Genomic DNA, 72089 nt, shown 5'->3' with positions numbered 1-72089 from the left:
TTAGACAACCTGCTTATTCATCTGAGCGACTAGATGAGATTAATAAACAAATAAATACAATATTATGAGAAAATAATCAAAATATATCAAAGTACAAAAGAGCTCAAACATTCACCTCTTATTTTAAAATAAAAACATTTAATCATTTGAGTAACTAAGAGATAATTTTTCAAAAACAATTAATCATCTTGCTAGCTGTCAGCGCAGATGGATGCATTTCTGGTTAGAAACGACTGAATTGGCATTACTCTGCTGGTAGTTTATCACGGTAAGGCTATAATCATTGACATTACGTTGAAGTCTGCCGTGTAATTTATTATGGTTTTCTGACTGAAATGACCCAATTTAATCATGGCGGCAGGTTCGCATGCATGTATGTGCGTGCACATTTGTCTCTGAAACGCTCAAGTGAGACGGCTGCGGTGATGATGAATGATTTCTTGGTGTCAGTTCAGTTGTGTGTAATTGGCCGAGTCTGTGACGAATTTACGTTTCAGCTGATTGTTAGTGCATGTGATTTTCTGATCAAATTCATCTGCTAGATTGTTACCAGAATAACCACCATCGTTAAATTTATAGAAAAAGTTTATCCAAAAATGTACATTTTCTGAAAATGTCCTCACCCTCAAGGATTTTCTTCATCAGATTTGGGGAAATGTAGCATTGCATTACTGTCTAACCAATGGGTGAATGGGTGCCGTCAGAATGAGAGTCTATATATTGGTTTAGAATTATTTTGGACTGTGCATATTTCTCTCCCAATTCAGATGAGGCGTCGCAGTCTTATTATGGACTCGTATTTTAGGTGGACGCAATGATTTGAAGTTAAAAGTGTTAAAATGATGGAATTATTTCTTACAAACATGCATATTTTCTTCACGAGATGTTAACTGATGGACTGCAGTGATGCAATGTTTATATCAGCTGTTTGGACTCTCATTCTGACGGCACCCATTCACTGCAGAGCATCCATTGGTGTGCAAATGATGCAATGCTACATTTCTCCAAACTCATATCGGATGGCCTGAGTGTGAGTAATTGTTCAGCAAATGTTATTTGTTGAGTGAAATACTCCTTTAAATAGGACAAGCTATTCCTTCAATTTGTGTATTTGTCCTTTAATTTTTTTTTTTATGCATGCAACAGCCAGATTACTTACTACTTGCAAAAATGTGGTGTATACAGTCAAAACATACTGTATCCTGCATTGTGATATACAAGAAACAGAAGCAACGATTAGCCAAAATGAAATCAATTCAGAATTTAATTAAGCAAAATGCAAAACAACTATTCATTTCCAAGATAATAACTGGACATCACTTACTAAATTAAACATGCAACATTAAAATCTAATACTAGCAGACTAATGCAGCATATGCTTCTCAATATATAATTTCACTCTTAGTTATGGATATTGATCAAGTAACATTAAATGACATTATGTTTAATGCACTTGTACTTTGGTCCATTGTTAGTACAGCATGTGTGCATCCGTTCACACTGAGGTGTCTTTTCTGAATAACTCATTAAATGTGCTGCTTTACAGCATTAAATATCATCAGCCTCACTGTACCATAATAACCAGCCCATGTTTCATCTACGGCTTTCAACAGGAGCAAATTATTATTATAAATACACAAGGAAAAAGTATTAACAACCATAATGATCTAATGGCTCAGTTAGTCAGTTCCTGTGGTAATGTACATGATTTATGATTCGTGGAAAGACATTTTTAATCTCCAGATCCGTCGGTAGATTCAGAGATCAAAGCTGAAAGAGAGACGGAGAGAGGAAGAGTCTTCTTCCTGGAGATCTTCACTGGTTAATGTCTTCATTAAAGAAATGATTTACTTTCTTAAAACAAGATGAAATAATTCACTCTTCAAAATATGCACACACGATGAGGAATATTAAGTTGCATGAAAGAACAACAGGGCTCTAGCATTTCATGCAGGCCACGGTATTATTAGATAAATGTGACCCTGGAGCACAAAAGCAGTCTTAAGTCTCTGGGGTATATTTGTAGCAATAGACAAAAGTACACTGTATGGGTCAAAATTATTGCCAAAAATCATCAGGATATTAAGTACAGATTCCATGAAGATATTTTGTACATTTCCTTTTGTAACTCCATTTTTAATTCGTAATATGAATTGCTAAGGACTTTATTTTGATAACGTCAAAAAGATTTTTATTTTTTTTTACACTCAGATTCCAGATGTTTAAATAGCTGTATCTTGAACAAATATTGCCTGATCCTTACAAACTATACATCAATGGAAATTTTTTCACAATGTCCAAATATCGACACTTAAGACTGGTTTTGTGGTCCAAAAAATAATAAGCAAAATTTATAATATATATATATTTGCATTTAACACAACAAAGGTGTGCATGGTGTTCATTGTTCGGTATTTATATTTTATGTATACAAAATGCTTTGTTATTACAAAAAAAAAAAAAAAAAAAAAAAATAATCTGGTATGAAACGGTTTTAAAACACATCAAAAAAAACTGTGAGAGAGGAGCGACTGAGAATTTGAAGCAAATTGATCGATTTCAAGTGTAGTTCAGTGCAATATTTTGTGGAATATTATTCATTACAGTGAGTGAACAGATTTTGAGAGTTTGTTGTTTTTCAAATTGCAAAGGAAAAATGCCAAAAAAAAAAAAAAAAAACTTCAACACAGTACACGACATGACTAAAAGAGCTCATGTACCAGAGGGTTTTGTGATATCACATCCACATTAAAAATGAATAAAAACAAAGCATTACAATATTTTACGGATGGGGAAACATTGATATGAGTTTTGGATGAAAGTTTAAAGTCCTAACACCACCAAAACTCTTTAGAAACTGAACAGCAAACAACTTTTCATCGAAAAAAGTGATTCTTCTTGATCTCTGTGGGTTTGTTGCGAGCACGCTGCTCTGGCTCTGTTTTTAATGTTTTAATGTCAGTCTTGTGCTTGAAGTTAAATCCTCTGTGTAGTGATGAAGCTGTCTCATGAGAATGTGCTGGAAGGAAAGGAAAACTTCTCTCTATCTCTGATGGTTTAATACAGAAAGACCCAACTATCTCAGAGGAGGAATCAGAAAGACGCTCCATCTGTGATTGTACAAACACTTAAAATCATCATCACAAACATTACAATCTGCTCCAGAAGCACATATCCTCAAATTCATATGTTGATTTAAAAAAGACTAAGAAAACAAAAACACACACACACACTCGCTCTTTAATATTATCAAATTAAAATTCAAAAGGGCACATTATTCCCAAAAATATGATCGTCATAAACTGCCAAAATATCCATCTATATTAATTATGTATATTAAACTCTTGAATTTACTGACTTATTAACTTTACCCTTATGAACAAAATGTAATAAATATATTACTTTAATACTTACATTAAATGTAATATAAATAAATATATTAACCTGCTAAATTATTTAATGTGTATTTATACATATAAATATAAAAAAAAACAAATCTATAAAATTCTAATTAATTAGCTGATTTATTTGCTCATTTGTTGAATAAAAATGTAAAAAATAAAAATCATTAGTTTAATAATGTATAATAACTAATATACATACTGCACACACCATAAATTTTATAATACATAATTATTAAAATAATTAAAATCCATTTAATTGCCTCTTTTATGAATAAAAGTTAATTATATTCCTCTAATAATATATTCACCATTTAATTTAATATACATTTTAGAAGTCTAGTTTTCACCATTCAATTCACTCTTGTTGTCACATTTGCTCTCAGAATACAGTTTTACTAGTAAATACATCTCATAAGAATAACTCTACTTCATGTTGACATGTTGAAGGTGTCGGTCTATAAAATCATCTTTCAGTTCCATGCTGTTTTCTCCTCTCGTCTAGAGCTTTTCAGCAGCACTCATTCACCTCATTATGCCTTTGATTTGTGAAGAGAAGGAGAATCTGCATTCACTGAATGCATGTCAGCTGTCACAGATTCAGCAGCAGGCGAAAGCTCGTGTCTTTTGACAGGCAGAGATGTGCGCTGATCAGGAAAGGGGCTTTGCACGCACAAATGCAAATGAGCGGGTAATTAATGACTGACGCCTTGGATAATTATCGAAAACAAAGACGGCGTGCGAGCCATTTAATGAAGCTGCAGAACAGTGACTGCATGAAGAGTCAAACTCGCACGTTAATAGAAAGATTCTTTAAAAAAAAAAAAAAAAAAAAAAAAAAAAAAAAACACACACAAAGGAAATGATATTTATATATAAAAAAAAAAAAAACTTACTTTAGGACCTTTAATATATGACCACATTTTTATTATAATTATTATTATTATTATTATATAGGTATATAAACATTAAATTATTGAATTATATTTTTATAATATTGTATGAAATTGTGTGTGTAGTTATATATACACACAATTTTTACATTAATTTTTTTTAATGCACAAAATGTTGTGTGTGAGAATTTATCCCTTATTCAATTTTTTTTTATCAATATTTGCATGTTTATTCATGATGACTTTATATTGCCTTTTGCGGATTTAAATATTAAAATGATACAATAAAAAGTACAAATCTTCAGAGGTAGTTCCAGGTTATTCAGTCTTCTTCACTGTCGCCCGTCACCCGTCAAACTCAAATAAATGCACATTTAATCTCTCACCCCGTTCGTCCTTGAGTTCCTTCTAAAGCCACAGTAATTCGGGCTGAAGAGAGACAGCTGCGTCTCCTCCTCCAGGCTCGGTGCTTCTCTTGTGAGGAGACGGCTGTTCACCGTCCCAAACAAGATGATTTGTTTGTAGAGTTATATTATGACTATCACTAAAGCTTTAATGAACAGTTCAGCCAATAATGAAAATTTGCTAAAAATGTACTCACCCTCCGGCCATCCAAGAAGTAGATGAGTTTGTTTCTTCATGGGGACAGATTTGGAGAAATGTAGCATTGCATCACCAATAGATGCTCTGCAGTGAATGGGTGCCGTCAGAATGGGAGTCCCAACAGCTGATAAAAACATCACAATAATACACAGCACTCCAGTCCATCAGTTAACATCTTGTAAAGGGAAAAGATGTGCATTTGTTAGAAAACTATACAATCATTTTAAATTTAAAACCGTTGCTCCCAGCTAAAATATGAATCCTCTATTCATAATATTGGTTTTCTCAGTGAAAAAAAAAAAAAAGTAATCTTGTCTGATTCAGGAGAAATATGCTCTGATCAAGCATCGTTTACAAGTGAAAACAGTCCAAAAATGTTTTGATGTGAAAGAGAGCAGGAGATTTCACTGGAGGAAGTGTTATCTTGGATTATGGACTGGTATTTTGACCAGAAGTGACAATTTTAGTTTCACGAAAACTTTAATGATGGATTTGTTTCTTATAAAACACAGTTTATGGCATCATCAGACATTAACTGATGGACTGGAGTGCTGTGGATTATTGTGATGTTTTTATCAGCTGTTTGGACTCTCATTCTGACGGCACCCATTCACTGCAGAGCATCCATTGCTGAGCAAACGATGCAATGCTAAATTTTTCATTTTGGCTGAATAACTTTAATATTACTGTAGAATCAAAGTCTTGAGTTGCCTAATGAACTTCTCAGTCTTAATTGCACTTTGCCTTTTCAGCTGTTGGCAGATCTTTTCACCAGCCTAGTTTCATCCAAAGACACTTCTGGCAAACTGTCCACAGCTTACACTGCCCTCCGTTTGACCCCTGTCCACAGTAGTAAAAGACGCAGATGCACACACACACACACACAGTAATTGTCTATAATCAATTGACCAGGTCTTGATATGCAGACAGAACCGAGCTGATTGACAGAACGAAAGTCGTTCTAAATTCTGAGCCAGAAAAGCATCTAGTGTGACTTTTCATCTTAAAGTTTGCAAAACAAACTTGTATTTAAAATCTCAAATTGTTTTCATTTGAGTGATTTTACCAGCTAACATTGATATGCAATTAAATAAATAATTTACAATGTCATGCATTTAATTCAGTTCAAATATGTTTTCAGCAGATTTTCACTATAGCGTTCACTTGTAGTCTCAAATGGTTACGTATTAATGTCAATTATATTGCATCATCTTCTTTTCCAGCCTGAAGACATGATTGTACTTCAGTCTGTATTGGTTTAGATCAGCGATGACCTTGAAGCGTTGCATTCTGCTTCTAGTCGAAGTAATGACACGTTTGCTCATTTGATGTTAATAAATGTGTAAATCTGTGATTTGTAACGCTGCGGTGTGAGACTCGTTGCTGTCATCGGCACAGCGTGAGCCTCAGTGCGGATTAAACATTCAACTTTGATCTGATTCGATTAGCTGGAGCGGTTATGACGTCTGCAGAAAAGCTGCTCCTGTGGAACTCTAAAATACATTGACGTCTGCCGTTATTTCCAGAGGCATTCCTCATGCATAAAACTCGGAATAGCTGTCATCTTAAAAACACACGTGAATGAGCTACGAAAGCAAATGTGCGTCAGATTCTACGCCAGTTAGCAACATTTTACGTGCACCGCCTTCCTAAATACCTTAAGGAACCTTTTGCACAATTTTCATATGTACTATAAACCACATGATTTTTTTTTTCCTTCACAAATTAATACTTTTATTGAGGAAGGATGCATTTAATCGATCAAAAGTGACAGTAGCGACATTTATAATGTTACAAAAGATTTCTATTTAAAAAAGTTATTTGGATGCCATGGAATTAAAAAAAAAAAAAAATGACTTTTTTTACGTCTAAATTATTTTTTTTACCACAGAAAAACTCAAATTAAATGGGTCATTGCAACTTGACTTTTAATTTGACAAATACTGATTTTTTTAAATAAATCAATACTTCTAATCAGCAAGCATACATGAAATTTATCAAAAGTGACATTGGAAAAATTATATTTTAAAATATATTCACATAGAAATCTGCTATTTTAAATTGAAATACTATTTTACAATATTACTGTTTTTTCAATCAAATAAATGTAGGCTTGGTGAGCAAAATAGACTTTCAAAAACATTTTAAAATATTTTGAAAAACATTTTAACAGTTAACATCCAAATAAAATCTAAAATAACCGTTCAGGATCAATCTATTCCTCAGAACACCTCCAGAGTTGGGAGGTTTTAAAACTGCTCAACAGCCAGTGAAAAGGGTGTCCGAGAAACATCAGGTCCCAAATCTGACGGTTCTGTCAGGAATTGAATGCTTTGATATTGTCTCCAGTTTGGTTGAGTTAATCTGTGAGCGCTGAAGGTGAAATGATTGCTATAATCACAATTCCATGCATTGATTGAGGCTCTGGAGAGCGAGAGAGAGAGAGAGAGAGTGATTATCTGAGCCGATGTGTTTGGTGAATACAGAGCAGATACTTCCATCACTTTATTCAGCACAGAGATTAACCAGACTGATAGAAAGATCAAGGGGTTGGTCTTCTCTGCTCTGATCTCAATTGCTTTTACGTTCGTTTTAATCTGTCGTTGTTTATTTTTGTTTACCAAGTCACTAGTTCAGATCAATAACTCTATTATGAGCAGTAGTCTCAAACTAGAATGAGAAACTCATCTCACACTGTTTGAGCTACTATTTTCACTCTAGAAACTGCTAACAAATTTCATAATTATAAAAAATACGGGATATGGGAGTTTGTTTCTGTTACAACATAAAGTTGCAATTCTGATGCAATGACATTTTTTAAGCAAGCTTTGTGCTATTATAAATCACACAACACAAGCTCGTTCCAGAGGAAACTACTGTACAGAAGAGCAAATTATTGCCTAATTGTCTAGACGAGAAGCATTAACTAAAATGCAAAGTAAACATATTAAACTGGCTGATTTTTATTAATGAGCTGCTTAAAACAATGTTTATTCAGTGTTTACTAAGGCTAGAATCCCTGTTACTGTTGAGCAACCATTTAGAAACATCCAGAACATCAATTAATCTACATGTAGAAATACACTAATAACAAATCAGAGCAACAGAGCAAGCACATAGTAATACACAGACTAACATGCCTACACATATTAGAATGAACTAAAACTGAAAATTAAAACCATTTATTAAAAAGATTTTTTTTTTAAAAAAAAAGCATTATCAGTGCTTGAAATGCTTTACATGTTCACTGAAATTATAGAAAAAAAAAAGTTAAATATCTGCTACAGCATTTCTTATTTCATAAAATAAAAGTAAAATACAAATTAATAAAATTGATTTAAATAAATTATTTTTTCTTCCATTTCACATTATTCAGTCAAACTAAAAAAAAAAAAAAAAAAAAAAAAACTAAAACTTGAACTAAATATTAAAATGATAATTGAAAATATAAAAACTGATGCAAAATATGAATAAAAAAAAACATTGACATATTTTGCACCTCAAGAATCTCTAAAATTTTTAAAGGTATAAAAATACATAAAAATATAAAAGTTACCATTAACTACAATAAATATCCAGGGTAAACTGAACTAAATACTAAGTACTCAAAGTGACATCTAAAAGTTTACATCACAATAAAATGTCCTATGAAAATTGCATCTCTTGAAAGTTTCAGATTTCCCAGTAGACACAGTTTTGGCAGGTTCCTCTTGTTCTCTTTTATGACTAATGCATTTGCTCATTTCCTTTTTAAAGGATTTGTTATTTAGGCTTGACAACATATCCATAAAACCAGAATTCATCTCGTTTTTGAGCTATATCCAAAAACAGAACACACTTTGCATGCTTTATTTTTCTAACTGATCTGATTCATAATCTAACCTTAATATCAATCTCATTAAATATATTCAAAGCACATAAAGCCTATAAAAATCCAAACTTAAGGGCTAAGTTTTATTAAACTGTCAGACAATGTTAACAAACTCATGACAAACGATTCCAGTTATTGTTGTGTTGACTTGGCAGGCTGAGGTGTTTTCAGCAGATGAACAGACTATTATTTATGTCTTTTTTCTCTGGTTTGGCAACAGAATATGTAGGTATATTATTTGAGATGCAGATTTAAAACAATAAATACAAATAAAAGAAGCTTGAACATATATAAGTTATATGAATGACTAACTTTTAGCTTATGACACTTTCTAACAGAGAAGCAGAATAAAGTGGATGTTCATTAATTAACTGCTAATCGAAGATATGATGTTTGTGAATGTTTGATGTTCTTCTGCCTGTAACTCTCTGAGCTCTCTCTCACACAACTTGTTTTTCTCAGTAGCCTTGAGTGACAGGAGGGAGCAATCACTCTTATTTTCTTCACTTTGAGGATGAATTATTCATACATACAAGCTTTGATCCCTTTTATCCTTCTTTGTGCATAAAGAACACATTCGGATTGACATTTTAAAAGAAATGATGTGTACAACAAATAAAAGGGAGAATGACATTTCTGTGAAATTAAATCACACAAGATACGTGCTTCCTGAAAACGGAAGTTTCACATGAATGATTGACCGTACATTTATCAGACCTGAAACATGCAGTGAAATGTGATTGGTTGCTTCACATGCCAGTCACAGTCCCTTCCAGTATAAGTGGGCGGGGCTTGATCAGAAAAAACTTCAAATTGAACTTTAATTTGATTAGCAAATGAAAAACTGTCATTTTAAACATACATTGTACTACACAATAAAAACTAAAGCCTCTGCTTTAGTTTTTATTGTGGCATGTCTCATGTTTCGGTCCTTCATTTGTAAATAATTTTGGATAAAAGCAGCCGCTAAATGAATAAATGTAAACGTTCATCCATTTAGCATTCTGATTTGGCTTCATGTTAATAAATATTTGATTAAGCACTCATATCTTTCTTTTGCCTTTAGTCTTTTAGCATAAGTATTTCGGTTATTAAATTATGATAAAACCCCAAACTCTTCCATAATGGGCAAAGAGATGCAGTACAATTGCTTTAAAGGAAAAGTAAGTGGTGTTTGTTATTGGAAAAGCCATACCCAAATTCCCTCAAAAGTAATTTTGATTACTTTATTGAACAATGGAAATGCTTATTTACATAGTTTTAGTTGCAATAAAAAAAAAATAGAAAAAAAGATATCCAGCTCAGCTTCCCAAATGAGTTTGTGGTAAAAACGGTCTTGCCCTCCCAGAACTCATAGAGACTAAACTGCTTTCCCTGGAAAAAAAAATTCCCTGCATCCAAATGTTCATGTTATCCATCCTAAATATTATGTGAGATTAAAGTAAGTGTGTCCCAAAGGATTGCATGTTGAAAAGAGTATGCCATAATAATAATAATATATTACCCTCAATCCAATGCACTGTAAGAACTACAAATCACGAATAAAAAAAACATTAAAAAAACTACAAACATGGCGGATGAGCATGACCAACAGTTAAGTAGAAAGGTTTAAATAAAGGGCTTTTGAGTTACTAATCATCAACAGTTAACCTGTTAAAATAAATATATATATATATATATTTTTTTTTTTTTTTTTTTTTTTTAGGTTATCTGTGTTAGGATATTTCACCTACAACAACGTGAACTTTTATAAATATCCATTTGGCTATTAATGTTTAAATGCATCATTATGCAAAAAATATGAGCAGAGTTCTCTGCATAAAGACCCACGGCTGGCAAATCAACGTGCTACTTCATTTCTCTCCAAAATGGTAGGAAATTAAACTAAATTAAATGTGCAGGATGTTAACTGTGACAAGATGATTGACAGGCCAGTTTACAGTGACAGGATGTGTGTAATTATGCGACACAGCGGCCCGTTAAAGATGCAATTATATGACGTTATAGTTACATGTCCCAGAGCTTGCCTACTCTCAAAAGTATGTACTTTTTCTTCACCAAAAGAGTACATATGTTAAGGGCGTAGTATAAGTAGGCTCTTTTTTAATACATAATAAACTACGGCACCAGACAAAAAGCAAGAATAAATGCTAGCATGTTATCTTGTGTTCGGATGCCTAATGTTTGGAAACGCTGTTGTGTGAGACAGATATTGGTGGTGGTTATACCAAATTATTTTGATAAAAGACTTATTAAAATAATATTTGAGATGGTGTGCAATGAGATCAGTTTGCTGGTTAGTTGAGTAATCCAAACAAGTGTCACATTTTTTGTTTTTGATGGAAATCAAGGAGTTGATTCAGTAAATGTTTTTTCATCATGGTTTATGCACGCCTTCTTAAATACATTATAAAAAAAAAAAAAAAAAAAAAAAAAAAAAAAAAAAAAAAAAAGTACGTACATTTTAGCATTTCCATCCAGATTTTTGTATGTGATCTCCCAAAATGTGCATGAAAATAGATGGAAACATAGGTAATGAGGCTGTGAAAGAAACTAGATAGTAGATGCTGTTTAATGCCCCTGACAACCTCTGCGGTCCCATTCAGCCACTTGTTAGCAACCGCCTTTTTAAGACAAGTAAAGACCCAGTGTTTACAGAGCGAGCATGCACAGTCAACCTTTCCAACGTGACGGTGTAATGCATGAAGTCGAGGTGGTGCAAGATGAGCATTTGTGGTTAAAAGTATATAAATCTTTATTTTTTTTAAAGAAAATGACAGATTGTTGGACTAGATAAGACCCGTATTCCTCGCCTGCGATCATGTAGAGCCCTCTGAAGCTGCATAACAGCTGCAATTTGGACCTTTTGCCCATTGGCCACCATTGAAAAATCCTGGAATGTTTTCCACAAAAACCTTACATTTTCTTGCGACTGAAGACAGAAAGACATAAACATCTTAGATGACATGGGGACAAGTACATTTTCAAGAATTGTTTCATCATTCATGAAATGGTCACGTTTTTCCATTTGAATATCAAATGTTTCGGGATGAGTTACATGCCAAAAGTGTGTTATAATGTAGGTTTAATCAACAGGCAACAGTGATCATCGTCTTTACAACAACCCTAAACTAGTCTGGGCAAATTATTTGAAATGACTTCAGGTTAGTGTTGAGAAGTGATTTCACATGATTTTAATAAGAGCTCAGTATGGATGACCAACGTTCAATTTCATCGTCTACTTTCCTTAAAGTGACAGAATAAGATTATAAGCCATGAATAAATTACCCAGAACTAAATGAGAGTGCCCTAGTGTGCCAACATTTTCATGACCTTGCTAATGCCTTTGAATTAATATACATTTTAAATGCCTGGGGAATAAAACAACCGGCCCTCGGGTCAACAGCTGGCACAGTTAGCTTAAGAAAAATCACAAGTTGCATATTTAGCTGAGTGCCAAAAGACACCTAGCACTAAACGGAAAGCTTGGACTTCCTCATGGGCTACAGAGAATAGTAAAATATTTAACATTTCAGAAATGTCTTTTCACTTTATGCTGTTAAACGGTTCATATTAGTGCGTTTGCTTTTCATAACGGCTTGTAAAACAGACATCAGCATGTCATGCAGACCGTGTTCAGTCAACATGAGAAAGATGTTACAATTATAAAGCCATGTCAGGGGACATCTGTTATGCCAACAGAAGTGCAAGCATGGCATCTGTAAGCCATGTTCACGTAATTCAGACAGCATCGTGTACTTCCTTGTCAAACCCTTTACATACTGTACACTGCTGAGACACAGACGCTGTAGACTTCATTATCAGTGTTGTACTGTATACGGTGGCGGCGACTGCAGTGATGTCTAAACGTTGGCATCAATGTCAGATGATTCACTAAGCTGGATTTCCTTAAACTTCACTGGCTGCTAGATGCCTTATTATGGATGTAAAGTAAAATCTGGTTCACATTGCAGTTTATTCTGGCCAAAAATGGCCATTTATAAAGCAAAAACTGTCTACAGCGGTCTAAGACTACTAAACACTCAAAGTGGACTATGCAGTAATAGGTGATAGCTTTGAGCTTTTATAAACACTAATGCATACATAATATTTTTTTCTTATAACTAAACAAGTTAACATAATAAAACGAAAATCACATGAATGCTGAAATGCTAGCTTGAGTTCTTAGGCATAGTTTTTTTTATATGTTTTATTATGTAAAGCTATTAACTTTACAATACAGATGTTGATGAACATTATGGTTTCTTGTTATACATATAAAACTGAACAACAACATGTTTTTTTTCTCAGTGTATGCCATACTCAATATAAAGTTAACTTACTGCTGCAAGTTTTTGCACACGTATTTTTAAAGTTAAATTTAATTATGGAATTAAGTAAATTCTATTAACCAAGTAATGTAAAATTAGCAAAGGAAATATGTAAAATGTAATGTCAAGCGTTTTTCTTCTTAGCTATGCTTAAGCAGTGAGTTTAACCCATATAAATACTTACAATACATATTCACTCCCATTAAACTAAAAAGTTAGCATTAAATATTTGTGATTTCCATTTTAGACAAATGTTATATGAAAGTAGGACAATGCACACTCTTAAACCATGTATTTACAAACAACCAATTCAGTGTATCCCCCACATCAGAACACATATCAAAATTAAATCACTAAATAAGTCAAACTGCACTAATATTGACCAACCACTACTTTAACAATACACTCCTCCTGCCCGCACCTCAACGCCTCATCAGCGTGCGACAATCTACAAGTGACACTCGCAACAAAGTCTGATTAACGTGGCAATCTTACCGGCTGTCTGTTCGGTCTTTTGAGTTGGTACCAGATGGCACAGTTTCAGAAAAGTTTGATGAAATTGCCGCTTTTTCTTCTCGCGCTGTACTGGCGTTGTTGCAGGTTCTACTCTTTCTACTCTAGTGCACACAGGTGAGTGATAATTAGTTCCACCTGATCGCTGACGAGAAGGGGCGTTCGCGCGACATGTAGGCCTAATGTGGCCAGTTTGATGAGTAATTTTAGAGCCGGGACTTTAACGCGTTAATTGAGATTAATTAATTACACAAAAAATAACGCGTTAACTAAGATTAATTAATTACAGAAAAAAAAATCCCGAATTTTTAATAACTTATTTTTGCACCGCGGAACGTTTCTCACTGGATGAGTTTCGGCGGACCGATTATACTGGAGCACCAACTAGCGTTCGCATATCACCGCAGCAGCACATCGAGCCTCAAGGATCACCTCAACGCAAAACATATAGCAGCTAGCGTGGACTTTACACTTTATGTTGAACTATGTATTATTTTGTTGGTGCAACAGTTTATGTTGAACTCTTTAATGTTTTGGCCAAGGTTATTGAGAGTTGGACTTAGTATGTTATGGCCTCTGAAGCAACAGAGAGATGTTTTCTAATAGTCAGTGTTTCCAATGATCTGAATGTAATTGACAGTATTGTGTTTTACTTAAAAAACACTTTACAGAAGGTTCCAGCACCTATAAGCTACCTGCATTTCTGAAATGTACTATTTCTAAATTGTTTCTAAATATGCTATTGCTATACTTGATGGCAAAAATTGCACTGCTCTGGCTAGACTTTGTTGAACAAAAATAAACAATATTTTGTTGCTTAAGCTTATGTATTCAGTCATTATTCAATGGTACTATAAATCCATGTGAAAAAAAAAATACTTCTCACTGTTCTCAGATCAAATATTTATATGCGATTAAAATGCGATTAATTTCGATTAATTAATTACAAAGCCTCTAATTAATTAGATTAATTTTTTTAATCGAGTCCAGGCCCTAGTAATTTTTATTAAAAAGTGTGTTCCTGTGGCTCAGTTTTGCATTTGCAGTGTAAAATGTTATGGGTTTAATTCCCAGGCAGCACACATACTGGTAAAAAGTGTATAGCTTTAATGCACTGTAAGTTGCTTTGAATAAAAGCATCTGCTAAATGCATTCTCTACTCAATTATTTCAAGTTTACAATTTGACTATTGACATGCATTGTGAGTTAGAAAGTAAAAATGTAGAAAATGTAAAATGTATTAATTACTACAGACATTAAATAAACAAATTTAAAAATCCTACCATGGTGCGCGTTTGCGTGACGTCATGAGAACTAGCGCTTGTAAACAAACGGTGAGCTCTGAATTAGCTACTATTACAGATAATTCATACTAGCTAGAGAAATACAATAAAAACTTTTGGAAAATATAAAATAGCAATTCTTAGGAAAAAGTCAGATAAATCTATCAAGTGTGGAAGCAAGCTTTCATAAAAAATAGCATATGCTAAGTAGCCTAAAAATCACAGCAGCAGTAACACAACAATACATAATTTATGTATAGCGCTGTACATTGTTGGGATCAGTGTATTATTATGGTTTCAAACATCTGATTTCCTCAGAAATTCCCCACACTTTGTACAGTACGTGATAAAAATATAACCAAAGGCTTATGTGGCTCTTTCAGTCTTTTTATGCTTTTACTTTCAGTCTAAATTTTAGCATGACTTCTTTAAGAATGTGTAGCGAAGTCAATGGAATTTAATTGTGAACTACATAATTGCATGGCTTATTTTTCATGTTTTCACTTAAAAAGCAATAAAACCATGAGAGTTTCTCTCACCAGAATGTATTTTGCACTGGTGGGGTCCATGTATTTTCCTGAACTAACCCAGCATTTCTGGTCAGCCCTGTTATCACTTATATTCAGTTCTGCTCATGAATATCTTGTTTACTTGATACCAAGTGTCTCCAATAAAACTCCTGGATATCTTCCAAATGTCTGATGCTGTGAACCCTGCAAACCTTGAAGCAAGATCTTCCTCAGAAGCTTGTACACATGATTCTGCTTACTGACGGACAGATAAAAACCTGTGCAGTGCATTCGCAAATTAGTTGGAAATTTTTACTTTTAGTCTCTGTGACCAACAGATTTGGCAGTTAATACGATTTTTAGTCATTTAGCAGGACTTGATAAAGAAAAGGACGACTGACAAAGTCTTTATGAATATCGTAGAACCTTTCATTATGCATTAGGATCTTAAAAGAGGAAGCATTTCATAATTCATTGTTTTAATTCAGGCAATGATAAAGACATGGGATTTTGTCACTGTCTGAGAACGGCTGTGCTCGGTACAATCTTGTCTTCACTGTGAGGGAAGCTACATTGAAGGGACATTAAGATTTCACACAGCCAAGTTTGAACTGTTGGAACATTTGTCTGCTTTGCTGTTGGTGGGTTTGTTTCATTCATCTGCAAGGACTTTGGCATCAACTTTATCACAGATGAATTAACTGCACTGATGTGTCTGCGCTTGTGTGTATATTTGTGAATACTGAGGACCCCCTTGTGAACGAGATGATTCATCTCAAGGGGCTTATCCGCTTAATAAATGTACATTAGATGTTTCTCTTAAAAATCCATTGGTGAAATAAGACTAAAAATAGTTTTTATACAGTGAATGTACACAAATATAAAACAAATATGGATAGATGCATGTTTTTTTATGAGAAATGTTTATATTGAGATTTCTTACATTTGATTGCAGGATTTGGTTTATCTGGTGCAACATCTTCAACAATTTGAAATGTTGTATATTTCTCTCCAAAAAAAATTCTATTTTTTATTTTGCATGAACAAAATAAAGCCTGATTTAGCACCATTTTTTTCCAATTGTGATTAAGTGCATTAAATACATTAACCCTTGTGTAACAAAAGGTATAACAACTTTTAATTTTTTTGTGCATTTTCATAAAAAAAAAAAAAAAAAAAAAACTTGAGGTGTGTACGTTCAGATCAACGAGGCCTACAATCAATCACTTCCAAAAATAAATACAAAACCAGTGTGAATGGAAAGAAAACAAGTTAAACAAAAAATATTGAATGTAAGATTTGTTGATACTATAGCACAATGACAGATTTACAAGGAATTTTTAAAATCTGGTCAGATTTTCAGCACAACACAAAGGCTGAAGTACTTGTTCCTGTAATATAAAAATAACATGATTTAAATGTAAATTTGTAAATGAAACATTTTACTGTAAAATTTAACATTTATACATCAGTATTTGCTAGACTGAGCAGTATATGCATGCACAGTATGCATACTAATGTTGCATGTAATTGATCAGGGAAAAATAGAGATCAAATGTACAGATAGAGAAAAAGTACAACACTTTCAATGTTTTCTGATTCCACTGGCATAATCAGAGTGCAGTATCTACAGACTCTGTGCATGTAGATCGCAAATGCATTATTCTGCAGACTATTACTCTGATTTAAATCTGCCCCCGTTCTGAGCTGACGAGCATAGAAATGAGATCTATGTCAGCTATCTGTGTACTCTGCCAAATGCTAATAAGATTGTGTTGGAGATGACAGAGAGCTTAACTCATCTTCTGATGGTCTGCATTATAAAACACTCAAATGACCTGATCTTAGTTCCAGTTAAAATTTGTGGTGTGTCTTCTATTTTTCAGAATGGTGTTTTTATTTGGGATGAGATTGAGCTGTGTTTTGTATCAAGTTTTCATTATTTGTGCTTCATTTTTGTGAAATGTCAGTCCAGCGTGTTGATTGGCCCTCCTGCGACCTTGGCTATCAGACAAACGCCAGCGGCTCGGTGTATGAATATTAAACAGGTCGGTCTAAATAGATCTCAAAAAACACTGTTTCACATTCTCTCAGCTTGAATTATTAATGATGGAAGTTTATTGACCTGCATAAATCCATCAAACACATGATTAGAAATGATATAATTCTTGGCAAGACAGGCCATACTTACATTTGCTTTAATATTAGTCTTAAAAATGACATTATCTCAGAGTACATTTGTGTTAATTTGGTGTCTTGTGAATCACTTCAAGAGTGTGTTCCTTAGATATTTCTTTAAACACTAATCAAATCTCTCTTTTTACCTTTTTACCAACTTTCAAGCTCAGTGATCCTGTAGAAAAGAAAATGTGATCCCCTAATAGCTCAATTGTTTCTTCTTGACAGAAATTAGATTAATTTGAGAGGAAATGTAAATTGAGATAAATTTTTTCTTTATTGCTGAAGTCTCCTGGTTCTCAGGAAAAATTACCCAAGTAATATCCGCTGGACTAGTTTCAAACCATGTTTACTTTTGCCAAAATAGATCAGATCAGATCAGACATTTCTCATCAAATTATTCCCAAATCAAATTATCTGAACTGCTCTCCATTTATGTTATGGCTTTATACAGTTACTATATGTCAACTATTACATCTAGTTTCATTTGCATTAAGAAATTATATGAGAAACATCAAAGACAAAGTCAATACTTAAAAGAAACAAAACCGAGAACCCAGTCGTGTCTGGTGATGAAAAGGCAGTTTTAAGTAATAAAATATTCATCTGTATTTAAATAAATATCAAAGATCGAAGACATTTCATGGACATTTCTTAAAAAAAATGACATGCACTTATGACACGTTAAATAAAAGTCCAAATTATAAAGTCAGTATCATTCTCACATCAAAAACTAAAAAAGATAGAAAGAAAAGTATATCCTCAAAGGCCCTTCAAGCATTTTCTCTCTCAGTTCTCACACAATATATATATGATGAAGAAGAAACACATTTTGGACTGCTTGGTCTCCACTCTCCTGCATGTGAAACTCAAATCAATGCTGGAAAATTTCCTTGGTTTATTGCACAGGATTGTACAGTTTTGTGAGCATCCCCTGTGTTTTTAAAAGGTGCAAATGAATTAATGGCTGTGTAACAGTGTATTTTCCCAACGTTGTTATCACATGTCTTTAAATGATGCTGACACAATGGTAGGACAGGATATGCCGTTGGCTCCAAGCAGTGAGCTGTGATTTATTAACCACTCTGTGCTGACAGCTTCTTTTTTTGCCTCTCTCTTTCCAGGTTGTGTCAGAAGAGCAGGCGAGGATGAAACTGAAGCCCTGTAAAAGAGATTCCCCCTGGGGGAGCCATAGACAGATGTGGAGCCCCTGGAGCCACTGACCTTATGTCTAGATGATCTATGGATGGAGACCACCAGCCCTCAAAAACAATCTTCTACTGCTGAGCAATTCCACATTGGTAGATGCAAACAAATGTTACTCTGTTATAGCTGAGTATCTGCAGTCTGGATATTTGGTCCCTATACTCCATTTTCTCAAAGTTACCTTCCTCTTAAAAGAAAAAGGACCTACCATTACCTTACTTAGCCCAAAGAACTTTGACCCACTATCAAGCAAATGCATGCAAAGCTTCCGGGAAAACCCATGCATTCTCACATCACCTTCCAATTGTGTGAGCATGAAAGAGGAAAGTTATGGCATCTCATGGAGAATGCTGAGGTCGGGCAGGCATGCCGTCTAACAGGATCAATACAACCTCTGTGATTAATGGGCAGATTTCGCTTCCATTTAGTGCACTTGGGAGGAATCATCTGCCAAGACCAAGACTGTCTACAATCTCTTCTGTCTTTAAGAGTTGCATTTTCATTGCAAAGTAATCCCTGCTATAGACCTTTTCTGGCTCTTTGTATAATTTTACACTGTTTCTTGTGATTTACAATCAATACAACCCTTGCAAAGCAGTAAGAATTAAACTATCAATTGAAAGCAATTGCCGTTTTGGTAGGATAAGTTATTTTTACTTCTGGGTCAAGTTTACAAAATACTGAAAATTCACAGAACTGGGTTGAAAAGACCCTTCAACCAGTAAAGCTTGACCCTGCTGATTATTAGGCAGATTTCTCATCCATTTAGTGCACTGGGGAACAATCTTTAGCGAGGCCAAGACTCTGAAACAGGTCTGTTTGGTATTCAAGAATTGCAGGTCCATTGGAAAGCAATCCTGCTCTGGACTGTTTTTGCCACTTTTTTATAATTGACTACTGTATATTCAAATTTACAAGCAGTTCATCCCTTGTACAGCAGTGAATCAAACTGTCATTCACTTTTTTACTGTAAAATAATACATTTTTACTTTTTTTCTGGGTCAAGTTAAAAAAATATTGGAAATGCAAATGCCTTCAAAGTTAGCAGAACTTGGTTGAAAAGGCAATTGCTCCAATCAGCGCAGTAAAGCTTTTGACTTTTAATGGATTCATGGGCGGATTACTTTTCCATTTAGTGTGCCAGGGAAGACTTATCTGCCAAGACCAAGACTGTGAAACAAGTTTCTTCGGTTTTCAAGTGTGCCATTTCTATAAAAATAAAAAAAGTGATCCTGCTCTTGACCTTTTTTTTTGGGGGGGGAGTTTGAATCATTTAGCACTGCTTCTTCAGACTTCCAATCAATTTGGAGAAAAATCATTTGCCGACACCAAGATTGCAAAACTAAGTCTCTTTGGTCTTTAAGAGTTGCATTTCCATTGCAAAGTAATGCTGCTCTGGAGCATTTTTGGCACTTTTTTATAATGTAACACCATTTCTTCAGATGTCAAATCAATATGACCCTTGAAAAGCAGTGAATTAAACTGTCAGTTGGGAGCAATAGGCTTTTTGTAGAATATTTTCTTTTCACTTTATTCAAGTTTACATAATATTAGTAATGCAAATGCCTTCAAAGTTCACTGAACTGGGATGTAAAAACAACTGCTCCAACCAGCCCAGTAAGGCTTGACCAGCTACTTCGAAATCCCTTCCAACCCAAGTGCAAAGGAGCGGACAACATTGCTGTGAGTGAGTGTATGCGGTGGTGGCCCTCAGCATGGTGTTGCCACCACCGGACAAGCGGCATGTGGGTCTTACCACCTTTGTCATCATGACCAGCATGGCATTCATGGACGCCTACCTGGTGGAGCAGAATCAGGGGCCACGAAAGATCGGAGTCTGCATCATTGTCCTTGTTGGGGACATCTGCTTTCTTATCGTCCTTCGCTATGTGGCGGTTTGGGTTGGAGCAGAAGTGCGGACAGCTCGACGAGGATATGCCATGATCCTTTGGTTCCTCTATATCTTCGTGTTGGAGATCAAGCTTTACTTTGTCTTCCAGAACTGTAAGGCTGATCGCAAGAGTCTGGAGACTGTTGCCCGTAAGGCTTTGACTTTATTGTTGTCCATTTGTGTGCCAGGCCTCTACCTGGTTCTGGTGGCTCTGGACAGCATGGAATACGTCCGTACCTTTCGGAGGAAGGAGGACATGAGGGGTCGGCTCTTCTGGGTGGCTTTGGACTTGCTGGATCTGCTGGATATGCAGGCAAACCTTTGGGAGCCACAGCGGACAGGTTTGCCCATTTGGGCAGAAGGTTTGATGTTCTTCTACTGCTACATTTTACTTCTGATTCTTCCCTGCGTGTCCCTGAGCGAGATCAGCGTGCAGGGCGACCACGTGTCTCCCCAAAAGATGATGCTTTATCCTCTTCTCAGTCTGGTCACCATCAATATCGTCACCATCCTCATACGTGGTGTCAACATGGTGCTGTTCCAGGACAGCCGGGTTTCCACAATCTTTGTCGGCAAGAATGTGGTGGCTATTGCGACCAAGGTATGCACCTTTCTCGAGTATCGGAAACAGTCGCGAGAATTCCCAAATCGAGAAAACGCAACCGGAATTCCTATGGAAGTCCAGCAGAACTCGGTCGGACACGGACAAGCTCTGCCGAATGTCACGAGCCTCCCACTTGAACCCACTCCAGCACGGGAGATTATGGATACATGACCAAGGAACCAAAATAGAGGATTCTGAGCCAACAAGGACTATTCGAACCACCAGATATGAACGGATGAACTGTTTTGAGGTACTTTGGTCCAGCGTTATGTGGTTTTCCGTCCTCTTCTGGACTGAGGTAAATCAGCCAAATATGAGCTGTGTTGTTTAAAAAAAAACATTCAGTGTTTTATGATTCGTTCACCACAGATTGCAATGAAGGACCAAGTGCTGTTTTCTTTCTATGACTGTGGTGCAAAATACTTTTCCTGTTTGAGAGACCAAACTCTTGTTTCCACATCCATGTTTGGGGGTCTGAATTCATGTTGTCAAGGTGCATCAGATATTTTCCTCTATTACAAGTATTGAATGGGAGAATGGAAAAAGAATGCAATGAATTTATTATTGAGGGAACTAGTTAGGTCAGGTTGATGTTTATGACCAAATGCTGGGGAGTAGTCCTACATGCTTGAAATACGTGTTTGCATTTGTGTCTTACGATGTTTTGACATTTTTTTTTTTAAATGAAAATGAAAGGAAAAAGTAAGAAATTTGTTTCCAGTGACCTTCATGGAATTATTTAGCAAAAGGTGAGTGAATGCACTCCCACTTGGTTGGTATATGTATTATTATTGTTATCATTGTTATTATTATATAATAATTATTATTTATATATATATATATATACAACATGTGTGCTTGTTTTTTTAATTTTTCTTTGAAATTTCAGTTGTATTTAATAAAAAATTTAAGAAAAAAGTTTTTGCTATTTGCAAAGTGTTTTTATGCTAACAGAACTGCTAGCAGGGTTGCCAAGTCTGCGCTAGTATTTTACTACTTTTAAACTGTTGCCACAGGACAGGTTGATTTCCCCCCATGGGATAATAGTTTGACATACTACATAAATTATATTTGACTGAAATGCATTAATTGAAATATTTTATATTCTACCAATGATAAAACTGAGGTAGATGTAAAACATTTTTTAGAGGGAGGGCCATTGGTACTGTGTGGAGCCTTTGAGTTGTGTTTATGATCACTACAATTTAATGGTTTTCAATTTGCATAACGGTGATTGTAAAATATGTATATAAGTTGTCGGAATTGCATATTTTGATAAATAAAATACAGTCATTTTTGGGCTAGTTTTGTTAAGCAGACCTGGCAACCCCTGTGCCGGCCACCGCACACTTTTTCTCCACATGAACAGAGGATCACAGCATTTCCATTTCGGCCTTTGGTTAAATCAGTTCCTCTAATGTTTGAGTAAGCACACCGATTCTGCGGAAGCGGATGGAAGGGTAAATGGCATCTGGGAAAATGAAATAAATTACTTGTGGCCCCCATCAACAGGGACTCACCTTTCTAAAGCCACACAGCATGAAACTGATTCCAAAAACATTGAGGCCTGGACACTGTGGAATTAAACAGCCTTTCCTCTGCACGCAGTGCGAATGTAAAACACCATTTATCATCCACGTCTGATTTATGCAACATATGCAGCTACCTGATGTATTCCATTTCAGCACCATTAATTTATTGCCACCTACATATGGTGGGAGGTCTCCGGTGCTTTTGACTCACTCCGCTGCGTATTGTGCTTTTTGAGAATTTCTCTACTTTAGTGTCCACCCACCATCTGACAGCATGAATATCCCTCTACGGTACAGTGTTTCATATGGTAACATACAATTTTCTTTAACACTATTTAGAAAAACACAACACTGATTGCATGTTTTTCTGAATCGTACCTGAGAGGGATATTCATCAACAGAAGACACATGCATAAAAACTGCACTATTCTGAAAGTCATTCTGCATTTACAAGATAAAATGACTGTAAATATTGTTTCAAGGGGTCAAGATGTGCAACACAGAAAACTTAAAGGTCAAATGGTGTAAATACTTTGATGCACATTTGTGCCAAACTTACATTTTTTTGTTTGCTGCATCTTTGAAGTTAAACAGAAAAATAGTTTTACTAAAAAATAATGGTCAAAGACAAAAAGAGGTTTTCAATAATCAAAAAAAGAAGACTATCATTTGTCACCTCGAATCACAGAAGAAACCCACTAAAATGTTATTTACTGTAATTTTATATGATAAAAAATATTTACAATAAAAATCATTAGATGACATTAAAAGACTACTAAAGATCACAGTGCAGCCCTTTAAATCTTTACCAATTACCACTTGGTATAATATATTTGTGAGTAATATATTTTTACTGATTTATCATTTACCGATTTAATATATATATATATATATATATATATATATATATATAAAAAATTTTTTTTTTTTTACACAAAGGTTATTTGAAGCAGACATTTTACTTCCATTTAATGTTTTCTATGTATGTAAAATCACTTTTGTAAATAAAATTTGATGCAGACACCAAAATTTAAATTATTACAAAGAAACGGTAACGTAAAAGTAACACTGAATTAAACATAACATTTTGAAGTTTTCGTGCAAAATGTATGGCAATAATCTTCTACAAACCTTTTATTTATTTATTTATTTATTTATTTTTGAAGTGAATGCGGTGGCTACACCTAAGTACAAATAATAATGTGCAAAAATTTTAGGGGGATAAATATTAAAAATTCAGTCTTAACCTTCAGCCCAAAACAGTGTAATATGTAAAAAGTAAAATGATGTTGAATTGATTTCTGTGCACAATGCTGAGTCTTGTTATCATTCACAGTGAAGAGCAAAGAGATGGAGGAGGAACATCATCTTTCACTCAAAATGCATCAATAAACCTCGTTCAGATGTCAGCAGCCCCTCAGGCATTCTTACATTTGCTTTCCAACATTAAAGATTCAGCCTCGCTCAGAAGCCAGTCAAAGGGTCGCAAGCCTTCTAATGTGTGTTTAGTGCTCAAAAAATGACAAAGAGAGAAGATGATAACACTTGACCTGAGGCCTGTATATATAATGCATTAGAAAAAGTATTCTCAATGCATGATAAGTATATTCGCATTGCATTTCATCATCTTTTCATTGCAAATGTAACCAAACTTGTGGCCTATTTATGGTTGCACTTTCAAAAGATCCTAATGCATTACAGCGTAGGATGAAAGAAATTATGTTGGGTGTCAATCATGTGTTTCAATAGATTACGCTATAAATTTTAGTATTATCTTTCATAGATTACTTTTGGCAAAGGAGACCTGAAAATATCAGAACATTTTAAAATTAAGATCTGTATTTAATTAAATCATTTGAAAACACAGTATGCATCAGAGTTATTTTAGTGCACTTTGACATAACTCTTAATAATTATTTTTAATTAATTTTTTAATTTATTATAACCCTGATATTCATAAAATTATTTTAAAATCGTGATTTAAAGGTCCAGTTTTTAGTGCTTTTTTAAAGCTTTGATTGTGTTTACAGTGTGCAATGTAACACGTGTTCTTGTTTCGCGTGTAAAAAAAACACAGTATTTTTCACACAATTCACCTATCTGTATACAGCTGTTTTCACTGTCATAAAAACGGGCTGATGTCTTCCAATTTCCATAAAGCCCCTCCTTCAGAAATACGTAACGAGTTCTGATAGGGCCAGCAGTTCCTGTGTTGTGATTCGACAGCAGCTGATCGCTCGCTGCCCTCCTGGAAACACGTGACAAAACGCGAGTGCAAAGCAAGTGGGCTAGTTAACAAAGCTAAACAGCGTTGGCCTTTGTGTAATAAGTTACAGAAACTGTTAAACGCACCAACTTAAATAATAAAATACACTTACCGGTTGTGGTCCATAAACAACGCCTTCTCCAGACAAAGAGTGAACTGCTCCATCTTTCAAGAATAATCTTTGTGCGAATCCGGCATTAAACTGATTGAGATTGAAGTTGTCCTCAGCAAAATGTGCTGCACATAGTTTAACATGAGTTAAACATAAACTGTAACCATTAATCTCCGAGTACAGCGTCCCTGGGAAGCCCAAACAAAGATGATTGGACTCCGAGATGAAAATAACAGCGTTTCAACGACATGGCAAACACAAAAGCAGCTCTTCCTCTTCTACGTCGGAGCGCAACAAGACCACGCCCCCTGTTTGTGTTAGTGACGTCATTACTGCAGGAACTAGAGGGATGTAGTTTTTTGTTGGTGAATTCTGTTAAATAAAATATCTCGCTTGGCATTGAACTTTGCGCTTTAGAATTTTACAGATATTATTTATACTCTAACAACAACATTACACACTAACTAAAGTTTAAAGCATTGGATCACAAAGAACAGGACCTTTAAAAAAGGACATATTTATATAAAAGTTTCTGAAACTATATGATTTTTAATCCTGTAATCCAGTGTAACCAAGTAATCATAAATATCATTTTAAAAATTGTGATTTCCAAGCCATATGAAATTTCCTATGGTTGAAAAATCATGAATAAAAATGACATTTCTATGGTTATCATGTGTTTTTATATAATGAAAGTTACAATTGCTTGCAAACCAATCCAGTAATGACTGTAAGAGTCACAGAAATTCATTTGTTAAAAGGTGCGGGAACTCAGAGTGTGTTCAATCCGGTTACTGACAACATTTCTCGCTTTTCTGAACGTTATGGATTTCAATACAATGATGCAGCACAATATCAAAAAAGCAGTTTGCATTAACAACACTCAGGCTGATTTATAATGAAGGTTCAGCTTCCTGCAATCATACACTTACCCGTAAATGTGTGACTTGGGCGTCCTCCAAGTTACACTAATGCTCATGAACTCATCATACGAAACATCCACAGGCTTCCATTAGAGCGCTCAGGAAAGCTCATCATGATTTGTTAACTTCAGCTGTCAGAGGTTAAACAATTTTGTGATGGGAAACTCTGCCATTTTTAGTATTTCAAGTCAATTTATGGAACTAATCCAGAATTGCAAATGGTTCATTTGGGAAGTCATCCATGACAGGTACTTTTAAACGATAATTGAATTGAAATGTGTCTTGTGTGCTGGCAGGTTTTGTTTGGAAAGCACAACTGAGTGTCATGTCTTGCTAGAAGGACAGAAGTTTAATTAGATTGCTCTAATGAAGACAAACTGTCTACATGCATCATTACATTTTTTGTAACTTTTGTTTCAAATGGTTAATTACAACATAAGGTTAAGCACCCAAATCTTACATTGCATATCAAGTGCAACCTACAGTCCCATAATTCTTATGCTATACAAACAGTGCTTTAAGTGGCCCAAAAGAGGTGCCGGTACTCTATTATAGCCCAAAAAAAAAAAATATATATATTTTTTTTTTTTGATGACTCCCCTCATCCCCTGAGGTAACAACAACTATATTGAAGGGCTTTTATATACAGCAGTCAACAGGCAACCTTAAGAATAAATCCTTTTATTAGTTTGTGGATTTGCTTGAGCTAGAAAGAACTACTGAACATAAATAAAATGTGCAAAGGATTTTGAAAAAATACCCTTAGAAAGAGCTACTGCATTCAAACTCCCGAACTGATTCAAATGATTTGCGATCCCCAAATTGACTGAAATGATTCGCGAACCCGCTACGAACTCTTGAATTTATTCAAATGATTCGCGATCCCACTCAGAACTCCCGAACCGATTCAAATGATTCGCGATCCGCAAACTGACTCAAATGATTCGCGATCCCGCTCCGAACTCCCAAACTGACTCAAATGATTCGCGATCCACAAACTGACTCAAATGATTCGCGAACCCGCTCCGAACTCCCGAACAGGTTCAAATGATTCACGCTCCATACTCCGAACTAGGAAGAATAAGGAAGCATGCATTGTGAAGGGCGTTCTGAAAAGCGGCAGCTCAGGCAAATGATTAAAACCTCTATTAAAGCTGATGTCCAAATGAGCATGCATGTACACTTAAAGCACGTTCTGGGCCACAGAGAGGTGGCTGTACGCTCAAGAGCTATATTTGGAAGTGGCGGTAGGCCTGCTGAGTACAGTGCGGACCGGCCCACTTAAAACACTGTATACAAATATAAGAATGTCTTTATAGTATACAGGCATGAATGACTTTTTTTGCAATGAAAGTAACCTTATTTTCTGTGAACGTGCAATTGAAAGATTGAAGATTTTACATATTGGAAGTCTTTGACAAGGGTAAAAACAGTAATATACATTTTGACAGTAACAAACAGACAAATAGAAACACATTTGCTTGAAAGTGATATGTATGCAAGGTATTAAAAACATAAAAATATGGGAAAATAAAACAAGCTGAATGTGATCTGTATGTAAATAAGTTAAATACAAGTCTGTTTGAATGTGATTCTTATGCATCTAAATAAATAAAGTGGCCATACATATTAAATTAGACTATATGCGGTTATGAAAATAACAGTCATTCAGCTGGAGGAAGTATAATGCTCAAAAAGGCCTGACAGAGGTAGTAACCTTGCAGGCGGTTATCTCCGCTCGACTGCTAGAGCAGAATCGCAGCTTTCCCAGTCAAACTGCTGTAATTATGGAGCAAATGCTCCAACACTGACAGCTGCTGAATTGCCCCCTTAATAAGAGCTTTCACCTGAAAAAAAGGAGCTTAGCTGTTGCAGATGGTTTATATCTCTCACATACAAATACTCCATTAAGTCAAACATAAATCAGTTTTAAAAGCACAAATGATGATGATGATGATGAGTCTCACTCAGGAGACTTCTTACTAAACCAAGGTTTAATTCCAATGCATTTATCCTGACACACTTATAATTCAAACACAAAGTGACCCAACAAATTTGCACACTCAAAGTCACACACTTCCAAATGTCTAGATGTTGTGGCAGTATATATTCTATTAAATTATCAAAGCAAGTCTCATGCATACTCAAATGCTGCAGGCAGGTTTTTTTTTCTTTCTCTCTCTCTCTCTCGAATGTTTTGCTTGCAAACTGTGCCTGAGATAATTCTTTAAAGTAAATGCCACTTGGCTTGGTTTTTACCTATCTAACGGAGCACTGAGGCATTTAAGAGTGACTTAAGAATACAAATACTGTCTAATGCTGACCATCCAGAAGTCTCTGTTAATCAAACGGTGATGTTAATCTGCCACCTGCTGGACAAAAGTAGCCTACCCATCATCTGAAATATGTAGGGGAAGATGCAGATGTTGTTTTATAGTTAACATATTTTGGGATTCTATATTAGCCGATTCAATTAAGAATGCCAAACTAATTTCAATGCATTAACATAAGGTTTATGGTAAGCCGTAGAAACGAGGATAAACATGAACACGTGAGGAATATATCTTTGCTTTTTTGTTGCACAGCAAGTGCTGATGCTTTGCATTGTAATGAAATGATGCAATAACATTTATCTTGTCGTTCAGTAAGCTGATGCAGTAGTTCTGAGTTCATTCAGTGAAGTCTGGGTTCATGCGTCTTTTTGAACTATTTATTGAAAGAACCGACTCAAAAGAGTCATTCGTTCGCGAATCAGAAAACGCAGCTCACTCTGTAGCGTATATTTGTTTTATTGTAATACTTTTAGAATAAATAAATAAATCTAAATTAGAATAAAAATATTTATTTATAAATATCTTATGCCAACGTTTGGATTTCCCCCCAAATCTAGTAAAGTAGAAAGGCTGCTGTGTGAGGTTTTCTAGTAAAAAGACGTCTTTGTCTTTTCTGACCGACATCAATATCTCAATATTTTTTCCTCTGTTGAAAACTAATAAAAACGCATTTGTGGAGTTTCCGCTCCGAACTCCCAAACTGACTCAAATGATTCGCGAAGCCGCTCCGAACTCCCAAATTGATTCAAATGATTTGCGATCCCCAAACTGACTCAATGATTCGCGAACCCGCTACGAACTCCCGAACTGACTCAAATGATTCGCGAACCCACTCCGATTTCTCGAACTGATTCAAATGATCTGTGAAGCTGCTCCGAACTCCCGAACATGATTCGTGATCCTGCTCCGAACTCCCAAACTGGTTCAACTGATTCACGCTCCATACTCCAAACTAGGAAGAATTAGGAAGCGTGCATTGTGAAGGGCACTCTGAAAAGTGCCAGCGAAGGCAAAGGATTAAAACCTCTTTTAAAACAGATGTCCAAATGAACGTACTGGTACGCTAAAAGCATGTTCTGGGCGCACGGAGAGGTGGCGGTACGCTCAAGAGCTATATTTGGAAGTGGCGGTAATGAGTACGAGTGCGTACCGGCCCACTTAAAGCACTGGTTTTATCTTTGAAGCAGATTTGTTATGTGACAGCATTTATTCAAGTTTCTTAAGGGTTAAGATCGAGTTATCTGCATCTCTCTCAAGCGACAATACATGACAATATCTGTCAGCACTCAAATTAATCAGCGACTCAGATTAACTGTACAGCATGTGTGTAGACTCCAATATAAGTATAAAGTGTTTTTTTTTCCACTAATAAATCTTTCGATGAGTAAATCTGAGTGGAGTGCTGTGGATTACTTGTGGATTATTGTGATGTTTTCATCAGATGTTTGGACTCTGACGGCACCCATTCACTGCAGAGGATCTACTGGTGAACAAGTGCAGTGATGTACATTTATCCAAATCTGATGAAGAAACAAACACATCTACACACACACACATACAGCTCATTTAAAACACAGCACAGGCCAGAAAAAACTATGAAACAGGTATAAATGGCATCATTTAATTTGTAACATATTTTAATCATTCCTTTCTCAAAGATTCATATATATGTACAGGAATCATTCTTTTCACATATATATTTATATATATATTTTTTTTATCATGTTATTGCTTTACAGTAAAATGCATTTGTTGGATATGTCCATTAAAGCATGACAATACATTCATATATGTGTTACAGATGTTTTCAGTTATGGATCATAGTAAATAACTTTACAGGAAATATAGACATATTTTGATCATCTTACATTTATTATTATTATTATTGTTGACATGAATCCCACATCACGTTGATCTCACAGTGCATGGGGTCGCAGTTCATACACTGAATGTGTGTGTCTGTGTGTGTGTGTGTGTGTGTGTGCTTATTTTGTAAGTTCCCACACAATCCACAAAATGTAGAGGTACAACATTTATGCCATCTCAATTATACTTGTTCAAAAAGTGGCTTCATAAACAGATATGCGATAATTGTGTTGGTAGACAGAGAAAGTGTGTGCCTTAATATACAAGAAAAAACCTCAAATCAAGTCTCAGATGAAGAGGCCACCGTTTCAACTGATGTTACATCAGTCATGGTCAAAGCATCTTAAACGTACTGCATGTACAAATTATCTTTATCTAAAGAACCAATTACTTCTACAGCTGTAAAAGTCTGCATTATCAACGTGCATCTGCAGGGTAAATCTTTCAAAACCTGTCTAGAAAATGTCCAGGTCAAAATTCACCCCAAGTAAGTTCATGAAGATATTATATCTTGCATAAAGTCTATTAAGAGTTTTTGCACCGGAACTTCATTTTTGTGACAATTATACATTTCCCATAAATTCTCATTATGTAATGCAACAAACTAATTATGTTCATTATTGTAATGCAACAATAACTATATACAGTATATATAATGCACAATAAATAATGACTTTAAGGGAATTACAGTTGCAGCTTGTTTCCATCACAGGATTAAGAACTTTTAATGACACATTTCAGACTTTTTTTCTCTTGATTCGTAGTTTATAACTCACGATTATGGCTTTTTTCACAGTTCTCCAAAAAAAAGACAAAAGTTTGAATTATGAGATATAAATTCACAACTGTGCCAGAATGATCAGATAAAAAGTTGCAAAACACTTTTTTTTCATCATATAAAAAATAATAATAATAATAACAAGTGAACAAGTGAATTTAGAATTGTGAGGAGTAAAAGTCAGAATTATGATTAAAAAAAAAAAGAATTTTGAGATAAAAAGTTGCAATTATCTTTTTTTTTTTCAAAACAGAAAAAAATATATACTGTGATTGTGATTTGTCAGAATTCAGAGGGGAAAAAAGCTAGAATTGTGAGATTTAAACACAAAATTTAATGAGAAAAGTCAAAATATTTAGATAAAAAGTCACAATTATATATTCCATAACAGAAATAGGCTTCAAATAATCATAAATCAAATTAAACCCTAAAAAAAAATTGTGCTTAATTTTCATCAAATTGGTGTCACAATGAAAAATCTCCCAAAAAGAGACATCATATGCAAAATATAACCTCAGCTTTTGATTTGGGGTGAAATATAAGCTGCATGGACATGTTTTTGTGAGATTTAACCCCATTTTTTATTACAAAATGGCACTAGAGAATATTAATCTATGCTTGGTTTTGTGTTTGAAATGTTCCTGTATTAGGCAGAAATGCATGAAGTGTCTGTAAGAAAGGTCCAGAGGAACTACAGTAACTGTCTCTGGATGAAGTTGAGATTGCAGGATGCGCAAGACGTGCTGAATAAATAAACACCTTCATAGTTTCCATCTCTTCTTATTGTAACTCGTCTTCCGCTCAGAAGTCCAAGGTTACTCATTAGTCTGTGTCTGAGTCTTGAAGTGCCCTGTAAGGAGGAAGTTAATGCACTGGAGAGCAAAGCCACTTCCTCCCTGCATAGTGTCCACTACAAGTCCACATCCTATTGCTATTTCACTCCCAACATTCATAAATAATGAAGTCCGTATGCTGTGCACAGCTCTTATATTGCATAAACCCCGTTCTTCTGCTGCGGATGCCCACACTGTTTTTGTCACGCTTCGATCCGCATGACGGGAAAACGTCTCCACAGAGGTTTGGTTCTGTAGCTGCCGGGTCGGAAACGCAAGATCACCTTGGTGGAAAATCCCATAATGCACTGCAGTCGCGTGCTGATGGTGGCTGTGCTCGCACTGCAAAAAAATAATGAGCTTCCTCTGTGTTGTTGTCTTGTTTTCCAGTACAAATACATTGTTCAATCAAGATACATTTACCTGAGAGTGAGATCTTGCTTAAAACAGAAATATCAGAGCAGAAATCTTGTTTTCTGACCCCACTGATAGATATTTTAGTTGTTTTAAGCAAAACCTCACTTCATTTTGATACATATTTTTAATAAAATAAGACTTAATAGATTATCCTATGTCATCTTGCATCTCAAATCTTGTTTTCTGACTTTCTTTTTCAAATGTTTTCTCGTTTTAAGTAAAAGCACTTAATTAGTCAGAAAACGACTTGAGAGGCAAATTAGTTTTTATTAAAAGGAATTTTTTTTTTTTTTTTGCTCAAATCAAGAAAAGCTTAAACTTAATTTCTGAAAACAAGACTTTTTGCGTTTTTGCTTTAAATTTGTTTCTTTTTTTTTGAAAATAAAAATAAAAATATTTTTTTTTCCTTTTAATAAAACAAGATGAAAAAGACTTACAGTATGATAGGCCTTTTAAGTTTTGTTTTCTGAAAAAAAAAAATAGTTAATTAATTAAACAAGAATCTAAAAAGGAAAAAATAACTGCCAATGGGGTCAGAAAAATAATCTTGTTTTACCTTTTAATTAATTGTATTTTTCAGATATATTTTTTCTTGTTTTACGCAAAAACTCATTTAATTTTGATATATTTTTCAGTAAACAAGACAATCTTGATTCAAGAAATTGTACATATTTGGACTGAAAAATAAGACAAAAATACTAAATAAGAGAACATTATTTTTTGCAGTGCATGGATTGTTCATGTGAGGGATTGTCTGAAGGTCTTCCCCTGATACGCACAAATACACACACAATAACATCTACACACAAACCCACACGTCTGACACAGGGAAGCACTTCTGACTGAGAGCCAACCACTCACTTGCTTTAAAGTGCTAATTTCTACATTTCACAATGAAAGAATGGCTTCATGTGCCTCTCAAGAGCACAAGACCAGCCCGAAACCACCAGAAACCACATCACAGACGCTCATCTATTAATAAATACAATTATTAAATCTCTTTGTAGGCAAGTTTATATTCACAGAGCTCTCAAAGAGGCGATGACAAAACCTCCTAAAATCATAAAACAAGAACACTGCGTAATCTGAATAAAAAATATACAAGTTCACAATTTGTATGCAAAACAAAATGATTCATTATCAGTATTTATGTCTGTTTTTTCCAAATATCTAAATATCATTCATGTAAATTTTAATTAATTTGATTTTTCTTGCAATTTCTTACAATTCAAATATTTGAACTTGAACTATTAAACCAATATTTTTACTCGGTTTACTATAGCAATCAATGATTTAAACAATTCTTTAATTGCTCTTGCATTAAATATTTTCTTCCTTTTTAAAAAAAAAGTAAATCTAACAAAATTTAGTTAAGTTTGAAAAAAAAAATCTACTTAATTTTTAAAGATACAGACTTCCAAAACTCTTAATAACTCAAAAATCTTAAACTTCATTGACATAACTGATTATTATTATTATTTTGTAACTGTTATTAGAATAAAAATAGATAGCACATAATCCTTTCATTCTTCTTGCATTTCTAAATATGCATTTTAAAACCTTTAAGCATAAATCTCACCAAATACTCGGGTTTATGCTCAAAACAATTTGTGAATGATGTAAGAATAATTCAAATGAACTTAATTGAAGATATTTTCTCTGCAATCTCTTAATTACTCAATGCATATGTGTTTTCAAGTAAAGTTATCTTGTTTAAAGGATGTTTAGATATTTCTACTGAAAAAAACAAGACCAAAAATACTGATTAAAAAAATCTTGTATGCAGAATAACCATGCATCTGTCCTAATCCGGCACGACATGCTTCCAATGACAAGTAATCAGTCTGTCTGCAATGAAAGAGTCAGTGCTGCAACATAATCACAGCCAGCTGCAACGCTGTTGATGATTAATATGCAGATTTTTTTAGACCAATGAGACCGCACTGATTTGCATGGGCAATTGACCCAATTAGGACACAATAATAATGAAAAAAAAAATGTTAATTTCTCTTGCATTTCTAATTATTTTGCTTCCTTTTAAGCAAAAAAAAAAAAAAAAAAAAACTAATATTATGCAAAAGAATTAACAGTTGTGTGAGCAATAGAGTTCATGAAATAGAAATAGATCAGTGTAAGCATGTAGAAAAGGATGAATGCTTATCCAGGCGTCCATAGACTTCCTATTTTCCATGCGTTCTACAATATTAAACTGGAAGAGAAGAGCTGCCAAGGACAAGTTCCTCTTTCTGAGTCAAAATCTGGGGTCAGAGGTCATCAAAATGAGCTTAAGTGGAAGATCGTATCCATTTTTCCATCCACAGTGAAATGAGTCGAATGAAAGGAGCTTGAATTAAGCGTTAGTCCTCATGAAGACTAACATCGCTCCAGTCTGAGCTGATGGTGGTTCTGACATCAGGGTGGTGCATTCTGGGATACGGAGCGGCCCATGTGAAGATTTTAGTCTTCCTGACACATGGGCAGGTTGACGAAGGTGAAGACGTTATATTCGATCATGATGGAGAAGCAGAGGAAGATGACGTACAGAACCAGCACATAGACGCCCAGCTTAAAGTCCAGCTTCCAGCCGTTCAGATGAATCCCAATAATCTGCAGGTCCAGAAACATCCTTTGATTGATTTCACACAGGAGTCAATGTGTGCAATGCAGTACTCATTTCACAAATCGATACATTAATAAGTCTTTAAATTAATAAAAGAATTGGGCTCTCAATTATGAAATGTCTAGACAGATAACTACACAAAACATTTCACTGATTAAAACTAAAACTACAAAGCAATTGTCAGTCACTTCATAAAAAGATTAGAAATAACTCCTTATATAAATAATAGTTATATATTATATATTTTTTATTAATTTATTTTTTTTAAATTATTAATTTAATTTATCAAAACATTCTCAGCAAATGAAAACCAAAAAATGCAATATTTAGTTTAAGCAACAGTCAATCATTTCATATTAACATTAAAATAAAAATGTAAACATTTCAATTTATGTTTTTATAAATTATTATTATTTATAAAGACTCAACCATTTGATTATTAAAATATTCAGACAAATTTTAAGCATTTGTCAATCACTTTGTAATAACATTTTATTTTATTGTCATTATATTATCAAGTGCTACACTGAATATTAGTTTAAATTGATACATTTTTATTAACTTATGTTTTATTTTTTTGATTTGTTTAAAACAATATAGATTAAATAATACATACATAAAATAATAATCTCTATGTTGTATGATTAGAAATTAATTTGATTTAATAACATTTATAATATATAATATTATAGTTTTAGTTAACAGTTTTTATTAGCAGATTTTTTATTATGTGATTTATGTTAAAATAATTGACAATTTGAATGTCAAAATATATTCTGAAAAAAAAATATATATATATATAACTTATTTCATTTCAATTCATCTGATTTTTGTATTATTATTAGTTAGATTTATTTATGTTTATAATTTTTTTAAATAAACATTTAAATTTATCCACACTTAACCAATGCTCCAAAACTCTAGTAAGTGATAAGTATTAATTTTAATGATCATAACTGTGATACCAGAATTAACAGGACATTCCTCCAAATCTGCACACCTGACACACAAAAGTGAATCATTTCTTAATGTTTCCAGCAGAATTGACAGAGGAAGTCTACAGCTTGCGTCTGAGTCTGATTGAGTCACGAATGGTCTCAGGATTTACTCACGGTGAGCGCGACAGATCCCAGCAGAAGCACCACGGAGTAAACCAGTCCCCGACTGCTTATCATCACCTGGACGAAGGGAGGAGACAGTTATGATTACACCATTACACTAAAAACAGTAGAAGCTGCTGGTTTCAGCTTGATCTCTGTTCAAACAGAAGGAGCTGCTGGATGTGCTTACAACTGATCCATAGTTGACTGCCATGGTCTGCAGCGCCCAGGGAACGCCGAGCCCCACCAGAATGTCAAAGACGTTACTGCCGATGGTGTTGGACACGGCCATGTCTCCCAGTCCTGCAGAAACCAGATACGCTTTCAGACCGGACAAGCAACACAGACTGAGATTCATAGGACACTTCTCATGAAGTCTCTCAAGTGTGATGATATAATCTTAACTTGCATAGCAGCAGCATTGTAAAAAGGAAATAAACTGAAAAAGTTACTTATTAAATTCATTTATCAGTGGTGAAACACTGAAAGTGAAAGTGAAAAAAAAAAGTAATAAGCAACTTAAGGAATTCAAAATAAAGATGTGACAAAAAGAAAAAATATATATTTTTTTCAATAAAGATAGCCACAACAAAAAGTAGCCACAAGAAGTACTTTTTACCAAAATAAAATGAAAATAATATTATTTTAAGATTACTATTAACAACAACAACAACAAAACATTATTTTATCAAATGAATAATTAAAATAAAATAAAATAAAATAAAATTAGTGTCCAGGTTTTATAGGGTTATTGGGCCATTTTATAAAACAAAATAAAAGGTTTAGTCAAATAACAACAATGATAATATTAATTTAACAAATAATTAAATATTTAGTCAAATAAAAATATAATAATAACAACAACAACAAAACATTATTTTATCAAATGAATAATTAAAATAAATAATTAAATTAAATTAAATTAAATTAAATTAAATTAAATTAAATTAAATTAAATTAAATTAAATTAAATTAAATTAAATTAAATTAGTGTCCAGGTTTTATAGGGATATTGGGTCATTTTATAAAACAAAATAAAAGATTTAGTCAAATAACAATAATGATAATATTAATTTAACAAATAAAAAATATTTAGTCAAATGCAGCTGCTAATCATTATGTCATCACTTTCAAAATATTGCTCTCAGAATAAAAAAATAAAATAAATCAATCATCGGCTCAAAAACAACGATTATAAAAATACCAGTTGGTGCCAGAAATTACACACTTACCCCCAGTTTCACAGACCAGGCTTAAACCCAGTCCCAGACTAAAATGTAAATCCGAACTGTTTCAACTAAAAGAAACTTGCACTGACTGATCTTAAAACATGTAAATGTAAAACCTTAATCTTTTAGATACACATATTTGGACTTCAGTGTAATATGATCCTCAATATTTTTCTTTGGCTGAAAGTTGCTAATCTTGGATTCTCCAGCATTGAGATGCAGTCCATGTCTGAAGTGATTGATAGTGATTACATTATCGGTTCTGTTCTGCTTAGATCAGATACGTGCAAGTAAAACAGTCCGTGTTTCATGTTAAATTCATTCTGCTACAGTTTTATTGATCAGAACCTTGACGAGCCACGATCAGGCTGGCGATGCAGTCCGGGACGCTTGTGCCCGCCGCCAGAAACGTGATGCCCATGATGACATCGGGAATGCCAAGCGTGTATCCGACGATCGTCACCTAGAGGACAGAGTAAAGCTGTCATAAAAACAAGACCGACAAACCAGAGAGAGAGAGAGAGAGAGCCGTGTCGCACGTACCATCCACACCATGAAGTAGGAAAAGACGGCGATCCAAACGGTGGAGAGGATGAACGAGAGCATGAAGTATTTCTCCCAGCGAGACTTGGCACAGTTTGGGATGGTGAAGAACAGGATCAATAACAGCGGCCAAGAGATCAGCCATTTAGTTCTGTTCACACAGCCGGCTGAAACACACAAAAGCACTCATTTTCTGTTCCTTCTCTTGTGTTCCAGTCATTCTGATGCTAGTTAATGTTATCATATTAGACCAGTGGTCACCAACTTTATTTTAAGCCCAAAATCCCTGACCTCAGATTTTCTAATAAAGATCTAACTATTAAAGAACTGATAGAAAAATGCAGATTGTCCTTCTAATTTGAGGCCTTTTATTTAGTATTTTAATTAGTAATGCATCGATCAAGATTTCTCATGGCCCATTTAGATTATAGTTGGGTTTTTTTTTAAAACAAGAAAATTGCATGCAAATTGGCCATAAAGCAAATGCTTGTAAATCTGTCATTATGTAATATTGTTGCCAAATATAGGATGCAATCTTTTGATTGGAGGCCTTAACTCATCTCAGTTTTTGAGTAAAAAATTATACACAAATTCTGCTTATTTCACTCAAAAATTCAGGTGCATGCGCTCAGATCAATCACTTCCAAAAAGAAAAACAAAACCTGTGTTAAGTGAAAGAAAACAAGTCTAAAAAAAGATATGGTGATAATATAGCATAAAAATTTTGTACTTGTCTAGGTCAAAAATGACCCGCTTACAAAAATTTCTTGAAAATCTCTCTTTGTGCGATATTATTACCAAGTATTGAATTCAATCGTTTTCTTTTTAATTATCACAGCTTTTGCATCTCTTTTTGGGAGTGATTAATAATAAGACTAAGTGATCTTAGTTTTTGAGTGTAAATTGGCAAATAAATTATCCACAAATCATCCAAAAAGAGATCTAAAACCTGTGCTAATTGTAAGAAAACAAGTTAGCAAAAAGACTGAATCCAAGATTTGATTCAGATATAGCATAATAAGAATTACAAGCGGTTTTTAAAAGACTAATGACTTTATAAGGTTCCTCACCTGGTATTGTGAACGGCGAGGTGAGCTCACTCTCTTTCTCTTCAGCGGTTTTGTCTTCTGGCACGTTTCCATTCTCGATGTCTGGCTTGCCGTCCACCACAGCAGTCTCCACACCGTTAGCCGACTGGACCAACCTCTGACGCTACACACAAACAAACACTGCTCTACAAATGCATCAACATTAAAAGTCTGGCTGATGAGCTGATGATAAATTGCTGGTATACATTGTTCTGCACTACTTTGTAAAAAAAAAGAAAATAAATAAAATGAAAAAAATAATAATAATGATAATTTAGGCATCACAACATACAGTAATAATGTACAATTTGAAAAATAAATGTTTATTTTGATGAAAATTTAATTCAACAGTCTTATTAAATTATTTATTAATTTGAATTTGAAGTATCGTTCAAAAGTTTGGGCTCAGTAAGATTAAAAAATAATTATTTATATTTTAATATTTTAAAGACCCATTAAGTTAATTAAAAGTGACAGTAAAGACATTTATGATATATATGTATATGTATATATATATATATATATTCAAATATAATAACTCAAATAAAATAAAATAAAATAAATAAATAAATAAAATAATAAATCAATTTTTTAAAAAAACCTTGTCATCGTTCCAGGAAAATTTTAAGCAGTTTTTAAAATGTATAATAATCAGAAACATTTTTTTGAACAGCAAATCATCATATCAGGATGATTTCTGAAGATCATGTGACACTGAAGAGAAGAGTAATGATGCTGAAAATACAGCCGTGCATCACAGAAATACATTACAGTTTACAATATATTCACTCAGAAAACTCGTTTTAATTTTTTTTCTGTATTATTATTATTTAGCTGTATCAGAGCTAGTGTACCTCCGTTATAATGAGACGGCTGGCCATGCGCAGACGAGTCTTGGGTCCGAAGTGGTTTGTGACCATCACACGGAGCCCGGCTTCAGGGAAACGGTAGTGTGGAGGACTAGCGTTGATGATTTCATCAACCATTACCACTGAACCTCGACTGTAAACCTTACTGGACTTGACTTCAGAAAGACAAAATACATATCCATAAAACAACACACAACAAGATTTCTGTCTTGCTATGCAAAAACAACATGTTTTTAAGCACTTACATGAGACATTTACTCCATCTCAAATTATTAGCTATATTTTCAGAGAAGCATCAGAGAAAGAGCGTGCGGTAAACACAGAAAGGTTTAGTAAGACTAAACAGGCAGGCAGAGTTAAACGTGAAGGCCAGAAACAGGCAGATGAGGAATGAGGAAAGAGACAAACTCTGGTGAAAAGAGGAAAGAGACAGAAGTGATGGAGGAGGCAGTGATTGTACCTCTCAATCACAGCGAGAAGCAAAAGTGCTGAGATCTCAAGAGCTGGAAAACACACACTGGATCTGCTTTAACACCGAATTTCTCTCACAAAGATAAAACATAATTGGACAAAACCCAAGTCATGCTGTTCAGAGCATGTGCAAAAAATAAGACCAAGACTTCCAAGAAATATATCTTTAGTTTAAAACGAACGCACCAAACTCGAAGAAATGCCTTCTTTGTTTCCATGCTGCTTTTATACATTGACATTTTCTGGAGGTCTTAGTAGCTATTTAAAAACCTGAACTAACCTTGAGAAAAAAGGTAAAAATTATCAGTTTTTTTTTTTAGAATAAGAATCTTACTGGTAAAAATGCCAATATAAAAGAATATGCCAAATTTTTGAAAAATAATTTCCTCTTTGTGATAAGGATTTTATTAGTTTATTATGAGCTTCTTCATGTATATTATAATGTAATATGTATATATTCTATAATATATCATTTTATTTGGGATGTTTTATATATATAGTAATTTAATACATTATTCAAGTAACTATTTATATATATATATATATATATATATATATATATATATATATATATATATATATATATATATATATATATATATATATATATATATATATATATATATAATCAGGGCTGCACATAAGTGGTCCGCAGGTCCGCATGCGCGACCAAAATAAAAAATGCATAATATAAATATGTTCTGACAGCGCATTTGCATACCGACATGGTTGACAGCTGTTAATGCACAATTACCATTTTAGATCACAAACTGTACTATATACGTTTTATTTTCAACCTGAAAGCATAAATCTAGGCTATGCCTGCCGTTTCAAAGCACAATACAAAACTGTGACATTCATCCACTGATGCTCATTCATTAATCAGCAGTAGCGCTAAATCCGGAAGCGCGTATACTTACTTGCCGGTAACCCGCCAAAATAAAAGCCGGCTGAATTTATGTTTGAATATGATGAAAACGCTTTTATTTATTTATTTATTTATTTATTTATTTTATTATTAATTCATGTTTTATAGTTGCATTTAATGGGTCATGCTATATGCAGTGTGAGGACCAAAAATTATGTGCACCACTTTATATAATAATAAAAAAATCTGTTACATTTGTTGATAACTCTTATCAATATGGTTCCATTAGTGAACATTAGTTAACATGAACTGAAAGTGAAATATACTAGCATTTATTAATCTCAGTTCATATTAATTTCAACATTTACTAATTCATCATTAAAATTAATGGACCTGAACTAACACTGAACAGTTAAAAAAATGAATGAATTGTTAGTTAATATTAGTAAATGCATTAATTAACATTAACTAATAAACCTTGTTGTAAACTTGTCCTTATTCATTTTTCCATGAGCTTATTAATTATATAATAATAATAATAATAATTTTGTGTAATATATCTACAAAATAATGTAATTTAGTAACTGAAAACATAATTTTAGTCACAGTATGCATGAATTATAATTCTCATATTATAGACATATACATAAAGACACCCTAGAAAAAGAGCATAACTTTGGAGCATAACTGGCTGTATTTAAAACATACTATACAATATTTTACATTTGAAACACATTAGATTTCAAGTAAACTTGTATCTCATGGTTTTTACTGAGGTTGACATGAGTGTTGAATTATGGAGCATGATTTGTTTGAAAGCCTGTCTGTTTAGTCTTACCTGGACCCAACAGCGGTATGGACGGATCGTCCCAGTTACAGTCTAAAAGCTCTTTACCGTCCTCCAGTTCACTGCCGGACGCTGCATTTCCATTAGCAACATTCTTGTCGCTCCGCCTTGAGAAGAACTTCTGCAGGCTTGCATTAAATCTAATACAAACAAAAACAGAATCACAATTTTCTTCCAGACAAATTAGTCTCTTCTGCTCATCAAGCTGCATTGATTTGATCAAAAGCACAGTAAAGACAGTAATATTGTGAAATATTATTACAATTTCAAATAACACTTTTCTATTTGAATATATTATAAAAAGCAATTTATTCTTGTGATCAAAGCTGATTTTTACTCCAGTCTCCAGTGTCGCATCATCCTTCAGAAATCATTCTAACATGCTGCTCAAGAAACATTTCCGATTATCATCAATGTTGAAATCGACTTCATATTTTAGTGTAAACTGTGATGCATTGTATTTTTCAGGATGCACAGATGAATTGAAACTTCAAAAGAACAGCATGCATCAGAAATTTGAATTTTTTTGCAACATCATAAATGTATTTTCTGTCACTTTTGACCAACTTAATGTGTACTTCTGAACAAAAATCACAATATTTTGAACTTTATTCTATTTAGCAAGCGTGTGTATATATACACTCACTTCATGATAAGGATGTATACAGCATACATGACCACCAGAACCAGACTTTCCCACCTGAAACACACGATCAAAACCAGACGTCAGACGGAGGATTACAGAAATCAGACAAGAGTGAAAAAACTAAAAGAGGCTCACCACACAATCTTTTCATCGTAGATGAACTGATGTCAGGTGACAAGAAGACAAACAAAGAGATAACCAGTGCAGTTACACTCTAGTTCCAGTAGAGAAGAAAAGTTAAGCTAAAGAAATGTTAATATTCAGCATAAAAATAAAAATAAAATCTATATATGTATCCCATATTATTCCGAAAGTTTTTTTAAATAAACCCTCAGTTAATGGTCACATGATAAAACAAATGTGTATTTATCTTTATTATCACTTCATTATTATTTAACATTTTTATGATTTTATTAATTATTAGTTTTTCATCATCTCTGCATTACAGGATGCTGTTGCAATGTTTATACGTTTTATTTGAGACTCACCACAATTAGAGCAATTACAGACAATATGTAGAAGAAAGAATCACGGAAAACTGGCCACCAGGTGAGTACGACCACCTGCACACATCAACACAGACTACTGTTAAATACATTCACATAATGCTCACTGTACCACCTACGATTTACAAACAAAGAAAACTTGAAAAGTGTTATTAATATTTAACAAACAAAAAAAATCACATTGGAAATGGAAGGGCAAGTTGAGTGGGATTCATTGTTCCATGCTGCACATTTTGGCAAATGCATTGATCACATATTTTCTTAAATATTTACTTTCTAAAAATCCAGATTCTTCAATAGCTTTGAAGCACGTTCAGAAAAGAGCAACATCTTATCAAAAAGCACTTAAGCGTAGAAGAACCACTGTGGTTCAACAAAGAACCTTTCAGCAAACATTTCTTGAAAAAAAAATATTTAATAATCTTTTTCCACTATAAAGAACATTTTATGGATTGGAAAGTTCCCACAGATGTTAAAAACTCTTCATGGAACGATCAATGCCAGTAAAGAACCTTTTTTCTCAAAGTTTTTTGAGCTTCTTTGGAATTTAAGTTCTTGATGTCTCATTCCAGATTCTTCTTATCAGAGTTTTGGCGCTGGCTTCTTAAATGCACCATTATCTAAAAAAAAATTCTATAGATGCATCAATACAATACTGTTAAGTCTGATTACTTTTGGACAGTTTGTTTCAATTAACTTGTTTAATGAACCAGTTCATTTATGTAATTATGCCATACAGCAATATATGTGGAATATGTTTTTGAGCAGGAGCGACTGTGAGAAACTTGTAGATCTGTGATGCTTGAGCCACGAACTGTTTCAGATGGTTCAGTCTGATTTGGTAAACCGATTCAACTAGTTCATGATTGAATTGTGAACTGGAAATCACTCCGGACTGTTTGCTTGAGGCTCTGAATTACAGGTTATAATGTTGGAATTAATGTTCGGTTTCTTGCACAGGCTGATTGTTTCTCTTCATAAGACCTCTAGATATCGTAAGTATCCATGTGTATTCAATTTGTGTGACCTGATATGCTTTTTTTTTTTGCACAAGGTTTCTGCTAAAAACTGCTTTACTGTCCCTTACATCTGTGATAGCCTGAGGGTGAGTAAATTAACAGCAAATTGTAATTTTTGAGTGAACTGTCCATGCTGTTGGAGAAGATGCGCAAACACACCTGTCCAGCAAAGATCCCACAAACTCCAATGATGCAGAGAATATTGAAGACGGCTGAACCGACGATTGTTCCAACTCCAACATCACCGTGAGTGATGAAGACACCTGAAAACAGACTCAGTAAGCAAGAGCGCTGCACAAAACACCAGGAACAATGATTATGTGATTTTACCTATAACAGAAGCGAAGAGTTCGGGCGCTGAGCTCCCCGCCGCCATGAACGTGGCGCCAGCCACATCCTCGCTCAGATTCAGCTTCTGCACAACACAATAACCGCAGACGATTCACATCCAACAAAGCCTTTGGCACCAACACCGCCCAAATCTGGAGCAGTATGTTTTATGAGCTTCTGAAAGCCTCAAAGTGGGTCAGAGGAAGAACAGCGCAGATTCTGCTGCTGCTCTCATTGTACCGCGGTATTACTCGGATCAACTGGGAATTCACTTTAAACAATCCTACCTCACAGATTTTCTCAAGAGACATCACAAAGTAGTCATCACACACGATTGCCAGAGCGAGGAACATGTAGAGAGCCTGTAAGAAGATGAGAGAACACTGTCAATTCCAGCTCATTAATATCTTAATTATTTCTCCTAAATACCTCATGGAGATTTTTAATTTAATCTCTTGCTGCTTGGATGTGAACTGAGCTCAGAGTTGCTAATATACCATAGTCTGCAATCGAGAGTCAGAGGTTTCATTATGAACTCAAACATTTCTCATCAAATACTCCTGGACACAATGATTAAAGTTATACGATTCACATTCATTTTTAGCTCTGTAGTTTTATGCTCAAAACAGACTTTTCTCAAGTATGTGCATAATAACATTAAAATTGCATGGAAAACTCAAACTTAAAAAATGTGGAAATACTGAATGTTAAAGCTTTAAACGTTGAAACATTTTAGCGTAATGTAAAAAAAAATTAAATATTTTGCCTTGGTAACTAACTGAAATAAGTTTAAGAACTAAAGGACTAGAACTAAAACTGAGAAACAAAATAAATTGAATATAAATAGAAACAAGAATTTAAATTAAAAACATAAAAAATTGCTAAAACTAAAATTAAAATCTAAAATAAAATGTAAAAATAAAAGCTAATTCAAAATATTATTAAAAACTATAAAAGTATACAAATAACACATTTTATTTAAGTATTTATTTAGTATATAAACACTTAAATTAAGTGTATATAATTGTTATTTTAGTATCGCTGATATATACTATAATAGTATTTTTAATTAGATTTTATTTTTATATTTTAAAAATTTTATATTTTATGTTTTTTATTTTGTTTAAAGTTTTAGTAATGTTGTGTTTTTGTAATTTCTATTAGTTTTTGTTTTTCATTTTTATTTTTAAATGCACACATTTGCGTTGTGCTACTCTTGTACTAAACAAAAATCACAAAAATACAAAACAAAAGAAATCAAAAACAACCACTTCATTCAGGGAGAGTAATTAATGACAGCAAATAACTACCCTATTAGTAATGAATCCCTTTAAAAATAACAAATAACACATTTGAAGGAAACTCTTAGCCCCCGTATTGAGGTTCGTTTCCACCACAAAAATGGAATGATGTGCAACAGGATTGCAAGCCTAAAACAATGCATGAACTATGCATTCACAGTATGTTTCTGACCTTACACAATATACTGACCCAGTGTGTCTCTATTCACGTCTCCTAAAACAAATACTTTCAGGAAAAGCACATGTGAAAAACCTCTAAAACCCCTGAGAAATGAAAGCTTCCAGAAGCCCGCTGGTTGCATTCACCTGCCGTTTATCATGGCTGTCAGCTCCAGAATGCTGTCTCTCCTCCACTGAACCCGTTTCCTCCTCTGCATGCATAATGTACCCTTGCTCTCCAGGCCTGACTGGAATTCACAACTGCATTCACTGCAAAGCCTTTCTTCAACTAGCTTAATGAGCCGCCATTCCAATACATGCTCCTGTTTATTCTCAATTTGAAACCAAAGCAAACGCAAGCAAACATTATGATGACCTTCAGTGATGAGGATGATGGCAGCATCATAACATTGCATAACATAACATACCTCACGTTTTTTGAGTGATTTGCACATAAAACAGCTGTAGTTTCGTTCTTCCACCCTTATTCCTCTCTGTAAAAATTTACCGTAAAAAATACTGTATAATTGACCTTTAAGATGTCTATACTATATGCGATGGCCTCCAATTACTGACAAATGGGAAATAAATAATAGACTGAAATCTCCAACAAAATCTACATAACTGTCAAAAATAAATGTATATAATATATAACGTTTATATATATATATATATATATATATATATATATATATATATATACATATACATATATATATATATATATATACATTTTGTCACCCGTTTAGTTGTTATAGACACCTTGTTTCTGTGTTTTTCCTGTCTTCTGTTTTTTTTTAGTTCCTGTGTGCCCTTATTTGGTTATGTTCCTGATCTCGTTTAACCTCATTAGTTTACCTCGAATCACCTGTGTTTAGTTAATTATCCTGATCTGTCTTTGTATTTAAGTTGCTCCCTTTCTGTCACTCATTGTTCGTCCACCGTTATATTAAGTTGAGTTTTCCCTTTCTTATCTGCCTGAGTTTGGAGTCCATTATTAAACTGAGCGTTTTGGATTTTACCTTCTGTCTCCTTTGCCTTGCTACTGAACATAACCCATGACAATAATATAAATGTAATATGATTTTTTTTTCTTCAATATCAGGAATTAAATTGGACAATAATAGATAATTTTTGACCAAGCATAAGCAAGAAAAGTATTTGTGAAGTCACTAAAGGTGAAAAGTATGGAAGCCAGTTTCCGCCACTGAATAAAAAAATAAAAAAGGAATTTGCGACTTTTTATCTCACAATTTTGACATTTTTTCTCAGACTTGCATGATATAAACTCACAATTACAAGTTAGAAAGTCATAATTGTGAGATATAAACTTGCAATTCTGAGAACTTAGTCTTCAAAATTTGAATTTAACTCGCAATTGCGAGTTTATATATCTCAGTTCTGAGAAAAAAAATCTGAATTTCAAGGAAAGAAGTCAGAATTGTGTTATTTTATCTCACAATTGTGACTTTATGACTCACAATTCTTGTTTCATTTAAAGTTTTTACAGAGAGGATTTTTTATCTCTCTTTTTATGACTCCATAAATGAGAATATAGTCAATAGCAAAAAAAACTTCACCAAATATTTATTAATAAAACGTTAATCATAAATCAGACACGCTACAAAATACAAAATCTTACTTAGTATTTTTGCCTTGTTTTCCATTACAAATAACGAAATATTCTTGAATCAAGACGCATTTATTTGAGAACCATAATAACTTAAAATTGAAGCACTACAGAATGCCAGAGCGGAGTCCAAATCTTCTGCTAGATCTATCTGCTCCATTCGACACTGTTAATCATCAAATCCTTCTGTCCATCCTCTCATCGCTGGGCATCAACGGAACTGGACTCCACTGGTTTGACTCTTACCTCACAGGTATTTCCTTCAGGGCAACCTGAGGAGGACAGGTATCCAAATCACATCAACTGGTCCGTGAGGTTCCTCAGGGATCAGTTCTTGGACCCCTCCTCTTCTCTATATACACTGCATCACTGGGACCCATGATTCAGGCACGTGGTTTTTCCTACCTTTGCGATACTGATTACCTGCAGATCTACCTCTCATTTCAACCAAGTGACCTTGCACCTGCAGCTCAATCTGGCAAAGACAGAGCTTCTCATCTTCGCAGCTACCTCATCAGTACAGCACCAGTTTACCAACCAACTTGGCTCATCAACGATAATACCATTGAGTTCAGGCAGGAATCTTGCAACAGCTTCTCATCTCTCTGCACTGGCATCAAGTTCAAGACACTGGTGCTTGCCTACAGGACAGCCACGGGCTGCGCACCATCCAAAATTAAGATTAAGTTTATTTTTCTAACCCCATTAGCAGATATTTTTTCTTGTTTTAAGCAAAAAAACACACAAACAATTTTTATACATTTTTCAGAAAACAAGACTTAATATCTTAAGTCATTTTGCTTTCCAAGTAAATGTATCTCGAGTCAAGAATGTTTTGAAAACACTAAGAAAAGTACTAAGAAAATAATTTTTAGCAGTACAAATAAAACATTGCCAAACTTTAAAGTATAGACAGGAAAAAAACTGAATGTTTGGTGTACCTAAGTGCTGCTGAAGTGGACTCATTTTGAGAAAACAGCATTGAAAAATATGTATAATAAACTGAAATAAAGATGCAAACTGATAATGTGATGTGTATTTTGGATATTTTCTTTCAAATAATCTGAAGAAATACAAGTGATAGAAGCAAAATGACCCCATATTTAAAAAATGCCCATTGCATGAAAAAAAATGTGGTTTTGCGTGTGGTGTCATGCTTTAAGACAGCCAAAATAATCAACATATAAACATCAAATGTGCCAATAAAACTCACTAGCATTTATCAGATGATTTGTAGGTTCTGCTTAGGCATTTTACAGACTGTTTAATCATAAAAAGCATCAATCCCCTTCATGAGCAATAACTTTACAGTAACAAACAGCTTAAATCATAGTTCATCATTCCATTTCTAGCCACAGGGGGCACCAAAGGACAGAAATCCCACACACGGGACACATCATGATTGTTTGTGTGAATGCATAATTCAGACCTGAGCTGTGCGTGATGCAAACATTAGAGCATTAGAGCGGCTGCTTTACATAACCACAGGCAGATTTTAATTGTGCTGCTCATGGCTGGTGGAGTTAAATCTTGTCATATTAGCAGTGGATTAACCCACACTGAAAACAGCAGAGACGCACGCTATTAAATCACAGCAGGAAGCAGGAGTGAATCCACATCATTGTGGTGACCAAATTCACTCTTTTATACCTTTACAAAACTTCTGTGCAAAAATAACCCAGATAAAATTTCCCACAATTTTGCAGGATGCAATTTTCTAAATGTTCTTTGCTAACCTAAGGAAAGAGAGAGAGAGAGATAAATGGAGTTTCTTACCGCTATAATATGTAGCATTACAGCACCGCTCTTCCTCTCATCATTGGTGAAAATGTCATCTGGAAATTCACGAATGGCTGTAAAAGACACAAACAGACATTTACAGTCATGCATTTTATCCAACGCAACTTACAGTGGATTCTGCTAAAAATTCCTATTCCTTTAGAAATATTTATTCTCAAATCAAGATACATTTACTTGAGAAGCAAAATTAAAAATAATAGTAATAATACTAAGTTAGCTTTTGCTTAAAACAAAACAAAGTCTCTGTCATTGTGGTCAGAAAAAAAGTAAATGGCTACATGAACTCACTTCTGATACATTTTTTTATTTATAACGATCATTTGCAACGATCTCAACCGATTGGCTGAGGCCAGCCTAAAAAGATGCTCAGGACAGTTGATGGACCACTGCTGCGTGCCGTCACAAAAGCTTATCTTTTTCACATGTTTTTAAGCCGTACCGCTTGTCGATTTAAACATTAAAGCATCCAAACACAAGATGCGGAAAAGCTAAACAGAGTAGCTGGTTACTCGCTCGCTGTGTTTTGTGTTTCGCACGAGAGAAATAGAGAGCCGCGTATCATGAACAACGACACTGAACCAAGCTCTCTTCTGCGAAGTTCTCCTCGAAGTCCTTCCTGCACCTGAACGAACACATACCAATCGCAGTTTGAACAAACAAATAGATGTGAAAGAGCCCAATTCAGTACCGCGCTGTTCAGGAGTTCTGGGCTCACGCAGAGAGAGGCGTCTCAAAACACTTGAACATCGAATTTGCTTCTTTCTGCTCTTGTGCCAACAAATACATACAAAATATGTCAAAATACCCGCCTTGGAAATTAGGCTCGAAAAAACTGTCAGTTATTTCTTAAGTCAAAGTAAACAGTTGCGTTGATCGTCTCTTAAAGTGACCTAATTTAGCTTCTATCTGCTGTAATGTTAAGCCAAGATAATGAAAATGGAAATCACTCACTGCTCTTGACTGAATTACTTTGTAGTTTTAACAACAATTTATGCACAGTCAAACCCTAAATTATTCAGACACCAGATATAATGTTTTATATATATATTTTACTAGTAGGTACAGGACACTATGATACATTTATGTAAGTGAGTAGGCTATAGCAAAATTTAGTGAACTGTGACATATTATACCCAAATAATCTTCATACAGTGAACTACTAGTGAAATTGATAAAAATGCATTCCTATCAAAGTTATGGCATTATCAAGACAAATTTGTTCTGACACAGTTTAACTCTAAGTTCTTGTCATATTTAATATCCATTTTAGAAACAATAGCAAATAAAACTGTAATAATGTGAGAAATGTTGAAGGTCTGAATACATTTTGGTTTTATAGTATATATTTCATTTTACATTGAAGACAATCCAGTGCTATTTTACATTTAATTATTTGGTTTCTGTACCTGGACACTTGACCAAATTTGAAATTTTTTTTTAACTTTGTTTAAATAGCACAAATAAATAAAAATGAATGAACATACAAATTAAACAATTCAAATTCAAATTCAACCAGTGGTACAACCTTCACCGGGTCCCCGCAAACCCCATACGGCCCTGAGGGTAAGTAACTATTAATATAATCGTATGATGTATATAACTGTTATAACATTAATTAATGTGTCTTATACGTTAATAATTTTTTAATACATTAAAAAAAGTTTTTATTCCCTTTAGTCCGTTTGTTTCCCCCAGAGAATCGATTGTAAATGAATGCTGTTCCTGTTTGTTCGCCATCATTAATACATTAAAAGATTAGCTGCAAACCTTTTAGACAAGTATTACTTAAAGTTAATAAAAATGTCTGATGAAATGTGAAAGTTTGACGAAATCATTAGAATTAAAAAAAAATGTTTTAACTGTGCTTTCTCTCTACTTTTGTCATTTAAAGGCCTTCATGCAGAAATTGTATTTAAAACCCTTCATGCCATCTGCACCATACCACACTAATGAAAAAATGGTGTGCACATCATACACGGAAATGAAGCGGTCCTTCATTGACATTCAACCTGTAAGTAAAAGCAACACTTAAAATTACAGTGCCCAGTGTAGTCAAGTCACCTTTATTTATTTTGCATAAGACACAAGTTGTACAAATCGTTCCAAGAAGATATTAAAAAAAATAAAATAAAATGATGACAGAATTTAAATTTTTGGGTGAATTACCATTTACCCAATGCTCATGCTCTGAACTCTCGGACTGATTCAAATGATCCGCGAACCCGCTTTGAACTCTCGAACTGATTCAAATGATCCGCGAACCCGCTTTGAACTCCCGGACTGATTCAAATGATTCGCGATCCCGCTCCGAGCTGCCGCACAGACTCAAATGATTCGCGAATCCGCTCCGAACTCCCGAACTGATTAAAATGATTCACGCTCCGAACTCCCGAACTGACTCAAATGATTCACGCTCCGAACTGCCAAACTGACTCAATTATTCGTGATCCCGCTCCGAACTCCCAAACTGACTCAAATGATTCGCGAACTCGCTACGAACTCCCGAACTGACTCAAATGATTCACGCTCCGAACTGCCAAACTGACTAAATGATTCGCAATCCCGCTCCGAACTCCCAAACTGACTAAAATGATTCGCGAACTCGCTACAAACCCCCGAACTGACTCAATGATTCCCGACCCCGCTCCGAACTCTTGAACTCATTCAAATGATCCGCGATCCCCCTGCGAACTCCAAACTGGCTCAAATTATTTGCGAACCCGCTTTGAACTCCAGAACTGACTCGAATGATCCGTCGACCCGCTCCGAACTCCCAAACTGACTCATATGAATCACGCTCTGCACTCCCGAACTGACTCAAATGATTCACAATCCGAAGTTTCCATCCAAATCAAATTATTCAGAATCAATTTCGAACACAGTATTTTTCACCGTTTGCTCTAATGGTGTTCAGCACATTCTAGAAAATATTGCATGTACAGTAATTCCAGTATTCCATACAGAACATTCACCTACTGTGCACACCATACATAATGCAAAAAGTACTATGACAGCTATGCTATGCTATTCCAACCATAGCTGACTTCAAGGCCTCAGATAACCCCTGTGCAGCAGGACGTCATTAGAAATGCCAGAACATGCAAAAGCAGCCTGTCCTTCACCATGAGTCAACACTGTCTCTCCTCAGCCAGCTCTAAGAATAGCAGCATATAGATTAAACTCCTGGACAGGTGAAGGTGACTTTTATGCTCCATTTCAGGCAGCGGATTCATTAAGCGGCCACTCATCACATGTGCTCTTAGTTTAGCAGGGAACATATCAATATTTCTTGTCTGAAAACATGAACAAGGCTGGCGAAGGGATGCAATGATTAGAGCTTCATCAGACATGATCAATCTGTCTGATTTCACACTGACGATTTACATGCGCCTTTATAATGTGATTAAAGCAGTGCTGTTAAACCAGAGCTCATGTTAACTGAATACTGTGATTATGTTAATGTGATTAAACTCGTAATTAGAGTAACAATAATCACAGTGAAACCCAGACAGATGCACAGCAAGAAAACATGATAGAACAGAAACAGTACAGCTTTACATAACAAGGCATTGCGTAATAAAAAAAAAAGACACCAAGTTCTCTAGAACCTGTCAACATTTACCATTTATAGCAAGCAAATAAAAGCAGCAGTTTAGCTGTGTTTCGTTGGGGTACAAAAGAGAAATGGTTGTTTACTGCCACACTTCTTACAAATAGTATGTAAATGGTACTGAACAGGTGCTTAAAATAGCATCTTACAATATTATTCTTACTCTTTCTGCAGTATATAATGCATATAAACTACTTCTGATCATCCCTGAGCCTCTTCCGACAACCAAGGATGCAAGTATTTGATCAAAAATACAATAAAGACAGTAATATTGTGAAAAAATAGCCGTTTCCTATTTTTATATATTTTAAAATCTCATTTATTTCTTGTGATCAAAGCTGCATGTTCAGTATCATTACTGCATTTATTTGAAATGTAAATCTTTTTGTAACATTATAAATGTCTTTACTGTCACTTTTGATCAATTTAACATGCACATTCTGAATAAAAATAAAACATATTAATTTATTTATATATTTACTGTATGTTTTGTATATATCTACTTTGTTCTTCACAGTTTATGGGACATAACATTTACATTTTCACATTTTTTACAGTATGTAGTATTAGTTAACACTGCACAATATACACAATTTCTTTAAAATAGTAAGTGTATGTGTAGAAATGATGCTAAATTTAATTCAGAAAGTGTTATCTAATTTAATGTAAACACATTTTTTAGTATATGATCAAAGAGTTTCGACAGCATTTAAAAAATTAATAAAGAGAATAAAGCCTATATTTATTTGTCTAATGTTTTGAGAATGAAGAAAATTACGAAAATAAAGTAGTAACTTTATAAATGACCAGAACTAAGTCATAGCAATACGAGTATAAAGTCATAGAAATACAATAAAAACAGGATTTAATCTTTCAATGCTACAACTTTTTTCCTAAATTTGACTTTATTCTTAAAATATGACTTTGCTCCCCTAATTTAATTTAATTTAATTTTTTTTACACAGCACTAAAATGCTGTCATGCTGTAGTAATTCAAGAAAAAGATGTAGTATACTAATACTACAGGTTCATTCTTTACACTGGATTTGGATGATAAAGTAAACAAATTGCATTGTGGGATATAGTAGCATGCAATGCACAAATTTGTACAATGTGCACAGCATACATATTTTATACAACAAGAATAGTTGAACACTGCAGATATGTGCAGTCGTTGCAGTATGTGAAGTGGACCAGAGCTGATTTAGTTTTGTGTTTCCGCACATTACTTCATGAGACTGTCAGTCATGTGTGAGAGAGAGTCAACACGTCATGTTCTCCTGAGACACACACTCATCTGTGCTCATCATGAATTCTCTCACAATAGCTCAGTGTGGAGACTCACTGCTCCATTGTGTCGTGGTTAAACGGACGTTTGGCTGCGATGTTTCGGCTCGTCGCATTTCTCCAGCTTCCGATCATCGCAGGCCATTAGCGAAGCATGAATCTCCCGTCTGAGTATGCAGGGAAGATCGCTTCAGTTTCCAGTAATGTGAAGATAAGTGTCCTTCACTGTAGTACACCAGAGCCAAAGATGTCAAGATTATCAGTAAAGAGGAACATGTACATACACAAATCATTAGATATGAACGGACGGATGACCAATAGCATGATTATTAGTGGTTTCAGTGGCCTTGCAAGTGAAAGTCCTAAGTCTGATTTCTATGGAAGCCTGTTTCCCTCACAGAATAGGAAATAATGGTAACTGCAACTCACAATTCAGACATTATGAGTCTATATCTCAATTCTGAGTTTATATCCCGCAATTCTGCATTATTTCTTGCAGCTCTGAGTTTGTATCTGGCAATTCTGCATTTATATATCACAGTTCAAAGATTTTATTTTGCAACTGAGAGTTGATATATAATCTGTTTATTTCTTGCGGTTCTGCTTTTACATATGGCAATTCTGAGTTAATATCTCACTATTCAGTTTTTTTCTTGCAATTCTGTATTTATATCTCGCAATTCTACACTTATATGTCGCATATCTGTAATAGTTAATACCTCGCAATTGTGTGTTTATATAACATAATACTACATGGTGTCTCACAACTCTCTGAATTCTGGGTATCTGGGAACATATTTTGTGTTTCTATCACAGAACAAAAAATAAATAAGGTAACTGCAACATTTTATCTCACAAACACTTAATTTTTTTCCCAAACCACTGAATGAGAGGAAATAAGACTTTTCAAAGAAATGTGATTTTATATCACAATTCTGCATTTATCTCTCACAATTCTGACTTTATATAGGAAAATGTCAGAACTGTGAGATAAAAGGTTGTTTTTTTTGTTGTTGCTGGTGAAAACAAGAAATTAGAAATCAAAAGTCTTAAAACCTGGTTGATTTGAAGCATCATTCATGTCAGATGAGATACACACTAAAGTTCAACCACTGAAGTGGAGTTGGATGGATATTGCTTGCCATCATGTCAGAATAATGCAATTAACCTCTTATCCTGTAATCTTTCAAATGTATTTGCGTGTTGCATAAGAGAGATCAGTAGATGGGACATCTGTTACAGACGCACGTTTGGACAGACACAAGCACTTTATAAAATCAAAAGGCTTATGGGAACAACAGAAATACATCTGGACAGATAATAGACTGATCTCACAGTGCTGGATGCTTAACAAATGTACAAAACAACTGGAGCACAACAAGAACACACTTTTTAAACAAGCGTGAACACGACAATGTGCATGTGATAACTGAATGAGCAAGTGTCAAAAGTTTTTTATTTTGTTTGTTTCTAATATTTCGGTCTACAAGTGGCTAGCCAAGGTTTCCAGCATTTAAAATAATAATAATAATATACAAGTAACATACAACATATAAATGATAAAAAAAATAGATATGTTAAATTAATATACAGTATAAATATAGAAACATTTATTTATTTTTATTATTGCTATTTTTATTATTATTACTATTTTTATTGAATTATATAATAATATATAATAAATCATCATATAATTATATTTAATTAAAAAAATATATTTATATTATTTATATTATATAATAATAATAATAATATAATTATATAAAATAATTATAAGATATATGGTGGTAGTAATAATAATAATAATAATAAATATTATTATTTTCTTATTACATATTCATAATTATAATCCAAAATGTTACATTTTCTGAACAATATTAGACTATTAGAATATTAGAATATTAAAAACAACCTAAAAAGAAAGTTTTCAAATATTCAATATTATGTGTGATTTAAAAAAAAACTTTAAAAAATAAACAAGTGTAAAGGTAAGAATAATAATAATCATTAATACTACTATTATTATTGTTGTTACTGTTATTATTATTATTAATAATATTAATAAACAATGTATTATAATCCATATTTTAATTTCCTTAATTATATTACACCTTACAGATGACCTAAAAAGAAGAAAATTTTGACAAATTGAATTGTTTTATATACATTTTTTTATATATAATTTACTTGTTTTATATAAAAAATACTATTCTAATAAAAACTATTTTATATATATATATATATATATATATATATATTCATAATTATTATCCATAATTTTAACCTCTTTACAAATGAACTCACATCATTTTAAATTATCTAAAAAAGCAGCAAGGTTTTACCCACATACCGTATGTTTTATAAATTACTGTGAAGTACAAAGCTCAGATTTAATATAGTGTGTGTGTGTGTGTGTGTGTGTGTGTGTGTGTCCAGTGAACCTTGAGTGTCATCAGCAGAAGAGGCCAGTGCAGAAAAATCAAACGGCTCAAGTGTGTAATGAACTGAATAATGAAGTAATGGAGCAGATGAAAGAGAGAAAGAGGGAAACTTTTCTTCATACGAGAATGACTCGGCTTAATTCACAAATAATCGAGAAATTATTCATATAATACTAGAACTACAGCCCAAATTCAGAACGACACAAATCCAAAGCTACAAAATGCTTTTACCTTATGACTAATCACAGGTTAAGTGTGAATGTTTCAGGAGTTTGAAAGGTGCTTCGTACTGCTTTTAATCAGTTATGAAGAGTTATAAAGCTCAGCTCCAGAATAGCAGTATGAAACAATGCAGTGCTAGAATGTAACCAATCATAAATTAAACAGCATTGCCTCATTAAATATTCATGAGTTTAGCACACGCACAGAAAGTGAGAGAGAAACAGTGAAAACTAACTCAAATCCATATGACATTATCATTAATAGATGATTTATGTAGCAGCAAGTAACTTCTAGTATGAAACAAATGCTCTGCTTTCAAATTTTGTCATTTTTAAAGAAATTTTAATAATAAATACAGTCGTGTAGTCGACCAATCATCTTGTCTTTTCTTCTTTATTACTAGTTACAGCACCAAATAAACCTGACTAACATCAGAAGGTATGTTGTTTCAACCGCAGAAAGCTGTCATTTTTTCAAGTGCAAATCCACCCACGTTAATCTACTAATTTCTAAATGGCTGTGCACCAAACAAACCAGGCAGGAATGGAATAACAATGTGCATTTGTGCTAGGGATAGGCAGATCAATCCTGAAGTATCAATATATCGATATTAATGAGTATCAAAAGTTATTTTGTTTATTTGATTATTAATGCATGGAATATGCATCGCATTGGACGAGTAATCTGTTTTAGTGAGTAACTGTGTAGGATCGAACTATTTTCCTGCTCATCTGAAAATGTTGCAAGACAGAACCAATCAATCACAGAGAGCGCTTACTCACTGCTGACAGTGCATTCAAACAGTGCTGCATTTCACAAAAGTATCATAAGAAAGCATCAATGCTTTTGGGAAATGCAGCCCAGAACAATGCTTATCAAAGGACAGAAGAAAAAAAAAACATATTCTTTAGTTATTTGTGTGCTGTTGTTGCCCAATCAAAATAATTAACCTTTTAAACATGCAAATATGAAATATTTATGTAATGCATTAATTATGCCTTTTTAATGCATCTTAAAATGCATCATTGTATGACGAATACAATTATCAGTAATTGTAACCACAGTTATAATAATTTAACTAAATCTATTATTTACTACATCTTTGAAAATTATAATTTTTAAAACACAACAAACAACCAATTTCAGACGTAACTGAATGTGAATCAACAATAAATTATAAATTTGGTTGTATTTTAATCTATAAAAAGCATTTAAAATATAAAACATTTTATAAAATAATGTAAAAGTTAAATGTAAAAATACAACATAAAACATGTAATAAAATAACAATTTATGCAATAGAATTAATATTTGTATCAAATAGTAATATATACAATATATAATCATAATATAATATAATATAATAACAATAACATCATAATATACATAATATTAAAAAAATTATATATAAAAAAATCATATAAATAATATATAAAGTAAGTGATTATCTACACTCAAACACTGCCCCTGCACACTTGAAAGTGTAAATTAAACATTAGTATGAAATATGAATAAGTATAATTTAGAGTTATTTTCAACATATAACACTTTCAGCACACTAAAAGCCTTTTCCAAGAAGTTTTGTCTCTAATTTAATCCCCAAATTTATCAGCTAAACTCACTAATGGACTCTTCCAGACCCGTCCCAAGTAGAAATAAGATATAAATGCACATAATCTGTGTGCAGACTGAAATGAGTGTGTCAGGACGTCTGATCGGTGGGGGTTAAAGGACACACGGCTGGTGGACGCTGAGCTCAGAGTGATGACTGGAGATTTGTGATGCTGACTCACGGTGTCTCACATGAAGACTCGAAACAGAAACACACACTCGTCACGCCTCTGTCCCACTTCAGCACTGCCAAACGTGCTGGATCTGAACACAATGAACCTGCACTAACATCCATCCTCAATGTCACAACAATCACCCTGCTTTCCTCAGCCAAAAAACTCAACAAAAACGCCTATGATAACAACCATTTAAGCCAAAAAGCAGCTTGTTAAATTTGCCAAGTATCCTGACCTGAGACTTACATAACCCAGAGAACATCCCCCACAGAAAGAAATAACATCATTTCAACACTGAATACTGTATACACAGACTTTTCTGCATTCAGAACGAATAAAGACTTATTACTCGGCTCATATGTTGTATCACTTCATACACACTTTCTTCTTATGAACATGCACACAATTAAAAAGTAAATAATATAAATACTATTAAAAAAAATACTGTGGCAAGCCTATTCTATTCTATTCTATTCTATTATAGTTGCGTTTATAACAATATACTACACACACATTATAAACAACGTTAAGGGAACATACAAACAAACATAACGCGAGTGTGTGTGTGTGTGTGTATGTATATGTATATATATATATATATATATATATATATATATATATATATAACAATAATAATAACAATAATATTTTATATATTAAGAATATTTATAAATATGCATTCTGACTTATTTACACTGTTAAAGAGTTAGATTATCATACTAAACATGGAAAGTTCAAAAAAAAGAGTTGGAGTATTTCTGTGCCAAATCCACTCCTTCAGGGTTCTTGTAAGTCCCAGTGTTAAGGGAACAGTGGATGCAGTTTGTTTCTCCGGGCAGCAACGCAGTTGAGCGAGTGTTTTTGTTTGTTTGTTCCTGGAATTTTGGTGACGAATGTTTTTAACAAAACCAATAAAATGTAAGTCAATAAAGTTTTTGTTCCTGTTTTATTTATGTCGATGTCGATGTCAATCGCTACGCAAAAGCATCACAAGCTCGTGACTCTTTAGCTCCGCCCACAGCACGCCTATAGGAGCTCTAGCAGTCTTTTATAAACCTGATAAAACTCTTCAGAGATATTAAGGATGCAATTCTACTCTACAGGTACTCAAGATTGACATAAGATTGGCAGAAACTGTGAGCGTTATGTTAAACATTTATTTATTACCAGTTATTCTTTGCAGCCTCATTTTTTTTGGAAGTTAAAATAAAACAAATTTACTTTCACGACGTAAACACACTTTTTCAAGAGATGATGTTATCCACACAAACAAGCCACAGCGTTTGAGGACGAGTCAAGTTGCTCGTGGCCGGTCAGTGTAGAACATAGGGGGTCATTATACACATGTGTTACCCAGTGACGTGGAGCTGTCACAGTGGGATTCGAATTACTCGAATGACTCGTTCAGGCTGTTCAGAGTCCATTCTTTCTTTGGGAGTATAATGAAATGCAGGTCATTTACATTCACTTACAGCTATTTTGCACACTGCATAAAAATGAGTATTTGAAATGGGACAATAGGAACACTTTAATATGGAGAGAGCTCAACGCGCTGCAACTTCAGAAAACACATGCAAATAGAAAAAGCACCAGCAAATCAAGAAAACATCTTCATCACTTTGAACCAGGTGCTACAAATGCAAACAATGCAAACAAATAAAGAAATGGACTGCAAATGCTTACAACACAACCAAATTAAAAATACATTTTATTAGCAGTGCATTTCTTTGTTTGGTTGTGTTGTGAATATTAGCGGTGCATTTCTTTGTTTGGTTGTGTTGTGAATATTAGCGGTGCATTTCTTCGTTTGGTTGTGTTGTGAATATTAGCGGTGCATTTCTTCGTTTGGTTGTGTTGTGAATATTAGCGGTGCATTTCTTTGTTTGGTTGTGTTGTGAATATTAGCGGTGCATTTCTTTGTTTGGTTGTGTTGTGAATATTAGCGGTGCATTTCTTTGTTTGGTTGTGTTGTGAATATTAGCGGTGCATTTCTTCGTTTGGTTGTGTTGTGAATATTAGCGGTGCATTTCTTCGTTTGGTTGTGTTGTGAATATTAGCGGTGCATTTCTTTGTTTGGTTGTGTTGTGAATATTAGCGGTGCATTTCTTTGTTTGGTTGTGTTGTGAATATTAGTGGTGCATTTCTTTGTTTGGTTGTGTTGTGAATATTAGCGGTGCATTTCTTTGTTTGGTTGTGTTGTGAATATTAGCGGTGCATTTCTTTGTTTGGTTGTGTTGTGAATATTAGCCGTGCATTTCTTTGTTTGGTTGTGTTGTGAATATTAGCCGTGCATTTCTTTGTTTGGTTGTGTTGTGAATATTAGCCGTGCATTTCTTTGTTTGGTTGTGTTGTGAATATTAGCCGTGCATTTCTTTGTTTGGTTGTGTTGTGAATATTAGCGGTGCATTTCTTTGTTTGGTTGTGTTGTGAATATTAGTGGTGCATTTCTTTGTTTGGTTGTGTTGTGAATATTAGCGGTGCATTTCTTTGTTTGGTTGTGTTGTGAATATTAGCGGTGCATTTCTTCGTTTGGTTGTGTTGTGAATATTAGTGGTGCATTTCTTTGTTTGGTTGGTTGTGTTGTGAATATTAGCGGTTCATTTCTTCGTTTGGTTGTGTTGTGAATATTAGCGGTGCATTTCTTCGTTTGGTTGTGTTGTGAATATTAGCGGTGCATTTCTTTGTTTGGTTGTGTTGTGAATATTAGCGGTGCATTTCTTTGTTTGGTTGTGTTGTGAATATTAGCGGTGCATTTCTTCGTTTGGTTGTGTTGTGAATATTAGCGGTGCATTTCTTTGTTTGGTTGTGTTGTGAATATTAGCGGTGCATTTCTTTGTTTGGTTGTGTTGTGAATATTAACAGTGCATTTCTTACCATATACCATATATATGTATTACATTTGTAATCCTTTAGCAGACATTATAAATAATAGTTGAGACTGTGTATAATTCATACACTGCTCAAAACACCCTAGAAACATGCTAGCAGCAACATACGCAACCACAACAACAATGCTATCACTTTAATATGGGAAAATACCACCCACAGGAATCCAGTAGATATTAAAGCTACAGTATATAGCCATATAGCTTACATAAAACAAGAAAATGAAGGTGACGAAAGGAAAGACAGGATGCGATCACTGTTTGTCTAACACGCTGAAGACGAAGAGAAGGAAAGAGTCAAGCGTAATCTTCAGAGATTATAAGATTCCCAATGTGTAATCTTGACGACTGGCATGAGATAACTCAGATTGATTAGTTAAAGGGGTCACATTTTCTTTTTTTTTATTATTTTGTACTGTTCTCTGAGGGCTACTTATAATGTTAGCACAATTTTACATTAAAAAAAGGCAAAAGGCTCTGTTTGGATAGACATGACGGATTGTAGACTCGCAAGTAAACGCCCACTGTTATGATTCATCCATTCTTTTCTTAATGTTGAGATCAGAAGGAAGGCAATGCAAAGACTCTGTTTTTCCACAGATTGTTGTCTTTCGAGGATCTTTAACATTTGGTTTCTGTGTAGACCTGCATTTGCGCAAATCAGTGGGTGGAGCTTAAGGCAGAGATGTAGAATCTATGGGCGGGGCTAAAGAGACAGTGATGTAGAAGTAGGCGTTGATCTTCTTCTGTGGAGGCGGGGTTTAGCCACACTCATCCAATGACCTCTTATAGGTCAAAAGATCAATTTGGATTTCTCAGTTCATGACCTCTTCAATGACTAAAGATGAGAAACACAAACTGATGCAGATGCAGATGTTGAAGTGTGCCATCGCTGGAGATTCACAGATAAGACTTTTTACACCAACAGTCATGTTGACTAAAAGGGAAAGGCCTTAATGTACGGGATTCACTTAAAGTCAGATTTTCCTGCTTCCCTTCGCTGAATGATCAAAAACTCAGAAAAGTCTTAAAATCGTGAAAATTGACATAATAAAAAGAGCTAACCTGGAGCTCACATACATGAACCGTAAGTCTTGAATAAAATATGGCTTTAGCTTTAATCCAAAACCAAGTGAGTTGCATTATTTTGATTATTAATGCATCATGTTGTTATCTTAGCAACATCCTAATGCTCAGAACATCGCTGTCTCACAGGAATCCTTCACTGTCTGATACGTTTACCCAGTTAAGGAACAGTTATCTGCTCTTTACTAATGTTCTCAAAACATAATTATTTATTGATCATGGAGCCTGCCTTATTTCTGGATGTTTTTAAACATTATAAATGAATATTGTTTAAATTAAAAAAAAATAACATTACAATACTGTTTGCATGTTGCCTTAATTTTCTTACAATAACAAAAAAAGTTTTTTAATTAAAACATGTAAAAAAGTGACATCTTGAACAATCAGAAAACATTCAAAAATAACGTTTTCATAATGTAATTAAACGTTAGCAAAATGTTGTTCGAAAATATTTAGTTTGCTGGGAAAGTTATCAGGTCTTTAATAATTTTCTTAAAATGTTATCACAAAAGCTTTTCCTCATGGAATGTTTATTTATGTAACATTTAAAAAAAAAATTACGACTACTTTTACTACATTCAAAAGTAATTTTCAGTAATGTTTGCAAAATTATCATGTTTGGAATGTTTGGAATGTTCAGAAAACATTTAAAAGTAATGGTTCTTAAAAATGGAATGTTCCCCTAATGTTTACATAAAAAAAAAGTTCAACATTTTCAAAACATTTTAAAAAACTGTAAGTTTTTTATGTTCAGAGAACTTTTAAAATTAAAATTTTTGTAAATCTATGGGACATGAGCAAAACTCTCTTTTTTTCAGCTGAGTATGTTTTTAATAAAAACCTTATTGTAAAGTGTTACGAATTAATTTAGCATAAAAACTTGTATAATGCTAAATTAATTGCTAAATCTTTACAGTAAGGTTAATTAGTTAACATCTTTAGTTAACATAAACTACGCATGAACAATACTTCTACAGTATTTATTAATCTTAATAAATGTTAATTTAAACGTTTACGTATGCATTAATAAAATCAAAAGTTGTGCTTGTTAACACTTGCTAATGCACTGTGAATTAACTTGAATATAAATTAACTAACATTAACTAATGGGAGTTTATTGTAATGTTAGCATGTAACATCTAAAGGAATATGTCGTTTAAACTACTAACACAGGTGAAATGACTCAAAATCTCCAAAAAAAATCTGTTTGCTGCACAGTCATGAAAAGGAGCAACATCATACACCTCAGTTCAGATTTTCTCTTTAAACTATGTCTGACTGAGACTCGAAACGCATAAAACCGAACAAACAGAACATCCACAGCTAAAAATAGACTTTTCATTTGCATTCGAGAGAGTTTAATGAGAACAACCGCAGTCAGAATAACAGCCGTAAGTCCGGGACAGAGGAAGAACACGAGTGTCAGCTAAACGCAGGCCTTTCTCTCCGGACCAAAGCTGATTAAAACTTCCACAAGTGAACAGAAAAGTCACATTAAACCTTCGCTTAAATCTCCCTGGAGTTACACAAAACAGCCTGGCATGGAGTTCAAATCTCCTCAAAGCTCTTAGAGCATGCACTTCTGTGAGGTTTCCCATCTGCTGATTAACCAAAAACACACGATAATTCCTCGTGGGTCATTAGTGGTGTCTCAATGAACCTAAATATAATCCTCAGCGCTCTACCGCCACATCAGACCATGAGCACATCACAAGCCTCCAATATCATATTCAGATACTGTGGTATTCACAAGGTACTGCAAAAAAAAAACATCATCATGGTGGATTCATTGTGCTGAAGTGTTTGTCCGGCTGCGGATGGCTTTGCAAGCGATGCACAGAACACAAAGCATTTGTCGAGAGATGCTCATCTCACCTGGCTCTGTGCAGTTCTTCACCTCCGTCACATTTTCAGGCGCAGAGGACATCAGCCTTCGACCCCAGTGATCATGTGACTCCATATGCCACTCCTCCACAATCATACCATGACCTGCAAAAACCAAACACTGGTCAAATCACTACAATAAAGAAAGTAAGTCATGGGTTTGGAACATAAATGATGACAGAGACATCAGAGATCAAATGAGTGAAACGTCACTTCAAATATCTAATTTCAGACTATCTTACACAAAAATGAGCTATTATAACATTTAAAATTTGTGGTATATTTTGGGGTTACACAGTCACAATAAGCAACACTGATATGCATGATCATGATATTAAAAACTGCAGTATTTGTGGAATTCTTTGAGGATATTTAAATTAATATCTTAAAATGAATAATTTTACATGCACTTAAGATTAAATTTTATTTATATTATACATGGCCTTAAATTCACCTCATTTGAATACGACTATTAAATATTGTTATTATAGAAATTAATTTATTGAATTAATATATTAAATGAATAACATTAACATGAAATATAATTCACATAATTGTAAATGTTAAAATATTAATTTAAAACCTTCAATTAAATAATTGCAGCTACATTATTAATGAAATGAAAATTTGTATTTGTACAGACTTACATTAAATATAATTCATATGATTTTAAATATAAACCATAAATAAATGAGTCGTAAATATTACTAAATTAATGAAATGGAATAAATTAAAATTAAGATCATTTTAAATTGATGTCTTAAAAGGAATGCGTTTACATGTATTAACATTAAATATTGGCTATATTTAAATATTAACCATAAATAAATATAAACATAAAATATTATTTATGTCTGCTACCATCAGCATAGAATCAAACACTAATTAATTCAGCACTCAGACTACTTTATACAAGCCTAGAGTGCGGTTAAATCGCATTAGCATTAGCAATTAGCATTAGCTCATTAGCAATAAAGCAGAGGACTTTAGTCTTTAGTGTGCTCAGCTTTAACGTAAATGAATCTTTTTTTAGTTACGCCTGAGCATCGCTGGCAGCGTTTGCTCCACTGCAGGGGTTTCAAGCTATCTCGGGATGTCAATTAAAGTAAACCGGCCTAAATGCGGTCCAAATGACTGTCCTTAGATGCTGATGAGACTCTCACAGAGCACACGAGCAGCTCCAGGCCAGAGATATTTCTCAAAGAGCTTCAGAAGCAAGCGTGTGCTGTAAATAAAAGGAAGAGATTCTCACTTTCCCTCAGTTGTTTCCTGAGTGTTTGGGAAATTACACTGAGATCACACTTGAAAGACTTTTTAGTCTATAATTAAGAAAGACTGGGGAAGATAATCTAATTAAGATGGAAAACCAGGCAGAGAGGAGAGTAACAGTTTTGCATTTCTTTTCTCCTGAAGCTACAGATGAAGAGGAGGAAAACAGGATTTGCCTGATTAGAAAGGGAGGGCTGAATATATTCCCTCCGTCTTTGATCTTTCTTTCCTAAACATCCACAACCCACCCAAACACATGTTTCAAGTTCCTCTCATGAGCAGACGGTAAAGAAAGGATCCGTTTCTGATAACAGATTTGTTATTGTCTGGACGCTATCAGTGCAGAATAATCTTTTAAGCTTCTTGTTTTTATAGTAATTAATGCTTTTGTATTCAATTCAGAAGGCTTGCATTTCATTTGAGAATTACATTTGGGTTCGAGATATGACACCTCAAATCAAGCCGCTTGTTTTTAGCTTGTCTAGAAGATCAAACCTTTCACATGGAAGATGACAGACATGCAGAAAAATCCCGACTTGCTTTAGACTTGAGAGATTAAACGAGTTGTGCATGCACATTTGGACATTTTTTATTAATTTGTTTTAAAGATAAATAAATCTTGCATGAAATCTGATAATGTGTGCATGTGTGAACAAATAACAGTACATGATGTATGATGCAGTGTTATTTTAATATATGGCTGTAAAAATATTATTAGTAAGTCATTTCAACTTATGTTTTTACATTACTTCAACTCATCAAAATAAGTTGAGCAATTCAACTTTTTAAAAAAATCATAAAATTAAATTAGTTGGTTGTCGTTAATTACGTCAAATTTTTTAACGCATTTCACGCATGCGCACTCATTGCGCAGTGTGACAAATTATTCAGGTTAGGAAAGTCTCGTCGATCTCTGAATTCTCAAGATAGTAAAAAACTGCGGCGAGCGCCGCGACGAAAACACAGAAGAAGCTTAAGGTTTTACCCCAGTTACTCTCAAATACATTCATGCCAAGCTCGATAAACAGAGACGACTTTGGTAGTTGATACGCTGGAGCTTCTTCCTGTTATATCAGTGATCCTCAAATCTGGCTCGCGAGTTTCCTGCAGAGTTTAGCGCAGACTCCAATTAAACACACCTGCCTGTGATTTACTAATGATCCTAAAGACACTGATTAGCAAACTCATGCGTGTTTGATTGATTAGGGTTAGAGCTAAACTTCGCAGGAGGATCACTGTGTTATAGCGTCCTGTGTTTCACACTGCGCATGCGCAGAACGCCTACATGCAATGCAGCGAAAATTACAGCTGTTTGGAAAAGCAAATGCATTTTTACTTGGTTTTACTGGCACTTGAAGCCTTCAGAACGTGAAAATATCGATCCTAAAGTATTGTGGCAGAGCAAATGAACACCTCCCAAAAACAAGAGTGCCCAGAGTGCTGCTTATGTGATTGTGGCGCATGTTTGTGTTTCTGAGTTCATTCTTTCGAGTTTCTCTATGCATAATTTCATAGATATGTGGCTATATTTAACCACTGGTTCACCTAAAACTCTTACACTATCTGTAGTTAAATGGCATGCTTTGATATAGTGCTCAGGTAAATTTGATCTAAGTAAATGTTAAACTTTTGAAATTCAGAAAAAAAGAACCACATGATGAAACAATACATGAAAATTATGTATCTGTGTCCTGTTATTTATCTTTTGGTATGCAATTCAGAAAAAAAATGGTTAGGATTCAGGTGTAGTTGCAAATAGTGATTAATCATGATTAATCCACTGAAAATTCTGATTAATTTGATTAAAAATATTAATCATTTGACAGCCCTAATACATATATATTATACTTAAAAAAATAAGCATTAATTTATTTTATTTCAGTTAATGTTTATTGTATTTCAAGTAACTTTTTTATGGGTTTATTTTGCATTAACCCTGTTTATGAAGACATTCATGTAAATATAAACAGTAGTTGATAGTTTTGTTGCTTCATTTATACTTTTATATCATATATGATGTTAAAATCCAAATTAATGACAAAAAAAGTAATGATACATTTCAATCTCTTTTTTGTCCTGACAAAAAAGTCCTTTATCTTCATTATTTATTCATTGCAATTGTTTGCTAAATTTACTAGCAATTTCTGTGAAAATAGTTTTTTTTATTTCGTTATCTGTGACTTTGCATTTTTGTCCATTTATAAAAATGTTTCAAATATCTGAGTTTGAATTATTTTACTACACCAAGTTAAACTGATTTAAAATAAATGTCTCAGCAGCTAGCTGACATAAAACGTTTTATCATTTCATTTGATTTCAGTAAACAAATTATTATGTAACTTGTGTGTGTGTTTCTGTTTTAAATTACAGTATACACTTGTAAATGCTTGCTGTTCCTCTTTGCTCTAAAAAAATATATAAATTGGACAAATTCCTATGAAAATTTGTATTAATGTAATAATAAGGTATTAGGCTAAATAAAATCAAATAAACCTTTAATCATTTAAATCTTTCTTTAAAATCATAATCTACTCTATTCTATGTGTGCATGTAAGATGCATGACATGACAGTTACACACATAAAGCATCATGAGCTTTTGATCAGTTCAGTGATATGCATGTGCTGTTCAGTTCACATCATGATCTGAGCTCAATGTTTCACGATAGCAGAGGACTGTGACTCTCAATTGCCCCAAAGGCATCAGACGGCACACCTCACACACATGCCTGACCATAAAAGACAAATCACCAAAGTGCATTAAAATCTGCATATGAGACAGAGCATCGCCACACACACACACACACACACACACACACACACACAGGTTTGAAGACACAGCCCTAGTGAAGCCACCTGTATCTAGATGCGTCTACCTCTATTATAGCTCATAGCACACAAATGTTAATACATATCCAAAAATGTGGAGGGCAAACATTTATGATTATGATTCATATAAAGCACAAACCGGATAATGCCACTAATGAATCTTATAGAACTGATTTTATGTAGACCATTGACCCTGAAATATACACAACTGTTCATATGTCTCTACACAATGATGCACATATTTAAAGACAGCTATAATGTCATGCCAAAAATCTATTGAAGTATGTGTGCAAGATGAAATTTATAACATAATTTGGAAATAATGGGATCAAATCATTTAAGATATTTTCAGTATAAACTCAAATAAAATGAAATATATTAACAATAATATTATATAAAATATTCTTAATATATTAATTATAAATAATATTATGTATAATTAATATATTAAAATATGTTTATATTTTTAGATTAAATATTGACTTGTTTTTTTATAGTTCATTCTTAGAGGTTACTGTTCTCATTAATTATACAAATTGATTAATTAAATTAGTAATGCTCTATTTAAGAGGAACAAAACAAGAATATATTTATTGACTAACACTCTTAAGATAAATATATAACTGCAGTTCAGTTTAATTTCAAATAAATTTCAGTTCCATTTAGGAACAAATATTACAAAAGAGAATTCAAAAATTCCATTACTGGTTTTAATGATGATATAAATTCAGTAATACTGTAAAAGATGTATGCATTGTAAGATGGACAAAAATAAAAAAGGAATATGTTTATTGTTAAGATAGCAATAGAACTGCATTAAAAGTTTAATTTATAATGAATAAAAAAATGGAATATAATAATCTAATTTCTGGCTCTTATTTACGACAGAAATTCCACTGTCAAGGATTTTTTTTTTTTTTTTTTTTTTTTTTTGGCTAAACTGTCAATCAAAAGCTATTTTTTACACTGAACACTTCTAATACACTACAATTCCCATTGATGAATCTCCCCAAACTCCTCATTTAGGTTTCTTTTATTTGCATGAACTGTACATTTCTTTTTCTAATTGAACGTCCATGTCACCTGGAAAGTCAAATTCCCTCCTCTACCTGTCCGCTGTGATGATGACCCCCGCTGTCTGGGACATACATGTGTTTGAGTGACACCCAGAAGCCGGTTCTGCTCGGACTCACCTGTCCTGGTCAGGATGCTCGACATGCCCCACGCCACGAGCAGAACACTGCAGACCAAACACACCTGCGCCAGCAGCATCTCCCTCCTCTTACGCACTTTGAACATCTTGGCGATGATGGATTTCTTGGAGACCGTCGTCACGGTGCGGTCCTGATGCTGCTCCTGATCCGCGCTGGTCATCGTCGCGGCTTCGAAGAGCGATGCGCAAGCGGAGAGAGAGCACGATCAGAGGTCTGGATCCAGATACAGCAGCGCAGAATCCCAGCCTTCACCGTCCCAGATCCCTGCTCTCATCAGATTCCTCCCCGCCGCATTGCAACAACACTGGAAACGTTAAATTCCCGCATGCACGCATCCTGCGGCGCCGCATGCGTCTACCGTGAAGCGCGCGCGTGCGAATAACATCGGTCTCAGGTGATGTCCTTCGGTCCCTCTGCTTGCGAAAGCATTCCCGCTCTTCCCATCTGGATCGTCGGGAACTTTGCGCTCCTGTGATGTCCACCGGAGACACGTGACGTTCTGCGATCCGGTGCTTTCACGGCGATCCCGCTGAAGCGACGCGTCACCGGAACCTACAGAGAGACTGAAAACATTTCACACAAACACTGACATGTCACATGTGCAAGCATAATTTCATTAATGCTGAAATTCCTGATTTTAAATCTGTAAATCTGCATGAATATGCATATATTACATGCAAATTATTATTATAGAAATCTGATTAGAAAGATCCAAATATGTTTATAATACTAATTAAAAGTATAATACTAATTCGTTTTGTGTTTAATATTAATATAAAGTTAGGAGAGTAAAGTATAATTTACAAAAGAACTGTAAACCCAAACATATAATAGCTTTGAAAATGAATACATTTATAAATAAATCCTAAAATATACAGTAAGTATAGTACAGTATAATAATAATATAATACAGTAATATATATACACATTTCTGTATGAAAATTTACTAATAACACTGCCGTTCAAAGGTTTGTTTTTTTATTATTATTTTATTTCTTTTTTAAGAAATTGATACTTTTATTCATATAATTTATTTAATTATTCAAAAGTGACATTAAAGATATTTATGCTATCAAATATTTATATTTCAAATAAGTTCTTATTGTTCTAAAATATCATTGTCATCTTTCTATTTATCAAAGAATCTTGAAAAATGTATCATGGTTTTCACAAAATAGGTTGCAGCACAACTGTTGTCAACACTGATAATAATAATAATAATAATAATAATAATAATTGTGTTTCTTGAGCAACAAATCAGTATATCAGAATGATTTCTGAAGATCATGTGACACTGAAGACTGGAGGAATGATGCTGAAAATCAGCTTTGCATCACATAAATAAATAAAATTTTAAAACCTTTTCAAATAGAAAACAGTTATTTTAAATTGAAATATTATTTCACAATTTTAATGTTTTTTACTGTATTTTTATGCAATAAATGCACAGCCTTGGTAAGCAGAAGAGACTTTTAAAAACATTAAAAAATCTTACTGTAACTTCTGAATGGTAGTAAAGCTCTTACATCTAAAAGGAATAGCATTGGTCAAATATGCACAAATCGTTACGTTAACATTGTGAGTGTGTCACGAGAAGGTCAGATATGAAAGTGTGTGCGTGAGTAGCATGTGTGTGACATGCTGTGTTAGCATCTACCTTTATTTCAGTTACATAATGATCTTGAAGGTCAAATGCTGACAAATTTCAGACGAGCATGGAGCTTCATCTATACATACAATCTGCATTGCTTCATTAATAGTGCATCATTCACACTGTCAACACATGTCTCTTCTATATAATATTTATGAGCCTATAAATAAAACAGCACTGTCATTTTGTGCAACTCAGATTTACCTATAGATATCTGAATTGCCAATGAATCTAAATCCTAATAGAAACTTATTGTATTTTTAAACTGATTAGAGAAAAGGGGGGAAAATATCAACAGAAAATATTTAATAAACCGCACGCAAGCACACACGTGCACACACACACACACACACACACACACACACACATATATATACAGTATATCAGTGTCCTAGTTCCATGTCTGCTGTCCTTTGCTGTCATAGTCTTGTTCAGCACACATATCCACTCCTATTAACCAGCTTTAATAATGCCAGAATTTGCTAAATTAGCCTGATTCATTGTTGAATTATAATTGCTCACCGTGTTCAATTAAATACTGGGCAATTGTGATAATG

General features: G+C 33.9%; 2 protein-coding genes and 1 long non-coding RNA gene across 5 annotated transcripts in view; 1 reads left to right on the top strand and 2 right to left on the bottom strand.

Moving 5' to 3' along the window:
• The window catches only part of LOC127938140 (transmembrane protein 121-like), a 37506-nt gene extending 15383 nt beyond the window's left edge, over positions 1-22123 (top strand). The window contains exons 1-2 of one of the 2 annotated variants that reach the window (XM_052534570.1): positions 13583-13729; positions 18707-22123. In XM_052534570.1, the coding sequence (XP_052390530.1) occupies positions 20504-21454 (951 nt within the window). In that variant the 5' untranslated portion in view covers positions 13583-13729; positions 18707-20503 and the 3' untranslated portion in view covers positions 21455-22123. Of the gene's footprint in view, positions 1-13582; positions 13730-18706 lie in introns of those variants that run through there. The other variant, XM_052534569.1, reaches the window with a different exon arrangement.
• On the bottom strand, positions 4617-13739 carry LOC127938141 (uncharacterized). The gene is made up of 3 exons (XR_008148633.1): positions 13595-13739; positions 4896-5072; positions 4617-4783 (listed from the first exon to the last, which is right to left on the bottom strand). It is a non-coding gene; the product is annotated as an uncharacterized LOC127938141 (long non-coding RNA).
• Positions 22124-33817: 11694 nt separating the features above from the next.
• On the bottom strand, positions 33818-70420 carry LOC127939074 (sodium/potassium/calcium exchanger 4). Of its 2 annotated transcripts, none has more exons than XM_052536073.1 (17): positions 69861-70420; positions 64563-64676; positions 49346-49422; positions 44767-44841; positions 44480-44564; positions 44309-44412; positions 43113-43187; positions 42760-42785; positions 42625-42678; positions 41970-42118; positions 39778-39947; positions 38906-39047; positions 37836-38002; positions 37641-37755; positions 36254-36366; positions 36076-36141; positions 33818-34950 (listed from the first exon to the last, which is right to left on the bottom strand). In XM_052536073.1, exons 1-17 carry the CDS (start codon positions 70039-70041, stop codon positions 34801-34803), a joined length of 1863 nt encoding a protein of 620 aa, XP_052392033.1. In that variant the 5' UTR covers positions 70042-70420; the 3' UTR covers positions 33818-34800. The 2 variants fall into 2 exon arrangements, with proteins under 2 accessions (XP_052392033.1, XP_052392034.1); XM_052536074.1 differs by having other exon boundaries at positions 42027-42118.
• Between the last annotated feature and the right edge of the window lie 1669 nt (positions 70421-72089).

The sequence above is a fragment of the Carassius gibelio genome, chromosome A20 (assembly GCF_023724105.1).
Source record: "Carassius gibelio isolate Cgi1373 ecotype wild population from Czech Republic chromosome A20, carGib1.2-hapl.c, whole genome shotgun sequence".
Classification (NCBI taxonomy): domain Eukaryota; kingdom Metazoa; phylum Chordata; class Actinopteri; order Cypriniformes; family Cyprinidae; genus Carassius; species Carassius gibelio.
Note: the sequence above shows the minus strand (reverse complement) of the source record. Positions and strands in the feature narration are given on the sequence as shown.

What these genes read in the sequence shown, in the direction of transcription:
- LOC127939074 (XM_052536073.1), bottom strand. Translation starts at nt 70,041, where the DNA reads ATGACCAGCGCGGATCAGGAGCAGCATCAGGACCGCACCGTGACGACG. An exon ending in TACGATGAAAAGATTGTGTG is followed by an intron (nt 42,679 to 42,759) that starts GTGAGCCTCTTT and finishes CGTGTGTTTCAG; the next exon opens with GTGGGAAAGTCTGGTTCTGG. An exon ending in CCTACTTCATGGTGTGGATG is followed by an intron (nt 37,756 to 37,835) that starts GTACGTGCGACA and finishes TCTGTCCTCTAG; the next exon opens with GTGACGATCGTCGGATACAC.